Source organism: Mizuhopecten yessoensis, unplaced genomic scaffold (genome assembly GCF_002113885.1).
Source record: "Mizuhopecten yessoensis strain PY_sf001 unplaced genomic scaffold, ASM211388v2 scaffold3091, whole genome shotgun sequence".
Classification (NCBI taxonomy): Eukaryota; Metazoa; Mollusca; class Bivalvia; order Pectinida; family Pectinidae; genus Mizuhopecten; species Mizuhopecten yessoensis.
The window spans coordinates 836612-897342 of record NW_018404871.1 but is presented as its reverse complement, the minus strand read 5'-3'; the positions used below and the strand labels follow the sequence as shown (position 1 = coordinate 897342).

At 36.9% G+C, this 60731-nt stretch overlaps 2 protein-coding genes and 2 long non-coding RNA genes across 8 annotated transcripts in view; 3 read left to right on the top strand and 1 right to left on the bottom strand.

Moving 5' to 3' along the window:
- Positions 1–13894, top strand: part of LOC110446982 (APOBEC1 complementation factor-like) — a 24410-nt gene extending 10516 nt beyond the window's left edge. For all 4 annotated transcript variants that reach the window (XM_021492343.1, XM_021492342.1, XM_021492344.1 and 1 more), the window contains 4 exons: positions 1385–1480; positions 4528–4648; positions 6655–6837; positions 8680–13894. In XM_021492343.1, the coding sequence (XP_021348018.1) occupies positions 1385–1480; positions 4528–4648; positions 6655–6837; positions 8680–8720 (441 nt within the window). In that variant the 3' untranslated portion in view covers positions 8721–13894. The remainder of the gene's footprint in view (positions 1–1384; positions 1481–4527; positions 4649–6654; positions 6838–8679) is intronic.
- A 3327-nt stretch (positions 13895–17221) lies between these two features.
- On the bottom strand, positions 17222–34411 carry LOC110446981 (TAF5-like RNA polymerase II p300/CBP-associated factor-associated factor 65 kDa subunit 5L). The gene is made up of 15 exons (XM_021492339.1): positions 34284–34411; positions 31188–31345; positions 30881–30999; positions 30294–30420; positions 29134–29197; positions 28258–28312; positions 27713–27902; positions 25773–25994; positions 25160–25272; positions 24064–24145; positions 23774–23885; positions 23050–23218; positions 21605–21727; positions 21012–21111; positions 17222–18893 (listed from the first exon to the last, which is right to left on the bottom strand). The coding sequence occupies exons 1-15, from the start codon at positions 34350–34352 to the stop codon at positions 18779–18781; spliced, it is 1818 nt and encodes a 605-aa protein (XP_021348014.1). The 5' UTR covers positions 34353–34411; the 3' UTR covers positions 17222–18778.
- Positions 34412–36910: 2499 nt separating this feature from the next.
- LOC110446980 lies at positions 36911–46600 on the top strand. 2 transcript variants are annotated; one of them, XR_002462532.1, is made up of 4 exons: positions 36913–37075; positions 43201–43447; positions 43959–46128; positions 46395–46600. It is a non-coding gene; the product is annotated as an uncharacterized LOC110446980 (long non-coding RNA). The 2 variants fall into 2 exon arrangements; XR_002462531.1 differs by having other exon boundaries at positions 36911–37075; positions 43201–46128.
- Positions 46601–51532: 4932 nt separating this feature from the next.
- On the top strand, positions 51533–53757 carry LOC110446960. The gene is made up of 3 exons (XR_002462524.1): positions 51533–52088; positions 52379–53154; positions 53498–53757. It is a non-coding gene; the product is annotated as an uncharacterized LOC110446960 (long non-coding RNA).
- The last annotated feature ends 6974 nt before the right edge of the window (positions 53758–60731 follow it).

Genomic DNA, 60731 nt, shown 5'->3' with positions numbered 1-60731 from the left:
CAAATGATACTTTGAATATTACATGTTAATAACTTGATTGGAATTATAACCTTGAATTGACAGTTTGATACTTTGAAAATTTTGAGCCAGCCCTACCCCCAAGGGCTGTAGGTGCTAGTTTCAAATCCTTTTTAGTCTGAAATCTGTATGCTAGATATTGAGTAAGGTGGTTTTATTGTTTTTTGTCACTTTGAATAATATTTCTGTTCATGTTAAAAGCAAAATCAACTCTCTGTATAAATATATCAGGTGACCGTTAAGGCCCATGGGCCTCTTGTTGTTTGTTGAGTGCTAAAACTACTTTTTTCTTTGAGGAGTTCGAACAAGGGAGAGTACAAAATTAAATGTATCATAGGTATCACGATACAGTCTTGCCGCATTGATGCATCGTATCGCGACCCTTGCGATCCAATACATCGATGCATCAGAGAAATCGTTGCACCCCAAAAAAAGATTTGACAACAGGCAAAGCCTATTTAGTAATCTCCAAAAGTCATCTCCCTCGAAATATTTCTTAACAAGTACCCCACTAGTACTACTGAGACAACAAGTACGACTACCCCACCAGTACTACTGAGACAACAAGTACCCACAAGTCTTGATGGAAATCAGGCAGTTACTGAGAAAACTGTCACCTTTAGCTGCCAAATTTTGTGTGTAGTTGCAAATATTTCTTGGCATGGTTAGACACTAAATATATTTGCTTGGTTGTCCACAGGACTTGTTCAATAGATTATTGGTACTTGTTAGTCCTACGTCGATGTAGCTAGTCCAAAATAAGTTTCCTTAAAGAAATTTCTCGAGCATGAAACATCATATTAAATTGAATCTAAAAATAACACCTGTTATAAAGACATGGTCTAAAGGACCAGTTAGGCTAGGTGATTCACTAATTCTTGCTGAAATCTGTTGATCTTGGACTAGAGGACTAGTGTTAGTGGTGAACCCTGAGATCTGACCTAGTGTGCATGCTGATGGCAGAGAGTTGCACTGAAGTAATGTCTTGTGTCCTGCTTTATACAGAGTTGTGGTCCTTAGTTCATATTTAATTCATTCCAGAGGTTGGGTACTATGGATTGCTTGCAGTATTTTGAAATGTTCAATGGTCCATATACAAATTTCATACTATAGAGTATATTGCCCTATACAATTTCTGAAAATGCTTTAAGGTGCATTACATAACTACACGTGTATATATTATAATGTTCAACTAATGTAGTAATGAGTTATGAAGTTCAGAAGTAATATTCGGCACAAATGATGTTATTGACAAGAACAAAAACTGAAGTTTGATGCTTTAAGACTAAAAAAAATCAGATTTGTTGTAGCTATTAGTCTTTTATGTCGTTAAGTTCTTGAGTTCATAGGTTTCTGACTATTACAGGTTCTGGAGGAGATTTGCCAGAAGAATGCTTGGGGCACCCCAACTTATCAACTACATTCTGCAATGAATGCAGACATGCAGCTGTTTTTATATAAGGTTAAGTGATTACCATACACATCTTATAATTATTGTCCTGAGAGCCCAGTTGTTCAAACTCTTGTTTGTTAGACTAACATTTTCAGATTTAGTTTGATTTCTGTTATAAATTTTAGTTACTGGTCACTTGATTTTGAACATTTCAAAATGAATGTTTTGGACCTTTAAGCCAGCAGCTTTTCTTAAAATTTCAATAGTTTTAAAACTACAATACAAAAGTTTCCACTTAGTTTTCTAGCTGATCATGTTTTGAAAACCTGGGCTCATATGTGTTATTATAGTATACATTGTATATAGTAGTACAAGTAGGCTAGAATTGCTTGTTTTCCCATAAAAGCTTCAAGAAATGTTAACTTGCATGCACATTTGTCCACAAGTTTTGGAACTTTGACAAGAAACAAGAAGGTGCTATTTCAATTTAAACAATGCATTTTCTAGTGAAATGTTTCTTCTTCTTTTTTCTTCTGTTTTTTTTGCATGCTTTACTATTCTGTTTTGCCAATATTTTGCTTGAAATGTACCCCTTGGGCCTTTTAGTTTTCTGGTTTGTTTGTGGAAACCTAGCTTTTTTCTTTACCTTCATGTATTTGCAACAAAATTTTGAAATTGAAGAAAACAATAACAATCACAAAATAGTTAAAAAAACTGACCCCTAACTCAATTGTGAAAGCATTGCAATAGCATTTACCCATATAGCAATATCATAGTATTTCAGGAGTAAAATAATGGCCCAATACTCATCCTAATGTTTATACAGTTGAATTTAGTTACTGGTAATATTTAGTTATAAGTAAATAAAAGTATAAATTGTGATACATGATTGCTGTCAGTATTTTTCGTTTAAACAATTTTGTTTCAAGTGGTGCATCTATATCACAGATAGAGATTAGTCCCCGACTTGTTGAGATAAGAGGATTTACCTAGTAGCTGAAGAGACCTGTCAGGGAAGACTACCTGTCACACAAAGAATTGGGTTATCAGTAGAGATCAGAGGTCAGCAGTGTGATGCTGTGCTAAACCCTGTCCCAGCAGATTAAACTCTAACCTTGAAACAAGATACTTGGTTGTTTGCTGACGCTTCTAAATGATCACAAGTTATCTTGTGAAACTTTGTTATGTTCTATATAAGAATAATTTTACATAATTTAAATAAGTTTATTTTGAGTAAAGATAACTTAGCACAGGCTTTTTTAGTCAGGGTTTCAAATCTCCCTGTCCAAAACGTTGATATTATATCTAATTATAAAAAACTGCCTTTAAAACTGATATACAATAGTATGGTAATAAAGTGGAAAATTGCCTGTTAAAGTCCCTTTCAGAAAACTGCCTGTCAAAAAGACAGGTGGACAGTTGGCTGGCAATAGCCTGGCAATAGCCTGCATTAGCATTTACTCTCTGGACAGGGACACCTTACTCAGGTTAAAAATTAGGTAGTCTTGACTGAAAGTTATTTAAAGTGCAGTAGCTTCTAAAACGAAAACAGTAACAATTGTCTTTGCATGGTGTCCAACCATTTGACAAATCTGCAAAAGTAAGAACTAAGATTCATGTGTATATATTGGGGATAAGAAATAGCTTATTACAAAAAATACATTCCAAAAATATATTGCAAATTTTACATCTGCAAATATATTTTGATGTTGATAAAAAATTTAATCAACATCTGAAGGGCATGTCCATATATAACGCAACTTATTTTATAAAGGGTGTTGTATCTGTACTTGCCCTTGAGATTGTTCTGTTTAGACTACTTTGCAGTGAAGTATTTTGCTATATCATATTGTAGGGGAGAGAAACTGGGACACTTTATCTTGTAAGATCAACACGGGTTGCCTTTTACCTGTTTTACACATCTGGAATGTGTGGGCTTGATATCAGGACTCACCTGTCAATACTCGACCACATATTGGCTGTTATCTGTTCGTCACCAGCCCCAGTATTCACCGGCATGCACCTACATGTGTCCGCATGGATAAGCTGGTTTCTAGTCTAGCTCATTTTCCTAGCACATTTCCTAATGGTGTTTGATGCACATCAGAAGTTCATTTAAATAGATAATACAAATCTGTCTAGTGAAAAATAGGTCTAGGTCCCTTATGCATAGATGCAAATGGTTTCAAAGTTGAGGTTTTGAGAGAAAAAAGTAAAATCCTATGATGAGTTATGATGGCATCTTGTATCTAATAAGTGATAAAGCTTGGTTGTTCTAAAAATTAACCTCAAATATTAGATACACTGATGTTGTTTAATTTTATTTTAGCTACCAGTATAAGTATCCATATACATGTACAAGTCTGGTATTGGAAAATGGTATCAAATATTTTACTGTGTGTATTTCATTGAATTAATGAAAAACATTACAATGAAAAACTTGCATAAATCAAGTACAGGGGTTAGCAGGTGTGAAGTAGAGGTGATATGAAAATAACCAGGCATGAATTTCTCTTCTTTCCGCAACTAGGAAATGCTTTTGTTTCAATTTTCAATGATTTGGTATTTTGAAGTGATTGGCATGCTCGGTAAATTAAAACAGTTTCCTCTTCAATGTAACATTCTGAATTTGTTTTGATGAAATTTTAATGAAAAAATAATTTACAATGTATGTGAAGTAGGTGAACAATTTTCAATAACTAACTCATACTATCTTTATTGTTTGCCTGGCCTTAAGGGCCTTGTGAATTTATATCATGGCATGGTGTCTGTCGTCAACTCTCCCTTTAAATAACTAGCTCAGAACAACTAAATGGATTTTATTAAAATTTATTTGGAACATCTCAAATGCAAGGGAGTTAAAGAATCAATGCTGTATATATATACGAAGGGTGTGGAATTTTGTTATTGTTATTCTGTGTCATTCTGAAAAAACCTTAAGATGGTTATCAAGGTCTCAAGTGGAACCATTTCATCTTCTTGTCTGGTTCAATAACAAAAGACATAGCCGAGAAATACAGGCGCAATGGGCCTCTTGTTAATTGAAGTATCGATTTGCACAAAATACAAAAACAAATGTGTTGATATTAAAGTTAATGATTTATCTATTTCATTAGGTTACCATTCCAGCCATCGGAACGACTCCGTTTCAACCCTCCAAACTCTGCAGAAATGTGGATGAAGCCAAGAATTTTGCTGCCGAGTTTGTCATGTCTCAGCTAGGAATGCCTTTTGAAGGTTTGTGTCTGTTCAAAAAGTAATGAGTTTGATCAAAGTTCACAGATCAGTAGGCTTGGCTTGTAGGTCCATATTATTAATCACAATGACCCCCTAAGTATATAGGATCTGTAATCTACATATGATAGTAGTTAATACTCAAGTTTGTGTTGGTTTAACTTCTGTCAGATTTTATTGCTTTAGTTTGCCAAGGTTTTACATAGTGAATGCTGCTAGTCTTTGTGTATTTTCGTAGCTCTGAAAATGTGAAACAGTTAATTTTAGAAGGTATGAAATATTATAAAATTGCTCATAGTAAGCGTTGTTAAAAGATACATTTTTAAAAGATATAATTGGATAACAAGATCTCCAACTAAAATTTGATTAATTAACAGAAAAAAAACATTCAGACTGAACAAACACAATAAAAGAAAAAAATATGTATACACAATGTGTTTTCTAATCTGGAATGAAAATGATACAGATATATGTTGGAGATATTGTGCTTTATACATTATAACACTATTTATATATCTTGGTCATTTTAATTCATTCCTCCTCATCTCATAACTCATTTCATCTGATGCGGTGTGATGCAAGCTTCAGCTTTGTGTATTTCTAGATTGTATAGATTCATGGGAAATTGTACCAAATTTGTTTGAAAATATTTTTCAACAATCATGTTTATTTTTCCAAAATAACTGAAAAGCTTGTCATTGTAAGAATTTTTTATTTCTTGACTCGGAACATGACAACATTTTTTGTGTACATTATAACAGTAAAAATTCATGTTTTATTACTGGCTTAATATAATGTTTGAAAAACATACTATCATGCTATCAAAATTTTCATTGGTGTCATTTAATTAATTCAGGTAATTTCATCAGTGATTTATGATGGTCTTTTAGATAGGCGACCTAATGTTTTGCTGTATTTTCAAATAACATTGGTGTGTACTGGTTATAGGTTTAGTTTCTAGTGCATTTGCTTCATCAGAAACCAATTGACTTCTTTTGTTTTACTGAAAATGGGAAAACAAGATCTCTTGATATGATTTCTCAAGTTTGTGCATGTTTTTGCAGAGTTCGAAGCAGACAAGTATTAAGAATAACTGCTGGAAGGTTAGAAGGGTCAATCTTATATCGGCACATGTTATTTAAGTAATAAATCTTCATGACCTCAATGTTTGACTTGGCATGCTCAATCGATTTGATAAAAGATTTACAGTATTAAATCATTACCTGAACCAGGAAGAACTAGCCGAACAAAATGTCTTTTTGAGAACAGGTGGAGAACAGGTAGTCATAACCAACCCTAGTTTGTGAGACTAATACTTCTATATTTGACCTATCAGTATCATATTGTGTAAATGAAGAGTTTCATGCTTGTTGTAAATAGGCAAAAGATCATCTTTTGAAAAAATAGATAACTTTCTTTTACCAAAGTATAATATAGCGCAAAATGTCTCTGAGTAATCCTACATTTCTTTACTTTTAAGTCAAACTTTATTTATCAATAAAATTAAGATAAAAAAAGTAGAATTGTCTCTGATTAAACATTATTTATCTTGACACTTCAAATTAATTTGATGAACAATATGACATCTACTTGATTTATGGTGAACTTTGATAAAATGTAACAAATTGTATACTTAAATAATCATATCAGGTATTCTTTCTGAAAAATGTCTTTGTTCTGGCAAGATGTTTTGCAAAAAAATGAGTTTTTTCATTCATATTTCAAAGTTTCTGAGATTTTGTCAGAAATATTCAATATCATTTTACATTTTAATATTGGAGCTGTCATCATTTTTTTCTAAAAAAGTTGCATTAAAACAATGAATTCCACAAGTTGATCTGGTTCACTTTGATATTATTGGGAATTATATTTGAAAAAAATCAAAGTAATGAAAATGCTGGGGATGGGATAACCCCTTCATCCGAATCCATCCAAAAGCATGCACAAGTTTGATTTCACCTATACTGTGTGTGCTGCTGTACTAGCTCTCTGTCACAACTCCCATGCAGGTTCTGAGGTTGCCAATCTCGCCCCCAACCTGTATCAGGGACGACCCATTGGACCTTCTTATCCCCTGACTAATGGTGCGTCAGCTATCACTTATGCCTCCTCCATGCCAGTAGTGACCAGTGCTCCACCCTCATATGTGGTAGCTCACGGAAAGATGCCACCTCCACCACTACCAACACAGAGTAAGACTTATCAGCTGCATGCCTGTACAGTGGAACCTTGTTATTACCTATATACCTCTCAGTCAGAACTCTTTTTTCCTCTTGTGCAATAACGTAATATTGATATGTATACATAATATACATAAAGGTATCGTTTTAAATTGTCACATTGTTAGCATCATTTGAACGAGCATCTGCCAGATAGCTGTTTCCTTTTTTTATGCTTTTTTTTGTCATCGATAGGCTATTTGCTAGGACTCGCCTGGTAACTCTGAAGATATCAGAGATTATACCATTTGAAGTATAGAATCAGCATAATAGAATTGTTGTGATAACAGTCCTAAATTAACGATGAGACTATAGGGGGACTATAGATATTATTACATCAAATCAATTTGTCTTGCATCTTCGTTTTAAGGCCATAATTTGTAATTTACTCAGTTTTGTTTCATGAAACGTCATAGACACATGTGTTAAGTCTGGACAATTAATCTGTTGTGTACCATTATCAGGACTGTGGTTAAGGTGATGGCAGGGTGATGTGTTGTGTATAAAGCTTGGGTCCAAATACCTAAGGTCAAGGTCACATTGGGTTCAAATACCTCAGGTCAAGGTCACAACAAAACAGTCAAAAGTCACAGTATTGTATTAATAACTGTTTTCATAGATGGCCGCATCACAACTGTACAATGTGTCACATTTAACTCTGGAGTCCAATTAATCCAAACTTGCCAAGGTCATGGCCATAGCAAGATGTCAACTGGTCAAATGATACATTTTGTAATGCCTGATTGTTAGGTCAATATCTTAGGAACAGTTCAGTCAATTTTCTGTGAAACTTGTAGATAGATGTATCATGATTAGACAGTTTATCATGGGATGGGATATGTATTGCCTCGTATGCTTGGTTAAAATTAACAAAACACTTGGGGAAAAATAGTTCAATAAGGAAAACAGCATTGCAGAATGATGGTTCATATCAAAGCTGTTGAAAAGATTTTCAATATTAAACATTTGAAAATAGAGTTTTTGGCTTATTGAGTACGTATATGAATAGCAAGGTTCTACAGTACTTCTATTTTTTTATTTGCTTCTTCATAACTGCCTCAGTCCAGAGAACAGTGTTCCAGTTTTATAAGTATATTGGAACCACATTAATTTAATTATTGAGTGAAATCATTCAAAGTATGTGGTTCGTTTATCATTGAAATTTGGAATTTGGTTTTCAAATTAAAATTTAATGATCAAAATTCAATATTTACTAAAACAAAACAAATGGGGAATGAAATTGCCTCGAACAGTTGCAGTAATTCTGGAATGTAAAACTCTGGACTGAAAAAATCATTCATATGCTACATGTACATAAACACCTTCATTTATAATCCGGACATTTCAAACTATTTTGCTTTAGTTGTGCATAGAATATGTATTATGTAGAGATTCAGCTTTATTTAACATTTGAAGCTTAGAAAGACAGTTAAAAGAAAATCATGAAGAAATGTTCCTTGGTTACAAACACGTGCATCTTTTGAACGCGAAAGAATTGGAGTCTTGAGTAGTACTCCTTAAAGTTATTTTCTTCAAAAACGTTCTATTAATCTGTTGAAAGGTGTGGTAATTACACAAAATTTTACAAGAAATCTTTATAATGTTCGAAGAACAATGCATGAGAGAAAAAAAATGTAATGGTGTCAGGCTAACAAGTTCATTCCTGTAAGTTGCAGCTTTATGGTGCTGTTTCTACAAAGTTTGAAACAAAAACCACATTATTTTATTTGTTAAAAAAAAACCCACTTTATTATGATTATGAGTATTTTAAAGGAAACACCCAATTTTTGATGTATGTTTAATTTTCATTCACAGTTCCTTATGACTTTGGAGCTTCCCCATATGCAACCATGTGAACAGATGAGATCTTTGTAGGAAGGAACTAAAGGACATGATCAGCAGTGATATTTATGTGTTTTTTTCTGTTATATAATGTTACTATTTATATATACATGTTTTTGTGTTTATTATACACACATGCTTAATATGATGGACTTAAGTTTACTCAGTTTACAACGAGAACTATTTACTACCATGTTAAATACTGGTATGTTTCCTCTACACCTTACAATGGTGTACTGATCACCCTGTTTGTTACGGTCATATCAGCTGTGGCGTACCAGTCAAGTGTCCTTCCCCTAAAGGTTATTGGACATGACTACCTGAAAAGTCATTTCTTGATGACTTTTACAAACTACATTTGTTTTAGATACCACTGTTCCCACAAATACCTTGAATAACTTAACTTTTAAGTCAGCTGTGGAAATGTTTTGGTTACATATATCCAAACATGAACCACAAAAACAATATGGGAGCAATTTGTAAGATGGAGAGATTCTTCCCATTAATGGTAAGAATAAATGGGTTGTGGTAATTGAGGTATGTCTTACAGCTTTTCACTCCTAAGGACTTCACAGTCATCCTATGGCCCAGATTAAATTCGGGATTATGGAGTGTAAGTTCCGAGACATTTCCATGACATATGGTGCTCAATGTTGAACAGTTTATTTTTCTTTTTATATTTGCTGTTTTATACAGACACAAGTGAGAAAGGATTTTTTTTTGGTTTTGTTGTTGGGACTACTATGAGAGGCAAAAATCAAATTTGCATGCAAGCAATTGAACTGTGTCGGCCGAAAGTTGTTCTTTTGAACATTTATTTAGTGATTTAACATTGTTTTTGAGTCTTTTTTTTTTAAGACAGGTAGAAGTTTTACACTCCTAATGAAAACCTTAATTGACAGACATATCACACATTAACTCATTCAACCCTGAAGAAATTTCATGATTTGAACTCTTCCAATTCAAAGTTGGAATAGTTCATTATGAAATTTCAGGGGTGAATAAGTTAATGCTACATTAGAGTGGTGTTATTTACCACATGAAAAGTAAATCGGCATTGTAATTGAAGTCGATTTTCATCAATATCATTGTAGATTAACCAAATTTGTGTGTGCCAAAGCAGAGGAATTTCTAATATTCAACTATAATATTGTCATTGGCATATCAAAAGATAATGTGGGAGAATTTCAATAAAATTGTCCTGCTTATATATATATACACTTGAGGGGATTTTAAGCTATTTATCAGCAATCTTATTAGAAGTTTATTTATTTAACAAGAATTGCAATTTATACTAGTACAAAATGATATTTTGACTTGTTAAATTGTTTATAAGAAAATGTTAAGTGTGGTTATTCACAAGCTATGAACTCTGACCCCAGTTATCTGAAAAGTAGATTTCCAGACACTGATATTAAGCAATAATTCTTGTTTCTCTAGGCACAAAATATTTTTTCAGAAAGTTTCATTTTAATTAGGATTTTTTCCTGATCCAGCTTCTCAGAAATCAAGGTGTTTTTAACAAATTAGGTTCCACTTAAAATGAAAACTACAAATGTACATGTTTTTCAGTACAGTAGTGTATCTTATCAAAACAATATTTTTGTTACATTTCTTGCCATAAACTATCTGGTCAATTTATACATGTAGATAAGAACTGTTTTTCTCTTTGAAAGTTGCATAATAAATGTTGCCATTTGCCGTTTTCTGTATGAAAAAACAAAACAACGATGAAAGTTAAAAAGTTCATCAATAATTTTAGATAAATGAGAATGATGCCCAATGATGTACAATAGATTTTTGTCCAGAAGGATATGTTAGAAATGTATCTTGACATCCAGTTATGACCAATTAATAGTAAATGTGTAGAAAAATTGTTTGTAAAAATAATATTTAGTTTTGTTGCAATCAGCTTGAAGCAACCAATTTTAATATGGATTGTAAATGATCAGTGAACCGAAAAAATCAAAAGCATGAATAGTCAATTGAAATTGTTAGTACTTAAAGAATTACATTAGAAAATCTGAATTTAGAAATAATGGACAAATCATCTCTGAAGTAATCACACATCAATTTCAATCAGGAGTGTTTGCTAATTTATGAAAGTTGTTGATTATGCTGTTAAAATTGCATGCTTGATAAGTTTAATAAATAAATGTTGAAAAGAATTGCACTTAATTTCAAAATGCATATCTCTTGCCATGTGAAGAATGAAAGGAAAAATCTGGTTGGCAAGTAGCCGCACGTTAACAATTTTAAACCAATGTTTGAACATTTGTTTTCTAGTCTGCCAGAAAAGAATACATGTATACTGTAAACAATATTCCCTTTTGAAATTGAGGGAAGGGAAACATAGTGCTAAAATAGCAACAACTTTTTTTTCTGGCACAACTTGAATTCATTTAAATATGTGGATATGATTTGGTGGTGGGTTTGATAATTTATCTTATTTCTAAATATAGCTTGATCATACAATTTTATCAGTAGTTGCTAGTGCTTAGTTTCAATTTCCTTGTTATTTTTGTTTATTTTTGCATTCTGTTTGTCATTTCGATTCAGTTTGCATATATTAATTGACTACATTTTAAGCAGAATTTCTTTTGAGTACATAATATATAATATTTAGCTGTATTTGATTTTTAATTTTTCATTTTAAATATTGCATTGAGCTCAATTGTGGTGGATGGTATCAGGAGGCATTAATTATTTTTGAAACAGTGTGGATTACCGCCTTACCAAAAGTAATTAAGTTTAAAATATTACAAATTTTAAAGTTACATGTAGTTGGTATTAATACTTAAGACTGATTAACTATAGTTATAAACCAATGTGCAATTTGCTGAACAACTGAAACAAAAAGTTTTCAGTGGTGGCGATATTGGATCCAATTGTATACCATAAAATGAGATGTTCCTTAGCCTAGGAACCAGTTTGTTCTGGTGAAAGTCACATTCCATTTAGCAGATTGCCTGTTTCTCATTGGTGCAACTGGACCCTTCCACTAAATGGAATACACTGTTGAATTCTCTCCTGGTACTTGATATCACAACTACATATTTAATGTAGCATCATACAAAGTGTTTTATTGTTTTTAGTGATTTATTGTAGGGTATGCTAGTTTGATTTATTTCCATTTTAATCAAGAATTTGATGTTATGACTGCTTGTTGATTGTAATTTTGGTTAAGTATAGCTGATCGTTGTGATCTAGTCTTATAATGTAAGTTTAAAGCCGGTCCTTTTATTTTGTTTTTAACCCATCCTTGCAACATTTTTCAACATATCTTTGTGATGTTGTTATTGTTAGCATATGCTTGCGATGTTGTTCCAGACAGATACTTGTGATCTTGATACTGTATTGTCATATCAGTACTTTGTCAGAGAAGTGCACATACATTCATGATTTCATACCTTTATTGTTTATCATCAAGTTCGTGTACAACTAGTCTTACCTGTGTTTTTGTTTCATTTACACAATATTTAATATTGCACTCTTGTTACTGCTTTTATGTTTTTTTAACCATTTACTGCAAATAATGGGTCGATGCAGCAACTGTGTATGTACTGTTATACAAGTTTATATTTATTTCTCTCAGGAGTTTACTTTCTCCCTTTTAATACTTGTGAACCCACTCGGTGGTAATGGCAACACTTGTACTCTGTGATATTTTGTGCACCTGTTGTGTGCAGAGCAACTACTTTTGCCATTTTTATCATTGATAAGAAAAGAATTGAAAAATTTTGGTACCAAGTGATCCTGCCTATGTTAATTACGCGTGATTTGACCCTTTGCAGTAAATCCATAATATATGTGTGCCATTGGTAGGGGACGTAGTCCCTTTTTTACGATTGGTTAGAAAATCACGGAAAGAAATTATTTGTGAGATTGTGAGGAATAAGGAAAGAAATTAAAGAGTGATCTTGTTGAGATTTAAGTAATGGAATCAAAATGTATCCATAAATTAGTATGAAAAAGGTTAGGATATATTGAAATTATAGAGGTAGCCCTGCAGCAGTTTTTTTTTTCGTATCAAATACGTGGTTTACTGTATATGCTTCTGTGGTCTTCCCAATCTATAGTTTCTTACTATTATTACACAGAAGGAGCACACTTGTGGTTTGGTTGCTGTGATCACTAAGGGCACACACAGTCAATACTACTGTGTGCAGTCTAGCTCGAACTTCAGGCCACTCACTCTACAAGAATTCTAGTTCAATTCCAAGTGGTGGCAGAAAAAGAGTGATTTGTTCTCAAACAGTTAGCTGTTATCCCCTTGGGATTTACTCTGCCAAAAAAAGCCACCCACATTTGTTCCACAGTGGGGTCTTCAGAAAACTCCTTCCCCACCGATGTTTGTTATTTACAATCACATTACTTTAAATCGTTATCATTATGCGTATTTCAATTGATACAAGAAAAGTGCCTTTATACATCATTCATCGTGGATACATTTTGATTCCATTTGATAGGTTGTGTTATAGTATTGCTGTTCTCATTGATCTAGTGCCTTAGGTTAAGATCTATATAGCCCTTTATAGAAGTCGAGGGTTGTATAAGTTACAGGTAGCGTAGTTATCATGTACGTAATGGCAACAGCTTGACATAATGGAACCTTTCTGGTGTGCTGATTTGACATACTTCATCATCAACATGTGAAAACTGTTCAAACAAATAATTTATTTGTAGATGCATCATCTTCATACGATAATGAACTAAGCAAAGATTTTACAAAATGTTGCAGGTCCAGTTATAACTGAGTTATGATGTTGAGATTTCATTGGATCACAGTTTCTTATAAATTTGTTAATTATATTTAAAATTATACTTATTTCCTTGATAAAGTTAAATGTGCATGAATTATAAGTAAGCTAGAGTTTTGGGCATAAACAATAATTTGCAGACAGACGTATTCTTGAAACTAGAAAAAACATTGAAACATCAGTAAATAAAACAATTGTTCTTTAATGAACAGTATTAATCAGTTGATGTTATAAAGTGTGTCAAAAAAGAGAAATTGCACTTTTGATAATGATATCCATCAAAATTTTATACAAGTTGATTGTTACAACTGGCCTTCTGAAGGATGTGATTTGAAACCAATCCTATTTAGTCCCATTTACATATACTATTCAATAACATTCCAAGTGACAATCAGAGCTTTATCCTAATAAAGTTATATAATCATTTTGAAATATATTTTGTTATCTATTGAACAACTCTGCTGCATTGACCTGGGTATTTTACTTACCAGGCACCGGAGACTTTAGTATGCCATAACTCCTGGTGGGGCAGATATATTTTGTTCACCCACACCCACTACAGGATTCCTCACTCCTGACAAACTGATGGTATTACAAGCCTACTGGAGAGTTTGTAAACATTTATAATTACCCACTAGTGGGCAATCTCCTGGGCATGGTTTCATTTACCAGTCTTTTAATTTTGACATCATGTAACAATGCTAGCAGCTTTCAATGTGATATCATAATGAAAAGCAACCATTTCTCAGGTCGGAAACAGGAATCTTGTATATTTTAGAGAAAAGTGAACATTATGGGAGAATTAAGAGAACTGACAGGTCAACAAGGGCCCTGCCATGTACCTGAATACCCCCATGGTTTATTTGGAGTAACACTGACCTTGACCTGAGAAACTCTCTATATTAAATGCATAACAAGAGGCCCAGAGGGCCTGTATCGCTTACCGGGAAATGTTAGCAAAGTGGAAGTTATAATAGCCAGATGTTGCTGGTAGTGTATTCGTGGTTAGTCAGGGGTTATATTTATATGCAATTGGACAAAATACTGTCATTCCGAAGAATTTGCTAGGTTTCCCCTATAGGGCTTTGCCTCCCCATTGGTGGGCCAGACGCATCGTTGATACAAAATTATGTCCCCTTCACCTAAGGATGCTTTAGACCAAATATGGACATACTCCTGTCATTCTTTCAGAAGAAGGATATTAAAGCTATTCCTCTATATCCCTTATTGGGCCAGCCACTCTGCCCCAAGGGGGGTAAGACCCACCGTTTATACAACATTGGTTTCCCTTCACCGAAGGGTGGTTCATTCAAAATTCCTACAGAGGAAGAAGGATTTTGAAGAATTTGCTTTGTTTCCCCTATAGGGCTCAGGTCCCAGGTGGTTCAAGCCCACCATTTATACAAAATTGATTTCCCTTCCAAATAGGATGCTACTGTTCAAATTTGGTCAAAATACCTTCATCCCAACGGAAGAAGAAGGATATTAAAGCTCATCCTCTATATCCCTTATTGGATCCCGCCTCTCTGCCCCCAGGGGGGTCAGACCCATCATTCACACAAAAGTGGTTGCCCTTCACCAAAGGGTGATTCATACCAAATTTAGACAAAATCCTGTCATTCCTACAGAAAAAGACGGATTTTTAAGATTTTGCTATGTTTCCCCTATTCGGCCCCGTTCTTCTGCCCCAAGGGGGGCCACACTCGCTCTTTATACAAAATTGAGTGCCCTTGGCCCAAGGATACTAGAGATTAAATTAGAATTTAATCCTTATGGTAGAAGAACGTTTTTAAAGGTTTTACCTCTATTTCCTTTGTTGGGCCCAACCCCTCTGCCCCAAGGGATGCCACACCCACCATTTATGCAAAATTGAGTCCCCTTGGCCAAAGGATCATCATGCTCCAGGCTAAATTAGAATAAAATCCCTCAATCGCTACTGTAGAAGAAGGATTTTAAAGGTTTTACCTCTATTTCCCCTATTCAGCCCGACCCCTATGCCCCAAGGGGGCCACACCCACCGTTTATACAAAAATGAGTCCCCTTGGTCTAATGATGCTCCAGACCAAATTTAGTCAAAATCCACAAGGCCATTTCTAAACTTCGTGCAGGTGAGCTAAAAAAAACTGTCGTTTGTATTCAGAGATAAGGACCATACTCCTCATGGTCTATTATTAGAAACTGTACAGTGACCTTGACCTTGGAAACTTTTTGAATCCTTATTACACATCTACATACATCGCAGTGTACCACCATACCAAATTTCAGTCAATTGGATTCCAATATAATCTCTGGAAATGAAAGTATGGACAGACAAACGACGATTACTTTAGGGCACCTACATCCCTGTATCCCCTGTATCGATATGGTATGTGGAGGGGTTCCTGCAATATTTTGTTGACCTCTAAAATTGAATCGGGTTTATAACTCGTTCCCATATACTATGGTATAAATATAATTAATTTTTGGGGGTTTGCGAGATATCTTGTACACAAGCCTTTTACTTCAAAAGTGGTAGTGTGATCTGTGACGGTGACCTTTGACCCTTACCAATGACCACCAAGATATAATCATGTGTTGAACATCATATTAACATACCGGGTACTATGGTTTGAATATGAAACTAGGCAAAGTATTGCAAGGCAATCCATAGTCCCACACTGGTAATGATTTCTATATTTAACAAACAGTACACTTATATCAGGAAGCATAGGTCATAGTGACCTACTTCTTGCACTCCATCATCCCAAGATGTCCTTGTACACCAAATGTGGTTACTCCAGGTAAAATAGCATGCCCCGGGCAAACTTTTTCAAAAGGTCAAAGGTCAAATGATACATCACAGTGACCCAATTCTTGCAATCTGCCATTCCAAGATGTCCTTGTACACCAAATCTGGTTACTCCAGGTGAAATAGTATAGAAGATATGTCCCAGACAAACTTCTCGAACAGAAGGATGGACGGACGGAGTGCAAACCTATAGTCCACCCCCCATATTGGTGGGGGACCCAATAAATGTGTTCAGGGGTTCATGAGATCTTGTACACGGATTTATTTACTAGTGATGGAAAAATCGCTTTAGGTGGAGATGTGCTTATAAGGTTCATGGACAGACGGATGGATGTATGTATGTGCAGGATAATTCCTATAGACCCCCACCTAGGATTTTTAAGTTGTTCTNAACGTCAAAAATGATAAGGTGGGTTAAAAGACATCAGAGTCTATAAAATAGACCGATGTCTTTCAAATAGTTAAATAATGCCTTCGAATCCACGGAACTGAAAAGTGTTTTCATATCCGGGACTCGGAAGTAGTTATCACGAATGAGTTTAAAATCGGAACATTCTATTCTGTATTAAGTCCTGCCACCAATTGGGGTGGGGAAGGGGGAGCAGGCACTACCTCTGTTTATACAATTTTAAGTCCACTTCAGCCAACAATGCCGATAAAATTTGGTTGCAATCCTTGCAATCCCTAAATCCAAACGGAAGGAGTAGGATTTTCAACATCTACTTCTTATTCCCCTTCTGGAAGCTGCCCTCACCTTTGGTGCATCACATCCTCCATTTAAACCACATTCAGTCCCTTTGGCCCAACAATACTCCAAACCAAATTTAGTCAAAATCCACTTTACCATTCTTGACTACAGTAATAATGTTTTATAGGAAGAGTTGACAGTCAGATGCTGTACCACCATAAGGTGCCAACATGTCCTTTTGGACCAGTTGAGCTATACAAAAAACTTAAATTTCTCTTGTCTTTTATAAACATTGTTTTATTCTGTTGATGATTCACAAAATTAAACTTCTCAACCAATCCTCACAAAGCGATTATGTTCTTTGCTACATAATTGCACCACATATATTGCACTTTCATATTCAACAATTCACTCACAAATCTTAGAAAACCATCATACCATACACACGCTCATGCCAAGAAACGTTAATGATATAATAATGATGAAATACAAAACGGTGATACAAAAAACAAACAATACAAACATGTACGGTGTAGGGGAACAAATATTAGCCACATTCATACCGTGGTGGTGCTACTGGTACCACAGTCATTTACACCAATGAACCATAATTACTGTATATCATAGAGCTCGCTTCCTTTATCCTGTTTTCATTTGTTCAAAAGCCTCACAACTTCAATACAGTTACAATTACATTATGTTTCTATGTGACGTTTCGATGACTAGTACAGTGTGTACTCGGTCACCTTCATCAGACAAATGAGCAGTGAAGCGCATGATTTAGAACTGTCCCATCTGGATACGCTGCAGAACGACGGCGTAACCAGATGAGCCCGTTCTAAATCGAGATGAGGGGCTCATAGACTCTCACACATCTATGACTAAATATTAAACAAAGCGTAGCCTACTCGAGCCATTTCTGTACATATATAACAACTAATTGTACACACGCTGACAGCGTAGCCGAATTGATATCGATTTGCATGGACTACTCGTACATATTTCACACCTTTGTGTACAAAGGCTTCACTGGGCATTTGTCTGATGAAGGGGTAAGAGTACATACCTTACTAGTCATCAAAACGTCACATAGTAACACTTTTTGGTTGTGCTACATGAATCTTTTCACAATCCATACTTACCAACCTGAAGAAAATGTTTAGAAACATTATGTTTCCTTATCTACAAACGGATACGACTCGGCGGGGAAGTAATGTATACTGGGAAATTTTCACCGCAGTTTACCTTTTTTTTTTTTGCCCTACGCAATGAGAGCGAATTTATCATTACAGCGAATGTTATTTCACAGCATACCATATTTAGTAATGATATGTGAAGGGTGAAATTTACACTGAGACGAATACAGATTTTACCATTGAAGGGCAAATATTTGACTTGGCAAAAATTTCCCGGTAGTCAGTATTTTAACTAGAAACATTTTATCTACCAGTTAAAATCAAAAACTATTATCACTAATCATGAACTTTCACAGAATTTATAGCACTGACAATGAAATGTGTTGGTCAGCTAAATTTTGTATGAAAAAAAAATGATAATAAACACTCCTTATTTCGGCACATTATCACATGTGAAAACTCAGCAGTAAAAACTTCAAAGTTTTGTTGTTATGAAAAAACGATGTTTGTTGAGGCCAATAGATCTGACCACTTTTTGTTGTTTTACACAATCTGCCCCCAATATGCTTTATTGGGGTCTGTGGAATTTGCTATATTTCTGCATAACACTGGGACACATTTCTGCATTATATTAATTTTTTATCAGATTTCTTCACTCATGCCATTATATTCTTCAAAACACACAGACACAGATCTAACATCAAATGCTGCCTGCAGCGTACAGGAGATTGTGTTGGGCAAACTTTAAATATGCCACTATTGCGGATTTCGTTGGAAACGATCCTAACTGTTCTGGTGAAATATTTGCATCTGGTCTGAAAAAGAAGAAAAGGAAATATATTACTTCATTAACCCCTTAGCTTTATCAATTGATCTTAACATCATGCAGAAGGTTAAACATTGTATGCAATTTATAAAACCAGTTTCATGTAATGGATAGTTCAATGTAGCTACAAGTTATTACTTTATGTTCTTACAAATTGAAAACCTATTACCTGGTATTGTAGTTTGTAAACTTACAAGCTGATGAAGTTTGTGTATTCAAGGTTCAGTGTAATTACTAGTTGTTAGTTTAATACAAGTCCTTACAAGCTGATGAAGTTTGTGTATCTAAGTTTCTGTGTACTTGCTAGTTGTTAATTTAGTTCATTCACTTACAAGCTGATGAAGTTTGTGTACTCAAGTTTCAGTGAACTTACTAGTTGTTAGTTTAATACATGTACTTACAAGCTGATGAAGTTTGTGTACTCAAGTTTCAGTGTAATAACTAGTTGTTAGTTTAATACGTGTACTTACAAGCTGATGAAGTTTGTGTATTCAAATTTCAGTGTTCTTGCTAGTTGTTAATTTAGTTCATTCACTTACAAGCTGCTGAAGTTTGTGTATTTAAGTTTCAGTGTACTTGCTAGTTGTTAGTTTAATACATGTACTCACAAGCTGATGAAGTTTGTGTATTCAAGGTTCAGTGTAATTACTAGTTGTTAGTTTAATACAAGTCCTTACAAGCTGATGAAGTTTGTGTATCTAAGTTTCTGTGTACTTGCTAGTTGTTAATTTAGTTCATTCAATTACAAGCTGATGAAGTTTGTGTATCAAGTTTCAGTGTACTTGCTACTTGTTAATTTAGTTCATTCACTTACAAGCTGCTGAAGTTTGTGTATTTAAGTTTCAGTGTACTTGCTAGTTGTTAGTTTAATACATGTACTCACAAGCTGATGAAGTTTGTGTATTCAAGGTTCAGTGTAATTACTAGTTGTTAGTTTAATACAAGTCCTTACAAGCTGATGAAGTTTGTGTACTCAAGTTTCAGTGTACTTACTAGTTGTTAGTTTAATTCGTGTACTTACAAGCTGATGAAGTTTGTGTATTCAAATTTCAGTGTACTTACAAGTTGTTGTAGTGTGTGTAATAATGATAATAATAATAATTCGAGGTTCTTATATTACGCTTTATCACAACCTAGTTCTTAGGTCGTCTCAAAGCCGTTCACAAATTATTATACATGGTTATAGGGCCTTTGCAACCAGCCAATATCTTTCTCAACTCCCTGGGGAGCATACAGCCGGTGCTGCCGTTTCGGCGCTCACAGCTAGCATTCTACAATTCTAGCACTGCCCAACCACGTACTCAGTTACAGCTGAGTAGACTGGAACAAGCTAAGTAAAAGTATCTTGCTCAAAGTTACAAAACAGTGCCGTGTCTCGACTCGAACCAACAACCCTTCCGTCACGTGCCTGGTGTCCTACCACTAGACTACCGTGCCTACCGTGTACATGTATATAGTGTTACTTAAGTTTGTGTGTTGCCAAGTTGTTTTGCTATAGTTGTTTGTAGACATCAAGGTTGTCGTTTCTCTCTTTTTTCGTTGGTGTTACATTAATGAGTTGTTAGTCTATAACAGTAGGTGTATTAACATCCTCCAATTTCTAGGGGCTATGCTCATTTACCTTCTCTGCACCCTTGGAATATGTCATTACCCTTATCGAAGGCTCCGTACATGCCACCTTTTACCAGATTGGTTTGATTCTTAAACTTTGACGTACATTAAAAGAATCGCGCGGTAGCAAAACAGGCATCAGCCTAGCGACTGGTCAGGTTTTTTGTCCTGAAACCAATCAAACCAATCAAATAGCTAATATTGCGCCTTCGATTATGTCATGACATGTTCCAGGAGTGCAGAGAATGTTATATACTGTTACTTCATTTTGTGCATTGACAAGATGTTTTACTATAGTTGTATAGATCGCAACCTCTGGAATTTTGAGGTTGATGTATTAACTCATTTACCCCTGAAATTTCAAAATGAACTTTTTGAATTCCAATTCCAACCTTTGAATTGGAAGAGCTCAAATGTGTCTTCAGGGGTGAATGAGTTAAGTACATATGAAGACTGTATGTCTAGACTATCTGTGTGTTGTAGTTAATTAACTTACGGGTTGTTGTTGTTGTTGTTGCTGTTGCTGTTGTTGTTGCTGCTGCTCATACTGACGCCCTTTCTGATGTCCCAGATCTTTATACAACAGTCAAGGCCACCTGTCATCAAACACAAAAGCACATCTAATGGGTGTCGTCTATTGGTCTTCCTGGTAAGTGAATGTCTTGTACCTTACTAGATAAATTTCACAATCAAGATAACTACCTATTACTGCCAAATAAGAGGCAGGGAAATTAAATGCTTTGATCTGTCTATCTAAGCATTTTTTTTTAAATATTAATATCTCTCAAATGAACTGATGGCATATAACAATAGGAGCCACAGTTGCTCACAATTCAAACACAAACAATATAATATCACCACTGAAACACATTGGTTGGTTCGCACTGATCAAATTGACATATTGAAATAATAATGAGATCCATTTTTTTTTAGATTTTTTTCACTATTGTTATGTGACATCATTATTTCCTCCTTGATGTATTATTTTCTCTGCCATTGTGGTCTGGTTCATGTTTTTGGGAAGAAAATTGAATATTGATACAGGGTAATAAAGAGTATATGTTGTTTTTTTTGAAAATTGATAGTTACCTGATGCTAACAGGGTGCTGTCTCTGTTGAAGGTGAGGCAGTGTATGGTATCTGTGTGGCCTTTCAGTTCCTTGAACATGTTTCCGGAGGTGAGATCCCAGACCCGAATCCTACGATCATCACCTGCATAAATCACATGAAATACTTATAATAACCTGTCAAACACTTTTATATGACTTTTATGTGATTATATAAATGTGGTTTTAAAAACAGACAACATATCGTATTAAGTTAAGTTACAAACATTGTGACATGCATCTTCCATCACATGCCTGGTGAAACTGATTTAACTCCCTTTCACCACTGTAGAACAGAATGGACTCATCCAGATAAATGTATGGTAGAGTCTACTAAAGTTACCTAGGGGCGAAAGGGTAATACAATGTATAGCAATATCGCTAATTTTCTGGCCAGGCAAAACAAGGTTCTGTGTATTTCACACCGTGTCAATAAAGAGACGTTGCATTGTCTTTGAAGCTGAATTTCCTTTTTTTTACCGAAACTTATCAGTTACCCGATGACGAACTTGACAAATTGGAACAAGAAAATTTGGTAAACATTTTGACAGCATTTTATTCTATGCCAGCGGGATTGTGGTGATATGCTATCTGCAACATCAGATGAAACATATTGTTTTATAAATTCTGGCCCTTGTGTTGTGCATCTTCGAAATCCAAGGATTCTGCTGCTTTCAATATACATACCTTCTCTGCACCTTTTGAATATGTCATGACAAAATTGAAGGTTGATGGCCAGCCATTTGATTTGTTTAAGACATCAAAAAGATTTGACCAATCACTAGTTATGGGCCGATAACTGTCCTTTGACGAATACAGAGAAGCACATCAAAATCAAAGGCGATCAATTTTACCATTATATTTCTGGGCAAGTCTTTTATCTTTAATCTAAGGAATAAATCTGTAAAACAGTTTCCAGACTAATTGACTCGTATCATCACCAAGTTGGCACATACAGAACCTTCCAATTTGTTTTGACATATTCCAGGGTATAGAGAACATATACCTCATACATTTTCGGTTTTACATATGATTTACTTCAAAACTAGTATTGTTCACCCATCTTAAATGGAAAGTTCCAATATATTTATTTATTTGATTGATTTCTGTTTTATTTCCAATATGAAACGTAATATTTATGTACCATTTAAAAACAATCTATTACCACTTCTGATTTGGTAGGCTGTTATATATCTGGAACCGAAATGGCGGACCAGGGTCCAGTCTGGGCCTGTGATTGGTAATACACATCCAGAGATAACCTGTCTCCTACTTTTGACATGTTTTCATGTACAGGCTCCCTGGGCTTGTCACCATTAAAATACGGTACGTATTTCAAGAACAGAACCCTTGAATTTTAAAGATGTGTCTTATACTATGTAGTGTACAGGTTGTTTAAAAGTTAAAAGATCAGAAAGTAGATAATACCAGCGGAGGCCAGGTACTGTCCATTGGGTGAGAAAGCTAGGGCAAGGACCGAGCTCCGGTGTCCCTGCATCAGACGGACGGACTTCCCATCCTGGAGACTCCACAGTCGGACAGTCCGGTCACTGGACCCCGTCGCCAGGTAGTTAGAGTTGGGATGAAACTTGACACACTGAAGTAAAATTATTTTTAATTTCAGTGAGGACTGTCAATTTACAGAAACATTTTCAAATATCTTATATTTCAACTCCAAAGGTAAAATTTGATCATGAATAAATTCTGATTTAATTTTATGAGCTATAATTGTATCTTATTTTTAAATACTGTGGTAATCAAAATCATCAAATCATGTCAGCAAGCAAGTTTCTAGTCAGGAAAGACTGTCTGGTGTATTTGTTTGTGAAACCGCACCGTAAGATACTCCAGTATTTGTTTGTGAAACCGCACCGTAAGATACTCCAGTATTTGTTTGTGAAACTGCACCGTAAGATACTCCAGTATTTGTTTGTGAAACCGCACCGTAAGATACTCCAGTATTTGTTTGTGAAACCGCACCGTAGGATACTCCAGTATTTGTTTGTGAAACCGCACCGTAAGATACTCCAGTATCTGTTCTCATAAAAATTTACATTCTGAGGTATATTTACTGTCACTTACATAACACCAATCAAATAGATTACATTTTGATCCAAACTCTCTAATGAGTGGACCAAAAACTGCTACTTACATCCACATCATATGAGTGACCAATGAATGACCTCAATGGAAAAGTCCGGTCCGTCTCCCATAATTTCGCTGTGCAGTCCTTGGATGCCGAGGCGAAATAATTCCCAGTTGAACTGTGATAATAAAAGAAAGACTCTTGAATTTTTTAATCCTACAGAATTTTACAATTTTTTTTTATGTCAAAGTACAAAATCTTTTGATAATAAATAGAAAACACAGACAGATGTTCATTTAGTAGCTAAATGGTTAAACTTTCAATATTATTGAATTGATTTGCTAGGGTTAACATACCTAGTGTCTATGTCCCACACAGGGTAATTGTGACCTCTATAGCACACTTTGTTGGTATGAGTCTTCATGTCCCAAAGACGTACTGAAATAGAACATAAGTCAAAACATACATTTCTCAAGATATTTATTTTCACATTAACTTGTGTCAGAGGAGGAACAATCTCAAATTCAAATATTTCATCAATATTTTTCAGACAACTTGTATGTTTCAAACTAATGTTATGGCTGAGCTGTTAGGATGTTTTTATTTTACTCTATAGTACTAAAGATAGACAAAAGAGGTGCTGACCATCTCATAAAAAGCCTGAACAGATTTTAAAATGGAGCCAAAATACGCAAAGTTTTAAAATGCCAACTTTGCACGGAAAACCAGAGTACAAAAGTACACAACCGAATGATTTCAGTGCAACATTAAAAAGGTACAATCATCCATGAATAAGTTTGTTGATCAAATCATGTTTCTCAAGAACAATATTACCACATATGAGTTTGAGTAGTACCGGTAATAACTTGTAATGTATTCCGCTTAATTCAGAGCGATGATGTCCATAAACTGAGATTACATGTATTATTTCGTGCATTAAGATGTTGAGATCTTGAAATAGGTGAGTAAACTATCATGCTAATTGATATATATTGACTGTGTTTTGAAACGAACATTTGTTAAAAATACAATGTTGTTGTTGTTGTTGATTGTCTGACTACCAATCAGAAGATTTTTCATGTAAGGGGTCACTCCAATTCGACCGGTTTGACAACCCTACTTTAGATTAGTTTTATATGGTAGGTGATCGTGACTATCAGTGTATTGTCAACACACTAGAGTTTATATCTTCTTGTTTCTATTTTATCCTTTTAAATGATAAATGTGGACTACCAGGTCTTACCACATACAAGTATAACAGTACTTTTCCCTTAATGTCATGTCAAGTAATGTTACGTTTCAGTCAATATTATGTTTCCCCCTAAAGCTGTACCACTTACAACCAACTCTCAAAAGATTTCACTGTTTCAATGAAATGCATATCGAAAAAATCGGATCATATTGATAATAATTAATAATGATTATATTTTGTTCCTGGCTGTCGTTTAGTACCTGATCCATCTTCTGAACACGAGAGTAAAGCTTTAGAGTTAGCACAGAAGGATGTCTTGTAAACAGAACCGTTGTGACCTCTCAGTGTCGCCACCTCACGGTACAGGGGCTTCCTGTAAAGGGGAGACAACTTCTACAGTAAGGTATCATACATGCAGATTTTTATAATATAATAAGTGATTTAATACAGAAACGGAGGTTTACAAAATGTGCACATGGCAGATCTAATACCAGCCTTTATTACCGAATAAAGTTTGAGTTTTGACATTTGATGCTGAGTAATGATCTTCAAATCTAATCAGGTGTGAATACTGGTGCACTTTTTTGGGAGATCAGCTGATTCTACTCTTAATTCGACATTTAAGGTGTAGAACTTAGTGGAACTTTCAATGTACATGCAGATTTTGATTTTGAGAGTCTTTACAAAAATTTGTCAGAAAATCATATCAGACTAGTTGGAACAAGATAAACCCGCCCTGACTGTGGTAAAAGTCCATCTATTCACTCTTCACAAGAACGGAAATGATCCATCATTTGACTCAAAGACATGAAATCTACCATTAACGTAAGAGAAGAGGTAACAATAGATATGTTAGAATGTCCTTGTTCCTACTTTTCTTCCTTGTTCTGCTCAGTCTCAGCCTCCTCATCCTCCTCGTCCTCACACGAGGACTCTGAGGTCCAGAAGTCGGCAGACAGGTAGAGCTTGGATGGATCTGTCGTTGTTTTGGTAGACTGTATCAGACCTGGAGTGATGCTCCACAGCTTTACGGTGGAGTCCTCAAACCCAGCACTCAGAAGTGTCCTGTCTGGCGATATGTCCACCGTACATAGCCTAAACGAAACGTATCCATAACATCATCAGACAAGTTTTTGATGTTAGTGAAAGTAATAGTCAGCAGGTTGACGATGAATCAAAAGCATTACAGTATCAGAAATTCAATAAGTGTAGCAATACCTTAGGTGCTCAGGAAAGGTCAGGAAAGTACCAACATGTTTAGGGTTGTCCCTCTAACTCTTAAATTTCACAGGTATTGAGCGGAAGGTATATAAATATACCAATTATAGGCATTGAGAAAAGTTTAATCATTTGAGAAAATATAGGGTGTTCATTCTCATACCTACCCCTGATAGGTATTGAGGAATGTACAGAAACACTCAAGGACACACAGGGTGGTCCTTCTCATACCTACACCTGACAGGTATTAAGGAATGTACAGAAACACTCTAGGACACACAGGGTGGTCCCTCTCATACTTATCCCTGACAGGTATTGAGGAATGTACAGAAACACTCTAGGACATACAGGGTGTTCTTTCTCATACCTACCCCTGATAGGTATTGAGGAATGTACAGAAACACTTTAGGACACACAGGGTGTTCCCTCTCATACCTACCCCTGATAGGTATTGAGGAATGTACAGAAACACTCAAGGACACACAGGGTGGTCCTTCTCATACCTACACCTGACAGGTATTGAGGAATGTACAGAAACACTTTAGGACACACAGGGTGTTCCCTCTCATACCTACCCCTGATAGGTATTGAGGAATGTACAGAAACACTCTAGGACATACAGGGTGGTCCTTCTCATACTTACCCCTGACAGGTATTGAGGAATGTACAGACACACACAAAGACACACAGGGTGGTCCCTCTCATACTTACCCCTGATAGGCGTTGAGGAATGTACAGACACACACAAAGACACAAAGGTTGTTCCCTCTCATACTTACCCCTGAAAGGCCTTGAGGAATGTACGGAAACGCACAAGGACACACAGGGTGGTCCCTCTCATACTTACCCCTGATAGGCGTTGAGGAATGTACAGAAACACACAAAGACACACAGGGTGGTCCCTCTCATACGTACCCCTGATAGGCGTTGAGGAATGTACAGACACACACAAAGACACACAGGGTGGTCCCTCTCATACGAACCCCTGATAGGCGTTGAGGAATGTACAGAAACACACAAAGACACACAGGGTGGTCCCTCTCATACGTACCCCTGATAGGCGTTGAGGAATGTACAGAAACGCTCAAGGACACACAGGGTGGTCCCTCTCATACCTACCCCTGACAGGTATTGAGGAATGTACAGACACACACAAAGACACACAGGGTGGTCCCTCTCATACGTACCCCTGATAGGCGTTGAGGAATGTACAGAAACGCTCAAGGACACACAGGGTGGTCCCTCTCATACCTACACCTGACAGGTATTGAGGAATGTACAGAAACACTCAAGGACACACAGGGTGGTCCTTCTCATACCTACCCCTGACAGGTATTGAGGAATGTACAGACACACACAAAGACACATAGGGTGGTCCCTCTCATACTTACCCCTGATAGGTATTGAGGAATGTACAGAAACACTCTAGGACACACAGGGTGGTCCCTCTCATACCTACCCCTGACAGGTATTGAGGAATGTACAGAAACACACAAGGACACACAGGGTGGTCCCTCTCATACTTATCCCTGACAGGTATTGAGGAATGTACAGAAACACTCAAGGACACACAGGGTGGTCCTTCTCATACTTACCCCTGATAGGCGTTGAGGAAGGTGTAGAAACATATTGAAGACATACAGGGTGGTCCTTCGCGTACTTGTTTGATACATTGTTGTAGCAGCCTGACAATATCTGTGGGGCGTTTCTTCTCGCTTGCCCCAGACTCATGTTTGTCGCTCGCGCTCTCCTTCAGGTCGAGAACATGTTGGTCCTCCTTTAATACTGTCAGAAACACAAGAGATACTGCCATCAACTTATAGTCTATTTTAAAGGTTGTAAGTCAGTTTTTTAAATTTTGTCAAAAATACTTGCAAATTTGGATACTAAGACATATGTATCAATTTAGGTCCGGATTAAAAAAGACTTATAAGTCAAACTTATTGTAAAGATAATAAGTAGGAGGTATCTGCTGTCTGTTTAAATGTGTTTCCTGTAGTAAATTATAGTTAAATTCACTATCTAAGTTATTAATAGATGTACCATTTAAATATCAAAACAAAATTCATGCATTTTCCTTGAGCACCATATTTCAAACCGTATTATCCTGGGTATGTAAATTTGACTCAAGGAAACTTACCTTCCACTTTCAAATGCTGATTGAAAATTTGTAATAGCATCATATTATCATCAACCTGAAATTGAAGAAAATTGTCAAAAACATTCCACTCCTTGCAATGTACTTACACAGGTACTGCTAGATATCCTTGTACATGTCACAAAGAAAAATATCCGCTTCCATTAATGATAAATTTTGTATGCACTTTATATATTAATTAAATTTCATTGTATAGTTAAACAATAATGACAGAAAGCCTACAATTAAAAATAACGATAATACATATTATGCTCTGTAGGGCTAGCGCTATTTATCACGGGATGTTGAGAGGGAATTCAAAATATATAATATACCAAGTAATACATCAACTTTAATTTGAACCTGCTATTTTTTCAGTATACATATATTCCTTCTTTGCTTATTGCAGAGTTATCTGCTCTTGTGAGCAGGTATTGATTGTTACGTCATTTGTTTGTGAGAGTAACGTAACAATCAATACCTGCTCACAAGAGAAGATAACTCTGTAATACTCAAAGAGGGAATACATCAACAATAAAGAATATATACATTCAATCGGCTATTCTTTATATGTCAGCCATGTCTTTCAAAACTAACAGTGCTAATATTGCCCTTCACATTTAATTACTATTACTATATTATGTTGTTTACTAATATTTGCTGTGATGATACATTCACTTTTGTTATGGAGGGTGAAAAGGGCAAAAGTTTAACTGCAGCCAAAACTTCCCTGTACACTGAGTATTATTGATAAGTGACATGTACGCTAGTGAATTACTCTGTATGCACCAGATCATTATCAGAAACCATTACTGTCAGCGCATATAAAGTCCTCAACGAAAAGAATTATACTCTTTCAGTGTGTAAATTACTACAAACCTTGAGATATTTCATCAGGTAGTCCAAAGCCTCTTGTGACAGACATACTTTATACTTGTGTTCTCTGTGGAAATAGACATCAGTGGACAGTAATAATAATAATTAATAATAATAATTTGAGGTTCTTATATTACGCTTTATCACAACCTAGTTCTTGGGTCGTCTCAAAGCCGTTCACAAATTATCATCTGTGGTTATAGGGCCATTGCAACCAGCCAATATCTTTCTCAACTCCCTGGGGAGCAAACAGCCGGTGCTGCCATTTCGGCGCTCACACCTAGCATTCAACAATTCCAGCACTGCCCAACCACATATTCATTTACAGCTGAGTAGACTAGAACAAGCGGAGTAAAATATCTTGCTAAAGGATACAACACAGTGCCGTGACGTGACTCGAACCCGCAACCCTTCGGTTACGAGCCCGGCATCCTACCACTAGACTACCGTGCCTCCACAGTAGAGTGGTCAGCAGTGAAGAAAACAAAGGTTTTTCACATTATCGCATGTTTGGTAGAAAAAAATGCTTGAAGGAAAATCAAAACTTTTTTGGCGATGAGGCTTTAGTCATCTTATACAAGATGGTCGGAGCGTCATGAATTTTATATTTGGTATTTAAAATACATGTTCACAAAAGTTACTTATATTTCTTACTTCAGTTGCATATGTATAGAAGACGAGCATTACATGTAGTTTTATCAAGAGTTTGTTCCCAAGCAAACAATATTACATTATGGTTAAAGATGTATGCTACCTTTTTTCATTATACTTGTATGTCTGAGTTACACCCCTTTGATTTAATATTTTATATTGAGAATAATTTCTATATTATCAATACACTGAATATACATTATTGTGTAATCGAACATTAAATACCATATTTATCTGTCAAAAAGCCTATGCCTGGTAATAAGCCCATCCATATATATTGCAAAATGCAAACAAATATTATTTTGATGTCCGGTAATAAGTTCCCCCTCCCTGTTTTTAGTCAGAGATTATGCATAGGCCCCTGGGCTTATTGCAGGATAAATACCATGATCAACTTATTCCAATTCTGCAACAACTATTTTACAGGACTTTATAGTGCTTAACTCTCCTGAAAAGGAGATTCAATAAGATAGCATATATCCTTAATATGAGTGTTTAGAGTTTGCCTGTACCTGAACTCCATGGCCTCCTTACAACTGATGACCTCTGTACGCGTGTACAGTTTGTTTAGAGCCTCCATCACGACCAGCTCATCAGGGTTTTCAAACAGCTTCACATGGCGACTGTAGAATTTGTGTGCTGGAAAACAGAAAAAATACAACATGAATTCAAAGATCTTACATAAACCTCTCTGTAACAAAGCTTTATTTGAATATAAATACAAATTGATATCATCTAACACAGGGCAAAACAGAGGTTTCTGCTTACTTTCAAACAATTACAGTACTTCTTCCAGAAATTTTGCACTCTAGAATCAAAGACTTCCTGTATCTTCTCCAAATTCAATCTCAATTTTGACACTTTCATGTTTCATTGAATTCATATCATTCTTTTTAGACACTTCATTAGCAAAGAAACGACAAGACACTGATCTGGCATAACAGACAATCACTGTGCAATCATGATGGAACGGAAACTTTGAACAGACAAGCCAGTTGTTAAAACATATCATCCATTCACCTTTTTACAAGAATTCTTTTTAACACTAACCTTTGAACAATAGTTCTTCAACGAGACCTGTTTACACTAATGTACATACCTGGTGCCTTGTGTCCATTGTACATAAGCTGGAGGTAAATATGTACAAACAGGGGGTATACTATCGTTGTCAGCTCATCCTTGTAAGGGTCAATGGCCTCGTTTAGGTATGTCTTCAATCTACAGCATCAACAAACAATATTCATTATACAAAATGTCAAGCATTTTCACTCATGCTTATAGCACTCATGAAATATTTCAGTATTCTGCCATACTTGTCAAGTTGTGATTAAGTACTGTATTCAGTGGGAAACCATTAAATGTACTGTATTCAGTGGGAAACCATTAAATGTCCTATTATTAATTACCGTGAAAACTGTTGCTCACAAACAGTTGTGTCCCCTGATATGCTGCTATACAACAAGATATTCTCCGTTGTTGTCTCCCCTGAAGCTGAACTCTTTAGAGCCATGTCCTTTACATCATGTACCCATCTGTGCTCCTTCTTCTCAATCACTTCATGGTCCTGAAATGATGACAATAAAATCCATCAGGTACAATTACAACATATGTCTTAATCTAAAGTTGCCAAAAGCACAAGTTTTATCACGTGGGCAAGACATCCTGCTTACGTTTGTGCAATAAACAAGTGCTAATATCTTATTTCTTTCAAAGTCAGATATATCGTGTGCAGTGATGTTGTTTTTATCACCTTACAGTTGTTCATTACATGTACGTATTGTAATTTCTATAGAACTTTACTCACGATTATCCTAGATTTATTTACAGTCTGATAGAAACCTGCAATTTTTACTCCGAAGATTTATGTTAAAAATAAATATTAACATACATCATACACTTTTCACTATATTTTTCCTTAATAATTATCCATACATACATTCCTTTGATATTTTGTTGAAAAAGCTAGTAAATTCCCACCAAGAGTAAATACATGTATACCAGCAGTGTATGGAATCTCCATCTAGAACAAGCCATTCGGATTGATATGTCTCGCCTGTGCCCCGATTTGACCATCAATGCACATATCACAGAAACAAAATTAAATGCAAAAAAAAATCAATGTTGATGGAGATGCTGACAAAGTCAATGGACCATGAAAGGTAGGCCACATCCAGCATTTGATACATGTGTTGAGATGTACTACCTAAGATGCATCTACGGTCCAAGTTTGGTTGGTCTAGCACTTATACTTTCAGTGACACCAAGTTAAATGCAAAAACAAAACGTTGACGCCATCGCCAGAAAAGCAACACTTTAGTCTCGCTTCCGCTACTTCATTTCGGCGAGACAAAAGCACTGTGAAATACCACTTTGAGATGATGCTGTGGAAGAGAGCATGATTTATATGCAGGGAGTTCCAAAGAACCTGGCAAACTATATATAGTAACCATAATCCTGAAGCTAAGATCTCTGCCAACCAGCACTGCATGGTAAACGTCTGAAGAAAAATAGACCAGGTCACACTGGTAACCACAAAACCATTGTTGGAAAGGAAGGTATTCTATTGCTGGATTGTATGGTAAACCAATGAGACAGACATCGCTGTGTCATCTGCAATGGTTTGTACAGCTTGTATGTATAGGTTTAATGTTGAGGTGATAACAATAAGGTCCTCCCTAACACTCCCTGAACACTCCCCCACCACTTAAACAACAAACATGTTGGGGCACTATGTACTACCACACCTCTACATCAGAGGAAAAAATGTAACAGGGAGAATGCTGTAGTACTGAGAGAACCATATTGTGCCACCAAGGTGATAAAACAGGAATTAGCACTACAAATAATACATATCAGTGGGGCAAGCAGGGTTCAAATCTAAACACAGACATTAGTCTGCAGTCTAATTAACTAGTGGTCACTCATCAATGAAATACCTAGTTCAGAGTGTTTGATTATCGTGCCCTGGGAAACCTTATGTGATGCTGAGCTTGGTTTGGTAAGAGAACTTGACAGAAACAGCTACTATTGCCAACGATATCAGAATAGATAACTATTTTAATGACAGTGACAGCAGGTTTAAGTGGGTAGGAATGACAGTGACAGCAGGTTTAAGTGGGTAGGAATGACAGTGACAGCAGGTTTAAGTGGGTAGGAATGACAGTGACAGCAGGTTTAAGTGGGTAGGAATGACAGTGACAGCAGGTTTAAGTGGGTAGGAATGACAGTGACAGCAGGTTTAAGTGGGTAGGAATGACAGTGACAGCAGGTTTAAGTGGGTAGGAATGACAGTGACAGCAGGTTTAAGTGGGTAGGAATGACAGTGACAGCAGGTTTAAGTGGGTAGGAATGACAGTGACAGCAGGTTTAAGTGGGTAGGAATGACAGTGACAGCAGGTTTAAGTGGGTAGGAATGACAGTGACAGCAGGTTTAAGTGGGTAGGAATGACAGTGACAGCAGGTTTAAGTGGGTAGGAATGACAGTGACAGCAGGTTTAAGTGGGTAGGAATGTGACAGGCATTCGCAGGAACAGCAAACAGGTGGACTGTAGTGGTGTTTTTAGCCAAGTACATCATATCGATCTGCATGTGGCATTAGGATGTACAAAACCATGGCACTTACTATTTACTTGTGTGATGAAAATAATGCCCTATGAAGGAAATTTGTAGATACCTCTAATATATGCAAACCTTTACTATACGTACAACACCAGTGGATAAATGCATGTCCAAACCGGGGTTCGGACCCGGGACACTAAAAACTCTAGACAGACGCTCTAATCAATTGAGCTACCTGGTCGCCGGCAATCAACCTAGTCCAGCTTTGCTAAATTCCTTCCTCCTTTAACAAAGTTTTCGACCCTGAAGACACACAAGACCCTATACCACCTTCTGTGGACATATTTCGTTTGAGGCCAAATGTAACAGGAGTGATAAAATGCACAGCAAGACCGCCAGAACAGTATTATAACCTGGGAACCTCCGAACTCTAGATGGACGCTCTAACCAATTGAGCTACCAGGCCGCCGGTGATCAACCCAGTCCAATTCCCCTACACTATACATACATTGATCCTACAAACTCTATATCTGGTCACAGACATTTTACACAGGTCAGTTTAACCACAGGGGTTCGTTACAAATGTCTGAAATACACAGTATAGCACATATATGTGTATTCCAGACATTTGTAACGAACCCCCGTGGTTTAACTACCCCCCCNCCCCCCCCCCCCCCCCTAAAAAGACATCCTTTATAACCCCCTTCCACTCCAACACAAGCACTCATATCAATGTCCCTACTCAGCTTATCCACAATGAAAGCATTGACTGAAAATTGAAAATATTAGCAGAAGCTAGAGCATCATGCGATATAAACTACACTTTGCACCAAAACAGGGTACCAAGTAGTGATCTACTGACAGTGACATTGTCAAGTGCCTGTTTACCGGTGTGGATACACTTGTTCCGTGTAGAAGTACCTGGGGAAAAGTGTCATACGTACCGAATACTGTCTCCTCTTAAGATACTGGTGTACAGACGAGTGTATTTGCTCGTAACGTATGCGCTTCATTCTTGGACTTCACTCCATGCATTTGAAGCATGGTTTTGTTGTTAAACTGAAACCAAGGGCAGGTAACTCTGTCTATTTATTAAGGTAGCTTAGTCTGCAACATAAAACAACCTCGTTATAGTATATTTTTTTATATAAAATTGAAGAAAAAAAACCCACATCATAGTAATCGAATACAGAATATGAAGGAACTGATATATATATATAATAATTAATTACGACATATTGAAATCAATAAGTTGTCCTAATGGGTGTTAGACGATTCGCCCCAAAACCGTAACGCCACCAATTATCGCCCCAACCAGTTCGCCCCAAAAAAACATAAGCCCCAACATTTTCTTCCATAAAAGTCACTTATTTGACAATGTTTTAAATGGAATATCTACCTTTTATGTAATATTCTTAAAGATAGAAATTCAAAAAATAATATCTGTTGCAATTCGTTTGATGTTTAGTATGATAATGGGGGTCATACTCTTTATTGAAGTCGGAAAATTCCAATGTCCATCCCCGGCCCTCTTCGGTGTTGACTGTTGTCTTGTAAAAGTGGTTATCGCTAGCATTAAAATAACTGAATTATCCAATGGAATAGATGTGTGTCGCTAAACGGAACTTTTGAATGAAATATCAAAAAATATTACCGAAAATTGGAGGTTAATTTTTAGCCCGGATACTGGAGATGATAGAAGTCAGAAAATAGAGTAATGTGTCTATTCTTACTTGAAATCATATAAGTCAGACAGTATATTGTAAATCTCTGTAAAAAATGAATTGTAAAAATGTAGAAGCGAATGCAATTAGTAGCTGAAATGATCTTCATCGTGATTTTGGTAATCCCGATAACTATTGCGGCAACTGCACTCATATCTATGAGATCTGCCGCAGTTAATGGAAGAAGAACTATCAAATACCACGATGTAGATTAGATATTCTTAAAAAATCATATATCCCTGCTACAATAAATTTATGGAATAGACTTGATGATTATGTTAAAAATATTTCATCATCTTCTACACGCGTTTTACCGACATATTTGAATGTCGGTAACCGATACCTCTCGGTTCTTTTAGCAACTAATTAGACATAAATCAGAGACGTATAATACATATACGTATTATACGTCTCTGCATAAATGTAGTGGTCTTAAAAGTGATTTATTCCGTGTAGGTATTTGTGCATCACCTGCCTGTTATTGAGATGATGGTAATGAAGATGCGACGTATCATTATTTTTTTGTGTCTGTGCACAATTTTCAAATCCTCGAATAAGATTATTCGATAATCTTTTAAACATTGGTATTCAACCAGTCCCCCAACTGGATATCCTTATATGGGGAGATGCGGATCTTCTATTCCAAACAAATGTCAGCATCATACTTGCTGTAGAATCATTTATAAAAACATCGAAGTGGTTTGAAACCAACCAGTGGACAACTAATGCAGCCAGCCAGAACATTTCCCCTCCTGTCCCTTCTTTCACCTTTTCCCTTACTCCTCACCTTTCTCCTTGCTGATTTCATGGCAAGTAGTAGATTGTCTATGTATATATGCTGAACTTTTTGTCATCGCGTATTATATCTTAGTTACTGCATGTTGTATTTTCGAGAGAGGGCCTAGTAAGTTGTCAGAACCTACGGTCGCTTATATGTGCCATTTCGTTGTTTCGTCTCTTCGACCCGAAAGGACGACAATTAACAAATCTTGATTCTCGTTGTGTCACCGTACAATCCCTAGCATTTGATTGTTTTTCCTTCAATAAAATATGTTTGACTGAATGAGTAATATTAACAATAAAAATAAGAGAAGGAAAAAGATAAATGTAACAATATTTAAACGATGTATATAGTAAAATCCAATAAGAATTCCAAGACATACCTGACATGATATACACTTTCTACACTTTTCGCGTGTGGAAATGTTCTCGTATAGACTCTTTAAACAGATCTCAGTCGCGTATAGAAATGTACAATCCTTTTAATCTATAATCTATTAATAGATATTAGCGTGTGGACATTTTCGCGCTGATTTACTCAACGCGAAAAAAACCCCAAACATTTCCACACCACGTCAATTTCAACTTTCACATTACATTAATCGTTGTGGACCGAAAAGAAAACAATTGGATGGATCGTTTTCGTAGACAACTATACCCCAAGTCTTCTCAAATTTAGGGGGAGGGGGAAGGGGGGAGGGGGGCGTACGGCGGCTACGCTCCCTCGGAATCCACAACTGATGGTTACTCGGACAGGTTTTCACAATATTTGCTATTATGATTACTCATCCAGAACAAGTCATTCATACATGTACACTGTTGAACGCACGTGCAGCGCACGAGGTGGACTGGTTTGAAGGTGAAAGTTGTGCTGCGCTACATACCAGCGTGACACAATAGAGTTACCGTGTAAAGGTGTATATAGTTCGTTACCAGTGTGGCCGTGAAGTGGGGAATTGAAATGAAATAATATTCATTTAAATATACAGGTAGGTGGTTGATACGTGTAAGATGTTTTGATCTGATATCATGTTGTTGTGTTTCTAAGACGCACATGTGATAGCTAGCACGCGAATGAATATATGGCCACGCACGTGATCAAGTTCACCAATGAAATTGCTCATAAATATGGACAGCCAATCAGATTTGGTAAGACAGTCACAACTATCGCATTTTGACGTTTCGGCGGGAGTATACCATGGTGAGAATATTAACCGACAGGGCTGGACGTGGTGAGTGACTTTGAATTTTCTGTCTTATTTTCCAGGTGTTGAGTGTAGCATTTATGATTATTTGTGATTCTTTACATATATAACTGTAGCATACTGTTGCCGATAGTGATATTGCGGTTGGTTTCAACACAGAAGTACACGTTTATATCTAGTCCGCTAAATGACCATAGTCACAGGATCCAACATACTGACCAGTCGCCTGTTTTATGGCTTACCCTATATAAACAGGCGACCTGTAGTCACGTCGACGTTCCACTTACTGAGGTTAAAGGGTTGTTTCCAGACAGTGTTGGATCATCACACTCAATACACTTTTGTCTATCATAAGGTTGAGGCATTTATATTGAATGTAAGGCAAGTGCTGAACCATATTTTCATATTTTAGGGGCCAAAACTGGTTAATTTGACTTGGTTAAATATTTTGAGGCTTGAGGTTTAAGTTTTTTGGGCAAGTTTTTTTGTGTAGTGTTAGATCACCACCATCAATGCCTATGCTGTTGTCTATTATAACGGTGGAGTATTTATATGGAGTGTGAGCAATGTTCTGAACCATATTTTCATAGTTTATGGGGCCAGAACTGGTTAGTTTGACCTGGTCTCGTTTTTTGAGGCAAGTTTGCATGTGCAGTGTTTGATTGGTCAATAGGCTGTTGACTATATCACGTTGTCTGGCCATCTCTTCTTTTGAAATGTACAACACGTTAAGGTACAGTAAAACCTGGTTATATTGCCACCATTTGTTCAAAGAAATATTTGCATTATAAAGGGGTTTGGCAAGAAATTAAGGGAAACGTATGAAGGAATTCGCAATAAAATCATAATTAATGGTCCTGAAACCATTTAATCCAACCATTTTTCGTCGCTTGCTCGCTATTTCACAGAATGTAGAGCGTGGTAGAATGCACATTTATTCCGATGTTACAAAAGTCCAGTACAACATGTTAAGTGAATTATAAGCCGAGCTGTAATCAAAACCCTAAATAACTTTATCATATAATCTGACATGCGCACGAATATGGGGCTTCGTGATGACGTTGACCAATGAAATCGTTCGTAAGGGGGACAGCCAATCAGAGCCGGTATAAAACTGTCGAATTATACTCACTTAGCTAAATTTTCATGAAGTTAACAATTTGGCGCGAGAACTATTGTGTAGATTGTGACAGATCAGTGGCGGATCCAGAGGGGTTTTTTGGGCTTCAGGAAACCCCCCCACCCTGAAAATTTTCTTTAAAAATCATATATTTTCACCATTTTCCTCATTTTTTTTCAACATGGAAACCCCCCCAGGAAATTTGGAAACCCCCCCAGATAGGTCTCTGGATCCGCCACTGCAGATCGAGCTGGACGTGGTAAGCTTTTCCCTCAATATTTCGTTTTCTCTTATGTATAGAGTTTAGCTTAATAGTTCTTTGTGTATTATGTTGTTATCGATATTGATTTCACTTAATTCTTACGAACTCAGAAATAGGAAATTTGATATTGTTCTATACACGACGATAGTATAGTCCAAATATCTGAACCGGAAATACATTTGAGTGACTTGCAAAGCATTTCATCAATGTTGCTGATTTATATTTAATGCTTTTAATATTTGAAGAAGGATATAGGATTTTTATTTAGGCTTAACACTGAAAATCTATCGAAAAAAGTTAAGTAAAGGGAGGTAATTCGGTCATTCCTATTTCTCTCAAAATTTATTGACTTCTTTTATTTATTTTTTATTTGTATTTCCGCTCTATATGAGAATTCCTCCGGATTAATTTACTTATATACATTCGGTCTTATATTTCTAAAATTGAGATCTTCATATTTAATAGGATTTGATAGGATAATTGGTGGACGCAGGTATATATACTGCCTATAAGTCCATATCAGTAATATTACCGTACAATTTGCCTACCTAACATCTATATATATGTTATAATATTATTTCAGAATGTTTTATTTTCTTGATTTGTTAAACATAAAGTTTTTGACTTAGTAAGGTATTTATTATAAATGTGATATTAATTTTAAACTGTATAATTATAGACTGTTTCCTTTGAAATCATACTGATGTTTTCTCAATCACAAGAAATATTGTTCAGTTTACTTTACATATAGCTAGTTGAAACGATAAAATAATCAGACAAAAAATGTGTTACATAATCTTTTGTAATACTCAGTTAAATTAATTTTCCTTGAGTAAACACTGTAGTGCACCGAAGTTAGCACTGGTGTGCACTGGAGTTGACACCGTAGTGCACTGGAGTTAACACTGGTGTGCACCGAAGTTAACACTGAAAACTGGTATGCACGTGCATATTAACATGTCTGAGGACGAGTTCGATTGTAAACTGGTAATATTTATTTAAGCATGTCTGTCTGTTTGTTTGTCTGATACGTTTTAATATCTTTGTAAAAGCTGCCCTAATGAGTCGATTTTAATGAAATATGGTAAACAAATACATGTATGTTAGCATGTTTGAGGCTGAGTTCGATCAGGGATGTGATCCGAGCATATTTACGTACAATTAATGAGGTTACAATTTTGCGGGGAATATAAATTCCACGAATTTGCCAGTTATGATAAATGTAATGTCTCGTATAAATCCTTTTGTTTTTCGGCATGAAATGTTTAGTCCCCTACCGATGAAACCGGGGAGACTAGGTTTTGTCCGTCCGTTCGTCAGTTGTCCGTCCGTTACCTTTCGTTAAGGTTTTGGTTCACGTTTTGTAATGGCTTACCATTCGCTTAATATTAAATCATGTTAGGATGCTGATTCTTTGCATAGAGGTTCTTTAGGGGTCTAGTGTTTGCTTTTGTTTGTTTTGAATTTTCGACATGTTTTCCACTTAACTATCTTAGCCAAAATCTGCAGGTAAAAGTTTTGAAATGGCTCACCGTTCATTTAATAATAGTGTTAGGATGCTGATTGTATGTACGGAGGTTCTTTAGGGGTCTAGCATTAATGTTGTTTAGTCTGTTTGGGGCGCCGGTAGGGGACATGTATTGATTCATCAATACTCGCAGAATGCTTGTTCTATATGTAGTAACCTCACCGCCTTAGCATAGATGGGCAGGGATAGTTCTGTTTACCGGGTAGCTCTACCGGTTAGAGCAGTGGTGCAACTTGAAGTTCAGGATTCGAACCCCGGTCTAGTCCCGGTGAAATTTTACAATCAGAACACTGTTTTTGATTAATTAATTCTCATAAAATTCTCGCAAGGTATGAAATTCATTTCAGAAATTGTTGTATCAATTTCAACTTTTTACAAGGTCTTCAATTCCCTTAAATATTGAATATCTTCTATTAAATAGCAACAATGCCAGTTTATAGTGTGATAGTGTAGTACTTATTGTGTAAAGGGCGTTTTCCTGCAATATACTAATTATTTTGTTCTTTTGCCCGATGACAAAATGGATATCGATTTCTACTGCAGTTTTTCGCATTTGATAATATTATATTGTTAAATCAATAAGCACTGATCTCGTTCCACGCGTAGCAGTTTAATTAAAGGATCCCTGGCCCACTGCACTGTTTTCTTGCCTTATATACAGTAGATTCCTCTTAATTTTTCGTTTTGGAGATAACTATAGAACATTTTGACCACGACACTTTCGTTGATTCGTTAAAAAGTGACCAGGGTTCGAATCCCAGTCTAGTCCAGCTTCATTTTACACTCAGAACACCGTTATTGATTATTTTTTGTTGATTTCATTTTCATTTTTTTCATAAAAAGGAATGGTGTTTTCTTTTCAGAAATGTTTTATCAAAGCCGAAGTCATGCGCGAAAATACAACAGTTTCCAATGTGTAGTTACTGTACAGTTTTTACCAGTGGTACGGGCATCCTTAAATGGTGACACTTATGCTTTCACAGATTCCCTCTGTACAGTTTTTACCAGTGGTACGGGCATCCTTAAGTGGTGACACTGTTGCTGACACAGATTCCCTCTGTACAGTTTATACCAGTGGTACGGGCATCCGTAAATGGTGATACTGTTGCCGACAGAGATTCCCTCTGTACAGTTTTTACCAGCGGTACGGGCATCCGTAAATGGTGACACTGTTGCCGACACAGGTTCCCTCTGTACAGTTTTTACCAGTAGTACGGGCATCCTTAAATGGTGACACTGTTGCCGACACAGATGCCCTCTGTACAGTTTTTACCAGTGGTAAGGGCATCCTTAAATGGTGACACTGTGGCCGACACAAATTCCCTCTGTACAGTTTTTACCAGCGGTACGGGCATCCGTAAATGGTGACACTGTTGCCGACACAGGTTCCCTCTGTACAGTTTTTACCAGTTGTACTGGCATCCTTAAATGGTTACACTGTTGCTGACACAGATTACCTCTGTACAGTTTTTCACAGTGGTACGGGCATCCGTAAATGGTGCCACTGTTGCCGACACAGATTCCCTCAGTACAGTTTTTACCAGTGGTACGGGTATCCTTAAATGGTGACACTGTTGCTGATACAGATTCCCTCTGTACAGTTTTTACCAGTGGTAAGGGCATCCTTAAATGGTGACACTGTGGCCGACACAAATTCCCTCTGTACAGTTTTTACCAGCGGTACGGGCATCCGTAAATGGTGACACTGTTGCCGACACAGGTTCCCTCTGTACAGTTTTTACCAGTGGCACGCGCATCCTTAAATGGGGACACTGTTGCTGACACAGATTCCCTCTGTACAGTTTATACCAGTGGTACGGGCATCCGTAAATGGTGCCACTGTTGCCGACACAGATTCCCTCAGTACAGTTTTTCCCAGTGGTACGGGCATCCTTAAATGATGACACTGTTGCTGACACAGATTCCCTTTGTACAGTTTTTACCAGTGGTACGGTCATCCTTAAATGGTGACACTGTTGCCGACACAGATGCCCTCTGTACAGTTTTTACCAGTGGTAAGGGCATCCTTAAATGGTGACACTGTGGCCGACACAAATTCCCTCTGTACAGTTTTTACCAGCGGTACGGGCATCCGTAAATGGTGACACTGTTGCCGACACAGATGCCCTCTGTACAGTTTTTACCAGTGGTACGGGTATCCTTAAATGGTGACACTGTTGCCGACACAGGTTCCCTCTGTACAGTTTTTACCAGTGGTAAGGGCATCCTTAAATGGTGACACTGTGGCCGACACAAATTCCCTCTGTACAGTTTTTACCAGCGGTACGGGCATCCGTAAATGGTGACACTGTTGCCGACACAGGTTCCCTCTGTACAGTTTTTACCAGTTGTACTGGCATCCTTAAATGGTTACACTGTTGCTGACACAGATTACCTCTGTACAGTTTTTCACAGTGGTACGGGCATCCGTAAATGGTGCCACTGTTGCCGACACAGATTCCCTCAGTACAGTTTTTACCAGTGGTACGGGTATCCTTAAATGGTGACACTGTTGCCGACACAGATGCCCTCTGTACAGTTTTTACCAGTGGTACGGGTATCCTTAAATGGTGACACTGTTGCCGACACAGGTTCCCTCTGTACAGTTTTTACCAGTTGTACTGGCATCCTTAAATGGTTACACTGTTGCTGACACAGATTCCCTCTGTAAAGTTTTTACCAGCGGTACGGGTTCCCTTTAATGGTTACACTGTTGCTGACACAGATTACCTCTGTACAGTTTTTCACAGTGGTACGGGCATCCGTAAATGGTGATACTGTTGCCCACACAGATTCCCTCTGTACCATAATTCCTTCCTCCATCTTCACAGTTTGTGATATAAAGCCGTTGAATAAGACATGTGTAGACATTTCTTTAAGCTCAATCATATTACATATATTTTAAACAGAAGTCTGCCCAGGCATACCATAGTGATATAGAACTCCTTATGGTATACTAAATGCAACCACGGAATCAAAAACGTGCAAGATTGTTTTACGGGGTGTCATTCATTCGGAAAAGTGTATGAACTTCAGCTGATTCTTTTATATATTTGATATAGCCATGTCAAATAATTGAAACCAACTTTAATTTTGTGTGCACTGCGTGGGTCCCTAATGGGTGAGCCGTTTGACTGTTTTTGTATGCTAACTTTTATAGATTTGCATGTATTTCTTTAAAGCAATTCGTAGTATAGCAAATCTTTCAAAATGATAGCACTCCTTAGAATATTGCATTGCAGATACCAAAAATACAATACCTCGATGGCAGTACTGGAGCTGTGGGTAGCAGATTCCTTGTAGGCTGAACTAGAGCAGGGATGGAGCAGAGATACCTCGATAGGCTGTACTGGATGCGGAGGAGTTGCTGCCGACATACCACAAAGACTGTACTGGATGCGGAGGAGTTGCTGCCGACATACCACAAAGACTGTACTGGATGTGGAGCACTTGACCGGGCATCGGTCAGGTATTTCCTTCGGGACTACGGTAATATTCTTTCTTTTCTCCTTCTGTTGTAAGAATGAAGGAAATGTGTCAGATCTAAAAATCTAAACATGTGGGCATGTCAATTCCGCCAAATGTGGATTTGATCATGCCATACACCCGCATGTGGCAAGAATGATATTGTATTCGATGATGCAAGATTTTCCTTCTCTGAAGATTTGTGAAACTTGAGTTGAATGTGGGGCGAATGGACTTGATAGATCAACAGCGCTTATAATTTGATTGACATGAGAGGTATAGTGTTTGGATAGGCCGACTTTGATTCTTTTTTCTGACCATTGCCTGTCCTTCAGCTACAACAGATGTACTGTTATTACAAGCAATAGTGCTTTGTATTGAACAGTACGCGGCCTGATGACGAATGTCAGAAGATATCGTTTTTATATGTGGCGGCGGTAATGTATCACCGATTTTACCAAAATTTGGTTTGGTAAAACGATACTATTGCAAATCTTTCAAAATGATGACACTCTGTCAGAATAATGTATTGCAGATCCTGGGGAATGGCGGACGTTGACGACAGCCCGGGACATGGAGCAGGGATGGAGCAGAGATGCCTCGATAAGCTGTACCGGATACAGAGGGGTTACTGCCGACATACCTCAATGGCTGTACTGGATGCAGAAAACTTGACCGGGCATAGGTCAAGTATTTCCTTCGGGACTACGGTAATATTCTTTCTTTTTCTCATTCTGTTGTAAGAATGAAGGAAAGATAATACGTCAGATCTAAATTCCAATAAGGCTACTTGCAAACCTTACTGGGCACTCTTGCAATCGAACTAATGGACAATGCTGGTCTTTTGATCGGGTCTTACAAACTGTGTTCTTCTCTGCTATTACAAATACCTTTATGAGGAAAATGTCTGCTATTCTTTACAACTATTCCTTCTCTAAACATGTGGGCATGTCAAGTCCGCCAAATGTGGATTTGATCATGCCATACACCCGCATGTGGCAAGAATGATATTGTATTTGATGATTTGTGAAACTTGAGTTGAATGTGGGGCGAATGGACTTGATAGATCAACAGCGCTTATAATTTGATTGACAGGAGAGGTATAGTGTTTGGATAGGCCGACTTTGATTCTTTTTTCTGACCATTGCCTGTCCTTCAGCTACAACAGATGTACTGTTATTACAAGCAATAGTGCTTTGTATTGAACAGTACGCGGCCTGATGACGAATGTCAGAAGGTATCGTTTTTATATGTGGCGGCGGTAATGTATCGCCGATTTTACCAAATATTTGGTTTGGTAAAACGATACTATTGCAAATCTTTCAAAATGATGACACTCTGTCAGAATAATGTATTGCAGATCCTGGGGAATGGCGGACGTTGACGACAGCCCGGGACCTGGATCAGGGATGGAGCAGAGATACCTCGATAGGCTGTACCGGATGCAGAGGGGTTACTGCCGACATACCTCAATGGCTGTACTGGATGCAGAAAACTTGACCGGGCATAGGTCAGGTATTTCCTTCGGGACTTTGGTAATATTCTTTCTTTTCCTCATTCTGTTGTAAGAATGAAGGAAAGATAATACGTCAGATCTAAATTCCAGCAAGGCTACTTGCAAACCTTACTGGGCACTCTTGCAATCGAACTAATGGACAATGCTGGTCTTTTGATCGGGTCTTACAAACTGTGTTCTTCTCTGCTATTACAAATACCTTTATGAGGAAAATGTCTGCTATTCTTTTACAACCATTCCTTCTCTAAACATGTGGGCATGTCAAGTCCGCCAAATGTGGATTTGATCATGCCATACACCCGCATGTGGCAAGAATGATATTGTATTTGATGATGCAGGATTTTCCTTCTCTGAAGATTTGTGAAACTTGAGGTGAATGTGGGGCGAATGGACTTGATAGATCAACAGCGCTTATAATTTGATTGACATGAGAGGTATAGTGTTTGGATAAGCCGACTTTGATTCTTTTTTCTGACCATCGCCTGTCCTTCATTCAGCTACAACAGATGTACTGTTATTACAAGCAAAAGTGCTTTGTATTGAACAGTACGCGGCCTGATGACGAATGTCAGACATACAACAGACTAAACCACAGGACCACTTATGACAAACAAAGTGTATGGAACAACAACCACTGACAGACTAGAGCATGGGAACAACCAAACTCGACAACCTACAGCAATCAACATAATTCTAGTAACAGACCAGAGGAGGGGGACAACAAAAGATGGAAACACGACAGACAACATGGAAAGCACAGGAACTACCAATGACAGAACAGAAAGTATGGTACAACCACCAGCAGCAACAGAAAAAGGATATGAATCCATGACAGACCATAAAATGTAGAAGAGAACGGGACCACTACATATTACACAAGATAAGGGGTAGAAGACCTTGGAATATGAAATCAAAACTGACCAGAGCACAGGACTACAAATTACAGAACAGAGTATGGTACAACCACCAGCAACAGAGTAAACTGAGGATGGATCAACAACCTGCAGCTGATTGAACAAAAAACCTTCTAAAATGACTAGAATTAAATGATTGAACAGTAACAGACCAGACTAAAATGGATGGATCTACCAACCTTAACCAATGAAGAACTAGAACAACCAGTGACTACAGAAAGAATCTCGTACCAGTCCAGTTCCAGTGTTGATGGCACCGATTCCTTACCAGTCGGGTATTATTGATATTACATAATTATCGCAATCCTGTTTTCTGTTTGTCGGCTCAAAGCAGTTTTGAATGTCATTCAATACAAACGTTCTATTTTGTTAGTTTTTCTGATATATCTGGTTATATCTGATGTACGTCCTGGTGTAGGCTAAAGGAAAACCTTGTTAATACGAGTACAAAAAAATACATTGTTCATGTATATAGGCATTCAGTTGCATTTAAATATCAAAGGAAATAAAATAATGTTTGTTATTTAATATTTTCCGACAGGAGCTAAAAGGATGCAGTAATGATGTACAACAGACTATAGCACATGACACATATAGGACAGACCAAAGCGTATTGAACAACCACCAATGACAGATCAAAGAGTATGGAACAACCTACAATGACAGACCAACGAGTATGGAACAACCACCAATGACAGATCAAAGAGTATGGAACAACCACCAATGACCGACCAAAGAGTATGGAACAACCACCAATGACAGACCAAAGAGTATGGAACAACCACCAATGACAGATCAAAGAGTATGGAACAACCACCAATGACCGACCAAAGAGTATCGTACAACCACCATTGACAGACCAGAGAGTATCGTACAACCACCAATGACAGATCAAAGAGTATGGAACAACCACCAATGACGGATTAAAGAGTATGGAACAACCACCAATAACCGACCAAAGAGTATGGAACAACAACCAATGACCGACCAGAGAGTATCGTACAACCACTAATGACAGATCTAAGAGTATGGAACATCCACCAATGACCGACCAAAGAGTATCGTACAACCACTAATGACCGACCAATGATTAAGGACCAACCAAAGAGTATGGAACAACCACCAATAACAGACCAATGAGTATGGAACAACCACCAATAATAGACCAAAGAGTATGGAACAACAACATATGACCGACAAAAAAGTATGGAACACTCACCGATGGCACACCAAAGATTATTGAACAACCACCAATAACAGACCAGAGAGAATCGTACAACCACCAATAACCGACCAAAGAGTATGGAACAACAACCAATGACCGACCAGAGAGTATCGTACAACCACGCATGACAGATCAAAGAGTATGGAACATCCACTAATGACCGACCAAAGAGTATGGAACAACCACCAATGACCGACCAAAGAGTATCGTACAACCACTAATGACCGACCAATGATTAAGGACCAACCAAAGAGTATGGAACAACCACCAATAACAGACCAATGAGTATGGAACAACCACCAATGATAGACCAAAGGGTATGGAACAACAACATATGACCGACCAAAAAGTATGGAACACTCACCGATGGCACACCAAAGATTATTGAACAACCACCAATAACAGACCAGAGAGAATCGTACAACCACCAATAACCGACCAAAGAGTATGGAACAACAACCAATGACCGCCCAGAGAGTATCGTACAACCACTAATGACAGATCTAAGAGTATGGAACATCCACCAATGACCGACCAAAGAGTATCGTACAACCACTAATGACCGACCAATGATTAAGGACCAACCAAAGAGTATGGAACAACCACCAATAACAGACCAATGAGTATGGAACAACCACCAATGATAGACCAAAGAGTATGGAACAACAACATATGACCGACCAAAAAGTATGGAACACTCACCGATGGCACACCAAAGATTATTGAACAACCACCAATGACAGACCAAAGAGTATGGTACAACCACCAATGACAGACAAAAGAGTATGGTTCAACCACCAATGACAGACAAAAGAGTATGGTACAACCACCAATGACAGACCAAAGAGTATGGAACAACCACCAATGATAGACCAAAGAGTATAGAACAACCACCAATGACCGACCAGAGAGTATCGTACAACCACGCATGACAGATCAAAGAGTATGGAACAATCACCAATGACGCACCAAAGAGAATGGAACAACCATCAATGACCGACCAAAGAGTATGGAACAACCACCAATGACACACCAAACAGAAAAGAACAACCACAAATGGCAGACCAAATAGTATGGAACAACCACCAATGACCGATCGATGAGTAAGGAACAACCAAAGAGTAAGGAACAACCACCAATGATAGATCAAAGAGTATGGAACAATCACCAATAACCGATCAAAGAGAATGGAACAATGACCAATGACCGACCAAAGAGTATGAAACGATCACCAATGACAGATCAAAAAGAATTTACCAACCACCAATGACCGACCAAATAGTATGGATCAACCACCAATAACAGACCAATGAATATGGAACAACCACCAATGAGAGACCAAAGATTATTGAACAACCACCAATGACAGAACACACGTATGGAACAACCATCAATGACCGACCAAAGAGTATCGTACAACCACCAATGACAGACCAAAGAGTATGGTACAACCACCAATGACAGACCAAAGAGTATGGTACAAACACCAATGCCAGACCAATGAGTATGGAACAACCACCAATGATAGACCAAAGAGAATGGAACAACCACCAATGATAGATCACCAATGACAGATCAAAAAGAATTTACCAACCACCAATGACGGACCAAATAGTATGGATCAACCACAATAACAAACCAAAGAATAATGAAAAACCACCAATGAGAGACCAAAGATTATTGAACAACCCCCAATGACGCACCAAAAATTATTGAACAACCACCAATGACAGATCAAAAAGTATGGAAAAAAACTGACAGATCAAAGAGTATGGAACATCCACCAATGACAGATCAAAGAGTATCGTACAACCACCAATGACAGATCAAAAAGTATGGAAAAAAACACCAATGACCGACCAAAGTGTATGGAACAACTACCATTGACAGACCAGGGTATGGAACCAGAAAATGACAAATCACAAAAGAACAACCACAAATGGCAGACCAAATAGTATGGAACAACCACCAATGACAGCTTAAGGAGTATTGAACAACCATCACTGACCGACCAATGAGTACGGAACAACCAAAGAGTAAGGAACAACCACCAATCATAGATAACAGAGTATGGAACAATCACCAATGACCGACCAAAGAGTATGAAACGATCACCAATGACAGATCAAAGAGTATCGTACAACCACCAATGACCGACCAAATAGTATGGAACAACCAATAACCGACCAAAGAGTATGGAACACTCACCGATTGCTCACCAAAGATGATTGAACAACCTCCAATGATAGACCAAAGAGTATAACAACCACCAATGACAGACCAGAGCGTATGGAACAACCATCAATAACCAACAAAAGAGTATGTAACAACCATCAATGACCGACCAAAGAGTATTGAACAACCACCAATGACGCACCAACGATTATTGAACAACCACCAATAACAGACCAGAGAGAATCGTACAACCACCAATGACAGACCAGAGCGTATGGAACAACCACCAATGATAGATCACCAATGACAGATCAAAAAGTATGGAACACTCATCGATGGCACACCAAATATTATTTAACAACCACCAATAACAGACCAATGAGTATGGAACAAACCACCAATGACAGACCAAAGCGTATGGAACAACCATCAATAACCAACAAAAGAGTATGAAACAACCATCAATGACCGACCAGAGAATATGGGACAACCACCAATGACGCACCAAAGATTATTGAACAAACACCAATGACAGACCAGAGCGTATGGAACAACCATCAATAACCAACAAAAGAGTATGAAACAACCATCAATGACCGACCAGAGAATATGGGACAACCACCAATGACGCACCAAAGAGCAGGGAACAACCATCAATGACCGACCAGAGAATATGGAACAACCACCAATGACAGGCCAAAGAGTATGGAACAACCAATAACCGACCAAAGAGTATGGAACAATCACCAATAACCGATCAAAGAGAATGGAACAATCACCAATAACCCATCAAAGAGAATGGAACAATGACCAATGACCGACCAAAGAGTATCGTACAACCACCATTGACAGACCAGAGAGTATCGTACAACCACCAATGACCGACCAGAGAGCATGGAACAACCACCAATGACCGACCAGAGAGCATGGAACAACCACCAATGACCGACCAGAGAGCATGGAACAACCACCAATGACCGACAAAAGAGAATGGAACAACCACCAATGATAGATCAAAGAGAATGGAACAATCACCAATAACCGATCAAAGAGAATGGAACAATGACCAATGACCGACCAAATAGTATGGAACAACCACCAATGACCGACCAAAGAGTATGGAACACTCACCGATTGCACACCAAAGATGATTGAACAACCACCAATGATAGACCAAAGAGTATGGAACAACCACCAATGATAGACCAAAGAGGATGGAACAACCGCCAATGACCGACCAAAGAGTATGGAACAACCACCAATGACCGACCAAAGAGTATGGAACAACCACCAATGACCGACCAAAGAGTGGAACAACCACCAATGACGCACCAAAGATTATTGAACAACCACCAAGGACAGACCAGAGCGTATGGAACAACCATCAATGACCGACCAAAGAGTATGGAACAACCAATAACCGACCAAAGAGTATGGAACAATCACCAATAACCAACCAAAGAGTATGGAACAACCAATAACAGACCAAAGAGTATGGAACAACCACCAATGACAGATCAAAGAGAATTTACCAACCACAAATGACCGACCATATAGTAGGGGACAACCACCAATAACAGACCAATGAGTATGGAACAACCCCCAATGATAGACCAAAGAGTATGGAACAACCAATGACGACCAAAAAGTATGGAACACTCACCGATGGCACACCAAAGATTATTGAACAACCACCAATAACAGACCAGAGAGAATTGTACAACCACCAATGACCGACCAAAGAGTATGGAACAACCACCAATGACCGACCAAAGAGTATGGAACAACCACAAATGACCGATCAAAGAGTATGGAACAACCACCAATGACCGACCAAAGAGTATGGAACAACCACCAATGACGCACCAAAGATTATTGAACAACCACCAATGACAGACCAGAGCGTATGGAACAACCACCAATGACAGACCTAAGAGTATTGAACAACTACCAATGACAGGCCAAAGAGTATGGCACAACCACCAGTGACCTAACCAAAGAGTATGGAACAATTGCCAATGACACACCAAAGAGTATGGAACAACCACCAATGACAGGCCAAAGAGTATGGTACAACCACCAATGACAGACTAAGGAGTATGGAACAACCACCAATGACAGGCCAAAGAGTATGGTACAACCACCAATGACAGGCCAAAGAGTATGGAACAACCACTAATGACAGACCAAAGAGTATGGTACAACCACCAATGACAGACCAATGAGTATGGAACAACCACTAATGACAGACCAAAGTGTACGGAACAACCACCAATGACAGACCAATGAGTATGGAACAACCACCAATGACAGATCAAAAAGTATGGAAAAAAACACCAATGACCGACCAAAGTGTATGGAACAACTACCATTGACAGACTAGGGTATGGAACCAGAAAATAACAAATCACAGCTGAAATAATGAAACGGGCCAGAGCACAGGACCACTATTGACAGACCAAAGTATGGTATAACCAATACTTAAAGGCCCCAAAAAATGGAAGCAACACAACAGAAAACAAAGCAATCAGAAGACCAAATCACAAACTGTAAAACATAAGGTGAAACAACCAATCAAAACCGGCCACTGAGGACGAAAACACAACATTCAGCAGAGCGCTATGAATAAGACAACCACAGACAATAGTCCACAGCGGATGGAACCACAACCCAGGCCACGACTACAGAGAATTGGGACTACAAGTAACGATAGATTACAGAGGCTATGGCAACCATTCATGGCTGATAAAGGAATAGAACACCCAGTAACTACAGAAGGAATTCTTTACCAGAGTCTAGTTTATGTGTCGATAGCACCGATTCCTTACAAAACAGGTATTATTGATATTACACAACTATCACAGTCCTAAACGCTCTGATCATGAATGTTTTACGTTTATCAGCTGAAAGCAGTTTTAAATGTCATTGAATACACCAATCATTTTTTTAGTCATTCTGATATATCTAAATATAACTGATGTACGTCCTCGTTTAGGTTTAAGGAAAAATCTTGTTTATAGCAATATAATGGTACAACAGAAATATATTGTACATGTATATAGGATTTTAGTTGCATTTAAATATGAAAGGAAATAACGTCTGGTATTTAATATTTTCCACGGAAGCTAATAGGATGCAGAAATGCTGTACAACAGACTATAATACATGGCCACACAGGACAGACCAAAGGATATGGAACAGACCAGAGGATGGATAGAGCATAGCTGAAATAATGAAACAAAACACAGGACCACTAATGCTGACCAAAGTATGGTATAACCACTAGCATCAGACCAGAGGAGGAGACAGCAATACTAAAATGCCCACAAAAGATGGAAGCAACAACGACGACAGAAAGCAAAGCAATCAGAAGATGGCACCACAATGTAAGACGGACCAGAGCATATGGCGACCTAGGACAGACCAAATAGCATGGAACAAGTACCAAATACAGACCAGAAGATGGCACCACAATGTATGGTATAACCACTAGCATCGGATCAGAGGAGGAGACAGCAATACGATGACAGAAAGCAAGGAAAGCAATTAGAAGATGGAACCACTTATAGGACAAACCAGAGCATATGACGACGTAGGACCAAATAGTATGCAACAAGCACAAAATACAGACCAGAAGATATACCAAACTCTACAAATGCCAAACACAACACAAAACACGGAAAGCAAAATTAATAGAACACGGCCTTCGTCACATAACTCCAGAAGATGGAACCAAAACGTAAGATGAACCAAAACAAAGAGCCCCGAGTGATAGAACAAAGAGTATGGTACAACCACCAGCAACAGACAACGGCGGACAGAACCACAACTTATGGCAACCCATAATGGATGTGAAACACAGCAAAGTATCGCAAGGCACTCCATTGTACCACCCCCAACGGTAATGATTTCTATATCTAACAAACAGTGAACTTATGTCAGACAGCATAGGTCACAGTCAGGTCATAGTGACCTACTTCTTGCACCCCTCCATTCCGAGATGTCCTTGTTCACCAAATCTGGTTACTCCTGGTAAAATTGTATAGAAGATATGCCTTAGACGAACATTTTCAAAATTAAATATCAAAGGTCAAGTCATAGGTCACAGTGACCTAATTCTTGCACTCTGCACTCCATCATTCCAAGATGTTGTTCATTATAATGGAGTAAAAAAAAAAAAACACTTGTCCTCGGCTAATATATTTAACACTGATTTCTACAATCATTCTTATTTTACTTTACAGGACATGACAACGATGTGTATCCTGTATTCCCGGTATCTACAAAATCTCCACTTGTGCACAAGCAGGCTGCTGAAAAATATCTGTAAATTTGAACCTGTAACCTGGGACGGATTGGTATATGGAGGTGTTCACTTTGACCTGAAGACATTTGATCCTGAAGTTACAAAACTATGTGTTTTTGTTAGGATCTTATCTAAATATTGTCAGTCATTTGATGAAGGGCTATGCATAGAAAAAAAGGTTTTAAAGAAATAATTCAAATTCTTGAATCGGTTTGCAGAAGTATTAAGACCATTTCATATTTGTAAAATGTATTTCATTTGTTTTTTTTAGATAGAGAGTCCCATCACTTTAATACAGATATTAACTACTGAATAATTTTCATGTGTAACTGATATTTGCTCTATATCATTATTTCAAGTCATCGTAATGCACATCTTCAATTTATAAATATTAAATTCCCTTTGCCCTTGAAGATTCTCCTGAACAAGTTTGGTTCTTTGGAGATAAAAAACAATAAGTGGAACCCTCTACCTTAATCACTTCCATTTTCATACTCATTCACTCAAAACAAACATTGTGCAAAAAAGAAAATTCTGAAACACTTTCTTTTGTGAGAAATGCTAATTTTTGGTGTTTTAGTGTTTTTTGTCCGAAAAACCTTTATAAAATTAGAAATGTATTTCTTTCACTCTATTGAGGTTGTCATTTTTACTAGAAACATTCAGTGTAAAGTACTTTTACAGAATTAATGTCTGTACACTTGAACTTAAAATATGTATATTTTGTTAAATGTGTCGAAATATAGGAGTACAGTAATTACTCTTTTGTTATTTAAGGACGTTTATTGCAATATCAAAAATTTCCCAAAAAGGAATAACTAGCTATTTTTTACTCATAAAACCTATCTGTAGAAAATGCTATTAAATTCTGTTTTAAACTTTTCTAACGTGTCCATATCTATTTTTAAAGTCATTTTCATGATAATGAAACAAATAGTTAATTTATTTTAAAGATTGGAACTACTTCTTTCAGCAAGTCAGTAAAATATATGAATCAATGTATTACAACAATTGTGTAATCAGAGAAAGTTTTTGTATCTATTATATTTGATATTTTTATATATTTGTATGCCACCTTAGGTAGAACCATGGTCCAGCTTTGACTGTCACTGGCATACCAACACTGATATGCTAATTGCCAATTACTCATTTTCTTAATGCCAAGTGCTTATTGCTGTTAAACATGTTTAAATTCACAATTTTTCTTTACTATACCTTCAGTACACTTGTACCTGAGCCCCCTACTTGCAGGACAATTATAAATTTTATTGATTTTGTAAGCTTTTCAACAGGGCGTTTGTCTAGTCCAGTCCGGTCCCAAGATGGTTAAGAATATATTATATTTGGGTGGTCAGGTGGCACAATGGATAGCGCACTCACCTTTCACTATGACGACCAGGGTTCGATTCCCTGATTGGATGTGAAATAAAGGCACGGGGTCACCTGCCTGCTTTTTTAATTATCTTACATAGGTCATATTAAATATGCAATGATCTCAATAAGAAACATCAGATACTGCTCAGTGGTTTTTCACCGGGTACTCCGGTTTTCTCCGGTTTTCTCCACCACCAAACATTGCCCATCCATTCATGACCATAGCTGTTAATACGATGTACAATTTGGACACAAAGATTCCAAATGTAGATATTTCAATTAAATAACACCAATTCTTGTACAAATGAATTATCCAAACTTTTTAAAATGGTAAAATACTCCCAGGTGTGTGATATATATCATATCAATGTAACAAAGGTTTGGAAATTATTATTGGGAAAACTGAGATTTTATTTTTCTCTACTACTTTATGGAGTTTTTGTAATTTTTTCTCCAGTTTTTTTAATTATCTTACATAGGTCATATTAAATATGCAATGATCTCAATAAGAAACATCAGATACTGCTCAGTGGTTTTTCACCGGGTACTCCGGTTTTCTCCACCACCAAACATTGTCCATCCATAAATGACAATAGCTGTTAATAGGATGTAAACACTAACCAAGGTAGATAAATGTAACAGACCAAGTTAAAGGTCTACACAGGTTAATGCAATTTATAAGTTTCATTGCAGACAGATTTNTCCGGTTTTCTCCGGTTTTCTCCACCACCAAACATTGCCCATCCATAAATGACTATAGCTGTTAATAGGATGTAAAACACTAACAAATTAAAGGTAGATAAATGTAACAGACCAAGTTAAAGGTCTGGTTTACACAGGTTAATGCAATTTACAAGTTTCCATGCAGACAGATTTGGGATTTGTGAACCGTTTTGAGATGACTGACAAACTAGGTTGTGATAAAGCGGTATATACCAACCTCAAATTATTATTATTATTTTTTATTATTATTACAGATTCTCAATAATATACAGTATTGACTAGGGTGGTCGGGTGGCGCAGTGGATAGCCCACTCCCCATTCACCAAGGTTGAAAGATATATGGGGTGACTCCGATTTCCTCCCACATTAAAACCCCCTGTGTGCTACCATCAAAAGTGGTTAATATAAGTAAATACAATTTTCTTGTATAATTGTTTTTAAATGAAATCAAGTTTATCAATACTTTACCAAGGTGACTGTTTATTCAAAGATATTCAATACCTAAACAAGGACAAAAGAAAAATTGGGATTTTTTTTAAAGCATTTTTATTCCATATCATTGCTGAAATGTTTTCTAAGATATTGTACATGCAAATTTTATCTAAAGAATTTTCAAATCCATCACTCCCTGTTTTTGCTTTAGAAACACCTTACATGTACATGCAAAAAGCTTAGTGACTCCCTCAGCAACAATATTTGATTTTATGAACATCAGTTTGTATACAGATTATTTTGAATACATTGTTACAGTATATAGTATTGTGTAGTTCAGCATGTCACTGATACTTCCAACAAAGAATGAAATATTTGCTTTAATTTATATAACTGAACTTCATGAAAAAGAATTGTTCATTTATGTTTGTGTTTTTGTAAACTTCAATGTTAATTAATGTTCAGAAATCTGTTTCAATACATTTTATTGATTGATCAAATGGATTGAACAACAGGCATAGCCTATATAATTAAGATTTCTCCTGAATAAAAATATATATGAACAGTTTACAACTAATTATTTAAAGTCTTGTGTTATTAGCCACTTAATAAATCTGAGAAACCTTATTTCTTTGTCTTTGTTGTGATATAGAACTTTTATCAGCAAGGAAGCAACTGTAAACATACTTTAGATAGAAATAATAATAATTTATGTAATATAAAATTTGAATTATATTATAATTTTGAACCTGGCAGATATGAGTTGGAGAGGGTTCAAATATAACGGTATGTGCTTTTACATAATGTACATAAAGTAATTAATTACTTCCTAAATAAGTATGTTTACAGTTTCTATCTGAAATCAAAGAGGATCTGCAGAATATAGTTCATTGGTAGAACTCAAAAGAAAACAACATAGTAAGCAAAGGGAGGTAATCTTCATTTTACTATTTACCTTTAACCCTTTCACCACTATAGTCCATAATAGTCACATCTAGATAAATGCATGGTAGAGTCTACTCAGTTAATATAGGGGTGAACGGGTTAACCCTTCTCTTTAATTCTACCATTGAGTATGGCAACACACCCTCAACAAAGGGAAGTAACTTTGCACCGCTGACTGAAAATCAAGATCATAGCGATCTAGTATGGTGGAAATAGCAGATATGAAGTAATAATATGCAAGATTCATTAACCAATAATAATACCATTTCTTGTTTACAATATTTATTTTCAAAAACAAACAATTAGTGGTGAAATATGCCTGTACAGTGAAACCTGCCTTATTTGACACCCTGAANTCTGAAATCAAAGAGGATCTGCAGAATATAGTTCATTGGTAGAACTCAAAAGAAAACAACATAGTAAGCAAAGGGAGGTAATCTTCATTTTACTATTTACCTTTAACCCTTTCACCACTATAGACCATAATAGACACATCCAGATAATTGCATGGTAGAGTCTACTCAAGTTAATATAGGGGTGAAAGGGTTAACCTTTCTCTTTAATTCTACCAATGAGTATGGCAATACACCCTCAACAAAGGGAAGTAACTCTGCAGCGCTGACTGAAAATCAAGATCATAGCAATCTAGTATGGTGCCAGGTGGAAATATCAGATATGAAGTAATAATATGCAAGATTTATTAACCAATAATATACCATTACTTGTTCACAATATTAATTTTCAAAAACAAACAATTAGTGGTGAAATATGCCTGTACAGTGAAACCTGCCTTATTTGACACTCTGAGGAAACCAACAAATTGGTTGAATTACACAATGTGTCTTTATAAACAGGTTTTATTTGGTATTTGTGAATGCTGGAACAAACAGATTAGGATCCAGAGTGCAAGGTTCTTAGCCCAAGATGCAGTTATGGCAAAGTTGGTCTAGGTCATACAGTCTGTTCAAAACAAATTTACATGTCATTTAAACTTTTAGAATTTAAATCCTAAATCACCAATTGAAATTTTGAGTTATGATATCAACTTGTTATAAAACTTTTTTTATAATTCATATTGGAATCTTTGTATCTTTGGTGCAAGTTTAGCAAGTGTAGGATTAAACTTTTTGAGATGCAACACAAAACAGAGAGCTAAACACAATTTAAACATTGATGAGGAAACTCACGGCAGAGTTGGTGTAAGTTTATATGCTGAGGACTTTTTGAGATACAACACATAACACACAGCTAAACATTTAACATTGACGAGGATGTTTTAACAGCTGCTGGACCAGGAAATGTAGGTCACATTTAGTATCTGACCAGGAAATGTAGGTCACATTTAGTATCTGACCAGGAAATGTAGGTCACATTTAGTATCTGACCAGGAAATGTAGGTCTCATTTAGTATCTGACCAGGAAATGTAGGTCTCATTTAGTATCTGACCAGTAAATGTAGGTCACATTTAGTATCCAACCAGTAAATGTAGGTCACATTTAGTATCTGACCAGGAAATGTAGGTCACATTTAGTATCATACCAGGAAATGTAGGTCACATTCAGTATCTGACCAGGAAATGTAGGTCACATTTAGTATCTACCAGGAAATGTAGGTCACATTCAGTATCTGACCAGGAAATGTAGGTCACATTTAGTATCTGACCAGGAAATGAAGGTCACATTCAGTATCTGCTACATGAATTGCAATGAAGAAGTCGAGATTTTTATCAATTTTGTAACATTTGTAAAAAAAAAAAAAGGGCTAAATGCAAACATTTGATAGTTCTGCTGCTGCCACAGGGAAAGTGATGCTTTGGTATGTCCTGCCTGTGTGACGTCCATCGCAGACGAGACGAAAATGGAAAAACAGCTGTCGGAATCAGATATGAGCAGATGAAGGATTTTTTTTACCACTGGTTCAGATTAGACGGGTTACACTGTATAAAATGTTGTCATATTATTTTAATTTGATTAGATTCCTTGCGACAATAAACAAAAAATAAACCCAGTGAGTATTCCATAAAAATCATAAAATGTTGCAATGCATTTTTCAGAATCACATTTGTTCCAAATTTGAATACATGAAAATAGAAATAAAAAAAAAATCTTTACATTGCAAAGCCAACACTTTACCAGCGTTGCTATCCAGAATTATAAATGTGCAACATGAAAATGAGTGTCAAATTTTGGGGCTGCAAACCTATGAAAATATTGACAGAGGAAGTTACTCTAAACCAGCAAAACTCATTTTGGTTGCTTTATCTTCTGTAAAGAAGGGAGACTACTCAAAAGAAAAAAAATCAGAGTGGAGCTCTTCTTTGTGATAACAACTCAGATGCAGTGGTACCCTTTAACTTAAAGCATAAAAATGTTTTTCAGCAACAATACCTACCCTTATATTAGTTGTCTTGGCTACAGTGATGTTAAAGAAAGGAAATATCAAAATCAGAATATTTGCTTCATTGATCTTGTGTATTAAAAGAGATTGTTTGTAATTGTTTGACTGAAAAGGAAAAAGAAGAATCATCAATTCTGAATTATAAGTTATAAACATTACATATGACAAAAGACAGAAAAAGAGAGAGAGAATACAGATGAGGAAAATAAAGGAATGGGATGAACAAACAAGCAGTATATCATGTGGGATTACTGACAGAAAATGGCTTGGGATTAGGGGCAAGTTAAACAGATTTTACCTATTATATAATATATAAACTTTATTTATTTTACAACAATTATGAAACAAGTCATTTCAACTTATATTAATCACTCTTGTTGGCCCGGATGTTAGCGCACGGGGGTCTTGTTGTGGGAGGAAACCGTAGTACCCGGAGAAAACCCACGGAATCGGGCAGGTGACCCCATACCTTTTCACGTCCGATCGAGGAATCGAACCCCATATTCCCCAATNTTTGGGGCTGCAAACCTATGAAAATATTGACAGAGGAAGTTACTCTTTAACCAGCAAAACTCCTTTTGGTTGTTTTATCTTCTGTAAAGAAGGGAGACTACTCAAAAGAAGAAAAAAATCAGTGGAACTCTTCTTCGTGATTACAACTCGGATGTAGTACCCTTTAACTTAAAGCATAAACATGTTTTTCAGCAACAATACCTACCCTTATATTAGTTGTCTTGGCTACTGTGATGTTAAAGAAAGGAAATATTAAAATTAGAATATTTGCTTCATTGGTCTTGTGGATTAAAATATATTGTTTTTAATTGTTTAAAAAGGGAAAAGAAGAATCATCAATTATGAGTTATAAGTTATAAACATTACATATGACAATAGACAGAAAAAGAGAAAGAGAAAGACAGATGAGGAAAATAAAGGAATAGGACTGAACAGACAGACAGTATATCATGTGGGATTACTGTCAGAAAAGTGCTTGGGATTAGGGGCAATTTAAACAGATTTTACCTATTTTTCCTTATATTTTTGAAAGCATGACTCACCTTTATCTTATGCAATATACTTTGAACCACATAGTTGATTGAGTCTGTGAGGAGGTCGTTCAGGTCATTAATGGAGTTACAGAATGGCAGACAAGTCTAACAGCCATCAGGGAGAATGGTCATCTGGTCTGGTAAATCGTACAAAACAAATAATACAACTTTGGCCTCAATATATTTAGGAGTAGAACTATTAGTTTCATCCTCGATAAGTCTCGTTTCATTTGACGTCACATTTTGCTGCAACA

Excerpts from the sequence above, each read along its gene's own strand:
- LOC110446981 (XM_021492339.1), bottom strand. The coding sequence starts at position 34,352 with ATGAAGCGCATACGTTACGAGCAAATACACTCGTCTGTACACCAGTAT. Across the intron at positions 28,313-29,133 it reads ACCTGATGAAATATCTCAAG|GTTGATGATAATATGATGCT; the intron begins GTTTGTAGTAAT and ends CTTCAATTTCAG. Across the intron at positions 23,886-24,063 it reads GTGTGGGACATAGACACTAG|TTCAACTGGGAATTATTTCG; the intron begins GTATGTTAACCC and ends TTATTATCACAG.